A 72,089-nucleotide genomic window follows, 5' to 3' on the forward strand; every position below is an offset into this window, starting at 1 on the left:
TGATTCAGCTGCAAGGAAATTGGCACAAACACTGAACCATTTCTATTAGGAGTGGGTTCAACAAAATAAATGGATATGTGTAGTTATGAGTAGATATTTCCAGTTTGCTGTGGTTTTCTGGAGCCATGGTATTTCCTTTCTTTTCTTTGTGTCAGCTGTGGCTCAGTTGGTAGCACCTTCCCCTTTGAGTCAGAAGGTTGTGGGTTCAAGTCCCACTCCCGAGACTTGAGCACAAAAATCTAGGCTGACACTCCAGCGCAGTACTTAAGGAGTGCTTCATTGTCGGAGATACCGTCTTTCAGATGAGACATTAAACCGAGGCCCCGTCTGCTCCCATAGGTCGACGTAAAAGATCCTATGGCACTATTTTGTAGAAGAGCAGGCGAGTTATCCTCAGTGTGCTGGCCAATATTTATCCCTCAACATCACTAAAAAAAAACAGATTATCAGGTCATTATCACATTGCTGTTGGTGGGAGCTTGCTGTGCGCAAATTGGCTGCCGCGTTTCCTACATTACAACAGTGACTACACTTCAAAAAGTATTTCATTGGCTGTAAAGCACTTTGGGACGTCTGGTGGTAGTGAATGGCGCTCTGGAAATGCAAGTCTTTCTTTTTCTTTCTTTAGGTTTCACCAAATTTGGCAGTTTTCATTAGTTTGAATCTTTTTTATGTGTATTTTCACTTTTGTTTCACACAATTTCAGTTGCTGCCCACATACTCTGCTAGAATCTGGGTGGGGTTGGGAGGAGAGAAGCAGGTATGTTGTACATAACCTGCAGCAGGAGTGCAGTGGGTGTAAATACTTTCCGTGTGGAAAATAGAACTGAAGTAATTCATGTGTGCTGGAAGGAAATAATTAAAAAGGAGTTGACTATAAATCCTGTAGGGCCCATTGACCTCTGGATTAAAATTACCAATATGCACCCCTTTCACACGAAGCTCCATGCTGGGAGTGTGAATTTGTAAAACCTGCCGTTATAAATTAATACGCAGCAAAGATTGATTCCTGAGCACCATCTAGTGGTTAAGGAAAGCATGACTCTGTTCCCACACTGTACAGGCATATGGTTCAAAAATGTACCAAGTGATTCCATTGGTTTCTTGTCCTGCTGTATACTATCACTGTAGAGCATTAATATTAGAAAGTTAAAATGATGCAACAAAAATTCATAAGTAATGTGATAAAATAATATTTTTTTCTCAAATTCATGTTTTTGAAAGTGTAACTGGCATGTTGGCCTTCATTACAAGAGGATTTAAGTACAGGAGTAAAGAAGTCTTACTCCAATTATATAGGGCCTTGGTGAGACCACACCTGAAGTACTGTGTACAATGTTGTTCTCCTTACTTAAGGTTCACGAGATTGATTCCTAGGATGGCGGGACTGTCGTATCAGAAGAGATTGAGGAAACTAGGCCTGTATTCTCTTGAATTCAGAAGAATGAGAGGGGATCTCATTGAAGCATACAAAATTATTACAGGGCTTGATAGGGTGGATGCTGGGAGAATGTTGTAAGGGGTTTTCTCTCCGCGATCACAGAAGTTTCTCTCGCCAGAGGCCTCTCTCTCTCTTTTGCAGAGTAAAATCTTGAGTGGTTCGCCCCACTCGCCCCTTAGGTTCTAGACACTGGACTTGGGTGCAGGAACTACAATGCAGAGAAGACTCTTATAGACCAAGTTTAATGAATCGAAATGGAATTTTATTGCATATGGAAAAACAAATCAAATGCAAGCAAATGAGAGGGTACATGGGAGGGAAAAACAAATCATAATACAGTACTAGCTGAAATAGATACAGGCATATTATACTTTGCAAAAGTCATCATGAAATGGGGAAACACACGGAACATCGAGGGACAACAACTCATGTTAATTATACCCAAAATGACCACCCCCTTTAACCTATCTAGATCCGATTATGAAGGGCCAGAAACATGCTCACCAATCCAACTAGGAAATTGCAAGGTTTTGAAACAGGTCTGCGTTTTGATCCTTTCAGGCGTCCTGTCTCCTCGTGGTCAGCGCTGCGGGCTGCGACACGCCTTCTCTTCCTCGAGGTGAAGGTCACGGACAGGCTGGATCTCAGCAGGCCTGGATGTCGGCGGGACAGAGACCATCTGCTTGACCACGATTGGAAGCCACTAGCCGGCTTTCATATAGGTTTCTTCTGTAGTTTTGTCTCATCAAACGGCCCGGGGTTTGTCGACGATCTCCCAATGGTTACCCCAGGGTGAGATGTCGACTCGAACCATCTTCTTCTTCCTCGAATTGCCACGATGGCCACGATGGCCCTCTGTGATGGCTCTGATGGCTTATGATCGCTACGATGGCTAAAAACCTCTACGATGGCTACCACACATATCGCTACCCCCCGGGTGTCTCCAATTATACTTCTCAGAAGAAGCCTCTATCTCCCGCCAAATCAAGGTTAGTCTTTGTTTAACTTTTGGCGGGCTTATAGCACAGCGGGGTAGTTATTATATTTAAACTGCTTTCGGGATGGCCGGTGATGGCCACCTCTGGTCTGGAATGACCTGGTAATGTTTTAATGTCTTCTTGATGTCTTAAATGGGTCCTTGATGCTTTCCTCATGAATATGAAACTGTTCCCCTTCGTCTGGGTAAACATTTAGATGGCCTTTATCTACAGGCCGATCTGACTGGATCTGCATCCAATCTATATGTATGTGTATGTGTCTGGTTTCGTTCTCTCAGAAACGGCTTCCAGAACTTACTGTGAGTTGAATCCACAAAGGCTGTCTGGGGATTGCAGGAACCATTTTAAAGTGTCCCAATAAGTCAGTCACGGGGTCTGGTGGCCATTTTGTGTGTCCCTTTTCTGGGCTTCTTTTAAAACAGTCTTTTAAAATCATGGCCTCTTCTGCCAGAGGACCCTTATAATACAATATTAATTTTGCAAATTCTACTGTCCCCCCTGATGATACTATAACTTGCTTGAAGTATCATAATTCTGGGTGAGCAAAATTTTCTGACTTTCCATAATTAAACCATTCCCTATAATTACCTATCTATGACCCCACGACACATGTATTTCCCATTTCAGAAAACTTACAGTGTACATTAAGCATCTATAGATGGCAATACATTGGATTTAAAATCTGACATTCATTTCCAGGTGTGGAGGGGGGCCTAATACCCCTACACCACCTGGTCCATACATATTATCTTTATTAATACCAACTCGCTTAATAAACTTCAATAATAAAAATAAAGTACACACACAAAATACCCATGAACAAACACCAAACAAAGAGGAGGGAGAGAAACCTTAACTTTATGCATAGCAGCAAAAATCTAAACGGGTGTCTCTTCTTCTACCCGCACATAATGCTCTCTCCATTCTCCTCTGTTCTCATACTTCTGTGAATGTCTGACCTTTTTACAGTGTACAAACAGTAAATAAACCACAATAAAAACCTGACACACTACAAGGATGTGAGAGGCTATCCTAATCCAAGAAGGGACTTCTATATTAGTGAACAGGTCCCACCACGGTGGGGTTACTATATCCATAAAGCTTGCCCCTATCTCTAAAGTCTTCTGCTCCAGTGTGTAAAAATGTTTCTGTGAAACGACAACGGCTTTTAATATTTTGGTGAGGTGTTCAGGGAGAGGGGGAATGAAATATCCAAAATGTGCAATGAATCGTTGCAGATCGGTGAAATTCTCTTTAACAGTGATGTGAACAGAGGAAGGTTCAGGAATGGGGACAATTCGCTCTTGGGCCACTTGAACTTCTGCCTTGGGCTTGAAGCAGAAACTGCTGTCACTCACCGGACACCAGCCGTGCTGTCCATGTTGGTACTGGGGCGCTGCAGTGGTGACACAGTATGTCCCACCTCTTATATATGCCACATGCGGGGGCACATGGCCTTGTGCCATTGCCTCCATGGTGCAATTTATAGGCTTCGCGCCAACAGTTCTGAACCCGCACTGTGGTTTCGAATAGGCATTCAAGTGCTGGGGACACAGGATGATGTGTGCTCCCCGGCTCCGGCACCCCGAGAGGTCTGTACCCGTCATTGCATGCTCCCATCGAATGACGTAAGGTGGGACCCCTGTGTAGCGAATGTGTGCACCCCCCTGAATGACTCCAATGTTCTCCACCCTGTATACCGGGGCGGGTTTAGCTGTCTTTCCCATCACCAGCATTCTTACCACTATACCCATGATGGTGTGATTAGACCGCCCACAGTCCACTGGGACTGGGTAGGCCTCTGAAGCTAGTCTGAGCTGGCACGGACTCAATGCATTCTGAAAAGGGTGGAGGGCTGCGAGGTGCTTGTTGCTGATCCAGGAGGGGACTAAACCTTGTTTTAAATCCTCCAGATTACCACTGCCCTCGCCCAGTAACCACGCCCCGTACAGCATGCAAGCTTCGTTCTGCGCAGCCTGATCGGACGCATTCCGATCCTCCCTGATGAGAGCATTTACCGTTTTGGCGTGTTTCTCCAGCTCAGCAATAATTTCTTTTAAGTGTAGTGTCATGGCCTGGTCCTCATGTAACTCAGAACCCACTACCTTATTCTCATCCGTCAGTATCTTTCTCAACTGTGTTTTCAAACCATTGATCTGGGTCTGCAGCTCCACATCATCCAAAGTGTTGATGACGGAAGTCCCTGTGTTAAAAGCTGTAAAAATATAATTTACTGTACCCCTTCTTTGTCTCCCTACCCTGTCCAAGACCTCACGTGGTGTGGTGTACAATTCGACTCTGTCTACATCAGCAAAGTTGAATTCATAAAACTGCCTGAACATGTTTGTTAACAGGACCTGGTGCAATTGCTCCGTTTCCTTGGGGCACCACTCTGGCAATCGCACCTTGGTGAGGTTTAAAATCACCGAGGGCACCGCGTAGTGCACCCCTTGGTACAGCACCTGACCTGTGGGTACTAATACCAATCCATTCCCAGGTCCCTTGGTAGTGGTGGGGCACCCTTCCTTGCGGGCTTTGGCTACCGGAATCGTGGGCAGGGGCTTGCGGGGGCGGGTGATGAGCTCAGTGGCGTTTACTGGGATCTGGGAGAATGGGACTCCGCACGCCCGTGTGCTGACGTCCCACCTCATTCCTTTCCCAGCATCCTGCCACTGCCTTTGGAAAAAGATGGAGACGCCTGTGGGGCAGGCGCGTTCTGAACCCCACATACAGATGTAAATCCCTTCATCTGGTTCCCACCATTTGTCCCAACAGACACTCAACCCCCCGAGTCCCCATAATAGTCCGATGGGTATTGTTACCCAGTCTTTCCCACTCGACCATGGAGTTCTTTATGGTTTTGCTCAACTTGCGCAGCCACCACCAACGATCCAAAGGTACATGTCCGTTACAAACCAAGCAAATCTTCTTCCCGACGGTGACGCTGACTCTGGGTGCGATGACCCTCACTCGGGGGCAAACCAAAGAAGTCTCTCGGTACGCAAACCCGGACTGGCTGGAGTATTCCGTAGCGTTCGACCCCAGCCATCCTGGCCACCTCCCTTCGTGGAAATAGGTGGCTGTCTCCTCAACGCCCCGCGCGCCCGACCCATCGGTCACGATGGGGGCTGTGTTCCCCGAGCACCTGTAGATCGTGGAGTCCTTGGTGCAGCCCCGATAGGCCCAGCTACACCCGATCACCGCGAACGCGACGAGAATTCCTCTCGTCATCTTTTTGGTTCCTGTAACAAAATTAAACGATATAGCCAGGCTCCCAAGAGATTCTGGCTTAGGTGAAGGCATGATCGGGTCTTTCGACCTCGATCTAAAACACACACACTGGGCAGATTCCAAAACTACTTATAACACTAATCACTTTAATATATTTACACACCTTAAACTTAATTAAAATGTAACTAACTTATGTACAGCGCCGCCCGTCCCCGGGCGGCTTACCTAATCCCTGATTTGGACTGCAGCTTGCCGCTCCTTGTGGCGGGGCTGCACTAACCTGTGGCTTGGGTTCCCCGCAGCCTTTTGCTGTCACTCGGGGACTGCGTTTTGCCAGGGATTTCCCAAGTCGACGTTTACTGAAATCGGGGGAATCGGGCCAAGGTTTTACCGGCTGAGGCATTCGAGCCAACCTGCGAAGAGGTACTTTGGGCGTGGCTCCCTTAGCGAGCGGACCTTCGGTTGGGACTTTAGCCCTCACAGCCCGTGGCACCTCCACGGCTGCCGGCTTTGGCTCCCTTCCTTCAGGCTCCGCCCCTTTGGGATTTGGGTCTGTGGCAGATGACTCCTCCTCACCTGTCCCTACAGGTGGAGGATCTCCGCCCCCAATTTCTACCTCCCCTAAGCTTGAGTCGAGGGCGGGATCTCCGTCCTCCGACTCCACCTCCTCCAGAATCGTGTCGAGGGCGGGGCCTTGCTGTTCGGGCTCCCCCTCGTCCGAGTCCCAGGCCAGTGGGGAAACCTCCCAGGTGGGCGGGACAGCTTCTCCCTCCAGGCAGGCTGTGGTTCCAGCCTGTGTGGTCTGTGACTTAGTGCATGCCTCAGGCTGAGGATTTTCACCCTCAGACCTGGCCTCAGTTGTTGGCTCTTTTGCACCCGGTTTAAACAGTTTGCACCGCTTGATGTGAAACCATTTATTGCGTCGGGGTACCTTCGCTACGCGACTGGCGGGGACCAGTGGATTTTGCACCGATTCCTGTCTATCCTGGTCTGTGTCTCTCTCGCCAGCGGGGAGGGCCAGACCCAAGCATTTTACTTCCCGCCGGCCGACCCGTGCTTTCGTTGGGTGGACCTTGGCATCCTCTATCCCTTTCACACTTGTACCCATTCCCCAGAGACAGTGATTTCTCAGGTCCACGAGGATCCCGTGGGCTACCAAGAAATCAGACCCAAGGACTCCCGTTCCACCCCCCACCTCCCACTTCATTAGTGTACACTTCCACATGGTGCGGAGTGTTCCTAAATGAATGGAGAGGGGAATGGAATGTGCGCCAGCCTGTTCTTCGCCCGTGAAGCCCGACAGAATATATGGAACCCTGGTGGACAGAGGTGAGGCGGTGGGGTTATCTGCGTGGATCACGGTGCACGATGCCCCCGTATCCAACAAATAGGTCCCTGTTACCTCCTCCACCTCCATCTCCACGAGGGGTCGCCTACATACATCATATCGCAGTGCACACAGGTAGACGGGCTGCGCCGGCTCTAGTCATTTGGGCACAGGAGTCGGGGTTTCGGGAACGACAAGACCAGTGGTGACGGCTATCTTCCCCTGCGCGATCATAAGAGACCGCATTGTCTCTAAAATTGATTCTATCGCAGCGGGATCCATAGCCGCACCAGCTCCCTTTGCTGGGACAGGAGCTGTGGCTTGTGTTTGGGCTGGTGCTGGGGCAGCGGTCTGGGTTTGGGTTTGAGCTCCGGGAGATTTCCCTTTATTATCCTTCCACGGATTTCTACAGTCCTTGTGCCAATGTCCATCCTTCCCACACCCGTAGCAATTGAGCTTGGCTTGGGCAGGACGGTTCCCCTCCTGATGCCACTCCTTCTTACTTGGGGCTGCGGGTTTTGGCTCATGCGCTTTTCCCTTAGAGGGAGGTGTCTCCTGACCTCTACAATTCTTGTATGCCACGGTGAGCTGGCGGAGCACCGTTTCCTCCGTGACACCGGGACCTTGGGGGTCAAACCAAGATTTAGCTAGGGCCTGTATCTGTGGCAAGCTGTTGGCAACCAAGCAACGGAGCCAATGAACCCGCTGTTCGGCGTTCATTGCAACCCGTTCAGGCATGCCCGGACAACTGCGTCGAGACACTGGCCACAGCCTTTCTGTGAAAACCCGTGGGGTTTCTCCAGTTAGCTGCACAGTCCCTTCCACCCGTTGGAACGGATTACCGTCATCTACTCCCATAACTTCCAAGACCTCATCCCTGAGATCCGCATACCCTTTTCTTCCCCTCTTACTCTTGCCTGAGAGGCACTGAAGGATTGTGCTATCCAGGGAGAAGAGCAGCATCTTTGCCTGTTCAAGATCATCACAATCATTGATGGCGGCTGTCTCCTCTATCTCCCTGAAATAAAATGACGGATCTCCCTTTACTGTGTGTCTTGGGAGGTGGCTCACCATGGATCTCAGTTGTGGGGCAGCGTAGGGCACCACGATTTGGTTCACGTGGGGTCCGGCATTGCCATTTGCGGCGTTGGAACTGAACCTCTGGTGCCGAGTCAGACACATTGGTGCCGGCTCCGGCTGCACTACCAGGGGCTGTTCCTCCTCCTGTACCATCTCGGCTACCCTTTCTTCCACCACCCCCTTTTCGGGCCAAGCCTCACTATAGCTCGGCGGGGCTGAGGGTTCAGTGGCTGGTGCTGCAACTACTCCGCAAGGAATCGAATGTTTGGATTCCTGCAAAAAGTCAATTTGACTTGCTTTTGGGCTTACGAGGCATACCATGCCTTTTGCCTTAACCAGGGCCGTTCTTAGGTCCTCTATGGTCTTTTGGCAGGGGCCATGGTCTGCGCTCTCGAACCCGTGTTCAAGGGATAGCTTGTAAGCTGCCTTGACTTCCACTACTCTCTCCTCCTGCGCTCTTAGCTGTTGTGCGAGGCAGGCATTTTTCTCCCGTATTCTCGCTTCATTGATCTTTGCCTCAGTAACCTGGCATTCCAGGTACTCTATTCTAGCCTGATGTTGGCTGGCTACAACTTGGCGTTCCTGATTCAGCGCGTGAAGCGCTGTGGTGAATTTTTCCCCACCCATGGCCTTTTCCTCTATCTCTGCTGCCTGGGTTGTGATCCTGGCTGCCTGTGCTGCAACGACTCTGTCCAAAATCTGGACCTGTTTCTTGTAGCACATCAGCCACACTGCCTTTTCCACTGACTTCTTATGCTCTTTGCTCTCTGTCCACCTGATGGCTGCGTCTACCGGACGCCCATCCGGTAAGAGATCGGAAATCCACTGCTTAGTGAGATTTACCTTACCAAAGACATAATCTGCTATCCTCTCATCCATTGCATTCCGACCATTCAAACTTGGGTCTAATACCTTGCAATCCTGCTGCCAGTGTCCTGCCACGGTCGCCATTTTCTGTAAGGGGTTTTCTCTCCGAGATCGCAGAGGTTTCTCTCGCCAGAGGCCTCTCTCTCTCTTTTGCACAGTAAAACCTTGAGTGGTTCGACCCACTCGCCCCTTAGGTTCTAGACACTGGACTTAGGTGCAGGAACTACAATGCAGAGAAGACTCTAATAGACCAAGTTTAATGAATCGAAATGGAATTTTATTGCATATGGAAAAACAAATCAAATGCAAGCATTTGAGAGGGTACATGGGAGGGAAAAACAAATCATAACAATACAGTACTAGCTAAAATAGATACAGGCATATAATACTTTGCAAAAGTCATCATGAAATGGGGAAACACACGGAACATCGAGGGACAACAACTCATGTTAATTATACCCAAAATGACCACCCCCTTTAACCTATCTAGATTCGATTATGAAGGGCCAGAAACATGCTCACCAATCCAACTAGGAAATTGCAAGGTTTTGAAACAGGTCTGCGTTTTGATCCTTTCAGGCGTCCTGCCTCCTCGTGGTCAGTGCTGCGGGCTGTGAGCTGCGACATGCCTTCTCTTCCTCGAGGTGGAGGTCACGGACAGGCTGGGTCTCAGCGGGCCTGGATGTCGGCGGGACAGAGGCCATCTGCTTGACCACGATTGGAAGCCTCTAGCTGGCTTTCATATAGGTTTCTTCTGTAGTTTTGTCTCATCAAACAGCCCGGGGTTTGTCGACGATCTCGCGATGGTTACCCCAGGGCGAGATGTCGACTCGAACCGTCTTCTTCCTCGAATCGCCACGATGGCCATGATGGCCCTCTGTGATGGCTCTGATGGCTTATGATCGCTACGATGGCTAAAAACCTCTACGATGGCTACTACACATATCGCTACCCCCAGGTGTCTCCAATTATACTTCTCAGAAGAAGCCTCTGTCTCCTGCCAAATCAAGGTTAGTCTTTGTTTAACTTTTGGCGGGCTTATAGCACAGCAGGGTAGTTATTATATTTAAACTGCTTTCGGGATGGCCGGTGATGGCCATCTCTGGTCTGGAATGATCTGGTAATGTTTTAATGTCTTCTTGATGTCTTAAACGGGTCCTTGATGCTTTCCTCATGAATATGAAACTGTTCCCCTTTGTCTGGGTAAACATTTAGATGGCCTTTATCTACAGGCCGATCTGACTGGATCTGCATCCAATCTATATGCATGTGTATGTGTTTGGTTTCGTTCTCTCAGAAACGGCTTCCAGAACTTATTGTGGGTTGAATCCACAAAGGCTGTCTGGGGACTGCAGGAACCATTTTAAAGTGTCCCAATAAGTCAGTCATGGGGTCTGGTGGCCATTTTGTGTGTCCCTTTTCTGGGCTTCTTTTAAAAGTCTTTTAAAATCACGGCCTCTTCTGCCAGAGGACCCTTATAATACAATATTAATTTTGCGAATTCTACAATGTTTCCCTTGGCTGGTGAGTCTAGAACCAAGGGCCACAGCCTCAGGATAAAGGGTAGGCCATTCAGGACTGAGATGAGAAGAAACTTCTTCACACAGAGGGTGGTGAATCTTTGGAATTCTCTACCCCAGCGGGCTGTGGAGGCTCAGTCATTGGGTATATTCAAAACAAAAGTCGATAGATTTCTGACTAGTAAGGGCATCAAGGGATATGATGATAGGGCCGGTGAATGGAGTTAAGGCAGAAGATCAGCCATGATCTCCTTGAATGGTGGAGCAGGCTCGAAGGGCCGAATGGCCTGCTCCTGCTCCTATTACTTATGTTCTGTAAGGTTCGCAAATTCTACAGATTCCCCCGAACCAAGAGGAGAAGAGATTTTTGGACTGTTTAAAAGAATATTGGGCCAAAAGGGGCTTAAAGTTAAAACCCCAGGATTTTGGTCATTTTAAAAAGGCATGTCCAGGCCTGTGGAAGGCGGTGACAAAAGGAGTTGGAATGGGCCCCTGTAAGACAAACAGTTTGAGTATTGGCAAAGGCCAGATTGTCTGGGAATGTTCTGGACCATCTCAGTCATTCCACATAAAGACAATAGGCCTATGTTGTGTCTGTACCTGTGCCGTTATACTTAAACACAATTAGTGCTCAGAACCCCGAGATTGCAAACATGTTGATTCTTTATTCAAAAGGAAAGTTCCAGAGAGTATACAGAACAAAGATAACAAAACCCAACCAAGAGAACAAATCCAACCATTTATCTGCTGTGACAGCGCCACCACAGGTGGGAGGAGAACACATAATACATAACATATTCCTCCCCTCTTAAATGAAATGACCACATTATTCCTCAACAGGTAAGTTACTTTCAATGCACTCAACTAACCAAGGGTAGAGGTAGACTGCCTCAAACCCTGACTTTACCCTGGGGTTTATTCTGCCCCAGTCTTGTGGGTAAGTCGCTAAGCCTACAGGTCCAAGCGTCTTGGAGGCCGCCGCTCTCTGACAGGATACCAGCAGTCATCGCTGGCTTCCACAGCAGTAGGCATTGACACAGGCCTAGATGGAGAAGGTGCCTGTGTCAGTCGAAAGTCAGCAGTTTGCACAGGTGGAACAGTCTCTTTGACTTCCTGTGTTGGAGAAGAGCACTGTGGCAAAGGATGCTGGTTTGCGGTATCATCCGGAAACAGTTCAGGCCAACCAGCCATTGGAGCCTCTGTGGCTGTCTCTGCTCCTAGCAACAGTTGATCTGTGTCTCTTCTCCAGACAACGTCCTCAGCAGTCTCAAATGTGTAAGACACAGGGCCTGTCTGCGCGATCACCGTAGCAGGAACCCATTTTGGTCCAGTGTTGTAGTTTTGAGCTAGGGCATGCTCTCCAGGATGAAACCGTCTCTCCTTGGCTCTTTTCTCTCTTCTTTCAATTTGAGCTTGTTGTTGACATTGGACAACCTGCTCTGCCCTTGGAGGTTTGAGTAAGTCAAAACTTGTCCGCAACTGCCTCTTCATCATGAGCGAAGCGGGAGAAGTTTTGGTTGTGGCATGTGGCTCGTTCCTGTAGGACAACAGGAAGCTGTTCAGACGTTGGTGGATTGAGCCCTGACCTTGCGATGCCTTCAAGGCGTGCTTCAAAGTTTGCACGAACCTTTCTGCCAGGCCGTTAGTAGAGGGATGGTAGGGCGCAGACCTGATGTGTTGGACACCATTCACTTGCAAGAAGGTTGCAAACTCCTGTGATACAAATTGTGGACCGTTGTCACTTATGAGTTGTTCCGGTGAGCCATAACGGCTGAACATCTCACCAAGTTTCTCAATTGTTTTCTCTGCCGTGGTAGACCTCATCACAGCGACCTCCGGCCACTTGCTACGAGCGTCCACAACCACCATAAACATCTTCTCTTTGAAAGGACCGGCGAAGTCCACATGTACGCGCTGCCACACTTCTTCAGGCCAATCCCAGGGGTGTAGGGTTGCCAGCTGTGGAACATTCCGAACCCTTTGACACGGGGAACATGTTTTGGCTTTCTCCTCAATATTTCCATCGAGACCTGGCCACCAGAAGTAGCTTCTTGCCATTTCCTTCATCCGAACCATCCCACTGTGGCCTGTATGAAGTTGTTGCAGTACAGGTTCCCTCAGAGGTGGCGGAATGATGACACGGCGTCCCCAAAGAAGACAACCTGCCTGGACGGAGAGCTCATTTCTTTTTGAAACATAAGGTTTCAAACTAGGAGAATCTCCTATAGCTCTCCCTCGAATTACATCGTCCATTACCTCAGACAGGACTGGATCGTTGCGGGTGTACCTTCGAACCTGAACTGCAGCTCCCTCCACTTGTCTGAAGTAGAAGATGTCTATCTGACGAGGCTCTGGGGGAGTAACAGGCAAGGGCAGCCTCGAGAGACCATCTGCGTTGCCGTGCAAGTCTGATTTGCGATATTTGATGTCGTATGTGTGTCCCGACAACAATAAGGCCCACCTTTGCATCCTACTTGCAGCAAGAGACGGGGCCCGAAGATTGAAGTCAATGGACGGTGGTCCGTCAGGAGTGTGAACCTTCTCCCAAACAGGTACTGATGAAATTTTCGAATTCCTAAAACGATTCCCAAGGCCTCGCGCTCAATCTGTGCATAGTTACTCTCGGCCTTGTTCAAGGTGCGTGATGCGAAGGCGATAGGTTTCTCTTCACCAGAAGGCATGATGTGGGATATGACTGCTCCAACACCATATGGTGATGCATCACATGCTAGCTGCACGGGTAGCTTTGGGTTGAAGTGTGTCAGGACCTCCGACTTCAGCAATGCTTTCTTTGCTTGGGCGAAAGCTTCATTGCATAGTTCAGTCCATTTCCATGTTTTGCCTTGACATAGCAACTGATGTAGCAGCTTCAGCAATGTTGCTAAGTCTGGAATAAACTTCCATAGTAGTTAAGTAGCCCCAGGAATGAACGTAACTGGCTCACATTCTGGGGTGCTGGTGCCTCCATGATAGCCTTGACCTTTGACGGCGCCTTGTGCAGGCCGGTAGCGTCAATCACATGCCCCAGGTACTCAACTGAAGACTGAAAGAATTCACATTTGTCCTTACGAACTCTGAGTCCGTACTTTTTCAGTCGCTGTAATGTCGCATCCAAGTTCAGAAGATGATCCTCCTCATTTGTCCCAGTGACAAGGATGTCATCCAGGTAGCACTGGACTCCTGGCAGTCGACTCAAAATCTGATCCATTGCCCTTTGGAATAGAGCAGGGGCCGACGTAATTCCAATAGGAAGGCGGCAGTACCTGTATAGCCCCTTGTGTGTCACAATTGTCAGCAGCTCCTTTGATTTGTCATCGACATGCATTTGTAGATAAGCTTGGCATAAGTTGATTTTGCTGAACTTTTGCCCTCCAGCCAGGCCCGTAAAGAGATCACCAATGAGGGGAAGAGGGTACTGTTCCGCAGACAGCACCGGGTTAATAGTTACTTTAAAATCCCCACAGATTCAAATAGATCCATCCTTTTTCAGGACAGGAACAATGGCTGTGGCCCATTTGCTCACACTCACAGGCTCCAGGACTCCATCCTCGACTAAGGCCTCCAAGTTAGCCTCAACTTTTGGCCTAATTGCATAGGGTACAGGTCGGGCTTTGTGAAACTTCGGCTTGCTGTCAGGTTTAATGTCCAGTCTCACGCTGATCTTTTTCATGCTCCCAAGTTCACCATTGAAGAGTTCTGCATGTTTGTTTAAAACTGCAGTCAGACCTGACTCCCCTTTTGACATCATGCGGACTGCAGGCCAGTCCAGCGTGATTTTCTCTAGCCACGCACGTCCCAGTAGAGATGGGTAATTTCCCTTTACCACATATAGTGGCAGTTCCGCAGTCTGTCCATTCCATTTAACTGTCACCTCAATGGCGCCTCTCATGGCCACAGGTTCGCCGATATACGTCTTTAGCACAATGTTTGTTGGCTGAAGGGTAAGGTGCTTTAGCATTTTGTTGTAGACAGTGTCTGAAACAAGGGACACAGCCGCGCCTGTGCCCACCTCCATCCGCACTGATTGTCCCCCCACCAGTGGTGACACCCAGTAGCCATTTGGACCACCTGCAACCGTCAGTATGTGCACCTCTTCCTCCTCAGAGGTGTCACTCCCCTCTGTTTTGCTTGTTCCATCATGCTGCACTGAATGAACACTCTTTTTCTTCTCTTGTCCAAATACAGACATTTTGTTTACATGCTTCCCAGCTCTGTTTGTTCTTTTTTTTACCTCTACAGGTACGTTCAAGGTGACCCTTTTGCCACAGTTTCGGCATTCCAGCTCTGTACACCAGCAGTCATTAGCGTGATGGCCCGTTTTTCCACAACGGTAACATGTGCCGTTCCGTGCACCTTTAGGCTCAGATGACACCTTGTGAACTCTCCCTGTTGAACTAAACTGGTGAGCCTCCTTTTCCACCATCTCCATGGAGACACTAACTTCAATAGCCTTTTCAAGAGTAAAGTTGTCCTCAGTAAGAAGGCGCTTCTGTGTGGCTGCACTTTGCAGACCACACACAAGTCTGTCTCTAATGGTGTCATTCAGCACCTCCTTGAACTCGCAGTGTTCTGACAACCTTTTCAAAGCAGCAATAAACATAGTCACTGTTTCCCCCTCCTCTTGATTCCGTTTGTGAAATCTAAATCTCTCAGCAATAACCAGAGGTTTCGGTGAAAAATGTGCTCCAAGAATTTCCACTAGTTGTTTATATGTTTTAGTTCCTGGCTTAACTGGCTGTACAAGGCTGCGCAGTAAATTGAATGTCTTTGCTCCCATTATACTCAAAAAGGCAGGCACGACCTTATCGTTTGCCACCACATTCGCCAAAACAAAATAGTCAAAATGTTCCATATAAGCACTCCATTGCTCAACATTTTCATCAAAATCACCGATGTTTCCGAATATAGTAGCCATCTCACGTTTCAAATTTTAATTTCTGTTTACTCACTGCACCCGTAACGTTAATGTAATGCTGCAATCTCTGTTCCAAGTGTTTTGTAGTCGAAAACAAGTAAGTTCCCACAACGCAGATTCATCCGATGCTTGTCGCCACTTTGTTGTGTCTGTACCTGTGCCGTTATACTTAAACACAATTAATGCTCAGAACCTCGAGATTGCAAACATGTTGATTCTTTATTCAAAAGGAAAGTTCCAGAGAGTATACAGAACAAAGAGAACATAACCCAACCAAGAGAACAAACCCAACCATTTATCTGCTGTGACAGCGCCACCGCAGGTGGGAGGAGAACACATAATACATAACAGCCTATGGAAGGACAGTTCCCGCCAAAACTACAGAGCCATCAAGAACATGAATAATACAGTACATGCCACTGATCAACAAAAGGGACCCTGACCCCAGCAGTCGAAGACAATCGAACAACAGTTTAAACCATTCAGAGAGACATCCAAAAAACCACTTCACACATTTAAACCAATTTCGAAGCAATCCTGAAACTAGTTTAAAATCAATTAAAATAGATGGGACCAAGTCAAAATTCAATAAAGAATTTAAAACTATTAAAGTTAACGAGCCCGCCAAAAATAACAATAAGCCAGAGAAGATTTGGCGGGCAGATAAGCAAGGCCTCAAATGGTATAATTGAAGCCTGCTTTGTCAGTTCAACATAGTCTTTCGGAACAACAACACGGGAGAGGCACAGTTCATTCAGCATTTTTGTTACATTCATCATCATCATCACAGCAGTCGGAGAATCGGAGACTTGAGGAAAGGAAAAAGAAATTGCGGCAACCAAGGGCCCCAAGAAACAAACCACCAACAATATTACCAACAACTAGGTAATACTGGGCCACCGCGACCAACAAGAAACCAACCTGGAAGAAACCAAAGATTCGTAAGTTTTTTCCACTCTACAAGCTATCCTGACTTACCCCTGGGTAAGATTTAATGTAAAATACTCTAAAACCTATACCTAACCAAAGGAAATTGGGTACTTACCCGATAGATCCAATATGCACCCGACCGCATCAGTGGACATGCGAAGACTGAAAACCCAACGCAGGTGAAGTCTTCCACCATGCCCGGGGTATGGCAGGCCCCAACCACCACACAAAGAGAACCCCAAAATTGTGAACCTCTACAAATGTCAAGAAAGTCGTTTGGTGATCATTTCCCTGGTCCTCTGGAGTCCAAGCTAGTTAGTGTAGTGGGATTGGGAGGGGTGAAGTATTTTGTCTATCGTCATTCTCCCTCACATATTCCAAAGTGTTCCCCCTTTTAGAGTAATAAGAATATTGTGTTGTGTATATTTTCCTGTCTCAATAAAAATCCAAGTTTTATCACCAACTCAGTTGTCTGTTGCAATTTCATTACAACCCCCAAATAAGTCCAAAGTCTAGAACCAAGGGAGTGGGAGTGATTGGACCTGCTCAGGGAGTCAGAGGCAAAGCTGACCACACACACCACCCCTTACAGAAAATGGCGACCACGGCAGGACTTTGGCAAAAGGGATGTAATGCAATAGACCCTGTGTTTGACGAAAGAACGAAGATGGAAGACAGGATTTCCTCTTACATGTTTGAGAAGGTGTGAAGGTGTGTCACCAAGAAATGGGTGACCAGTCTGTTGCGCACTGGGCGTCCCATAGATGCTGCAGCCAAATGGACTGAGAGCAAGGATCATAAGAAGTCGGTGGAAAAGGCCATCTGGTTAGTCTGTGCCCTGCGACAGATCCAGCTTTTAGATCAGCACATTAAAGCATTGACAGAAGAGCTGCAGGAGGCAGCCAAACTGTCTCAAGCAAGAGCTATAGCAGGGGAGGGATTACTGCAGGAATTACAGGCCCAAAGTCAGGAGAAGTTACAGATAGCGGAGAAACACAGGAACAGACATGAGTATTTTCGGTGTCAAGTCACCGAGGCAAAAGGAAATGAGTTATTGTTAAAAAAAGAGAATGCTCGCCTAACCAGACAGTTAAAAGAACAGGAGGAAGAATTCAGAGACGTGCAGGCAGCTTATAAGGTAGCAAGCACTAGGGATTTTGAAGCGGGAGATCACGGCCCCTGTCAAAAGCAGATCGACAGTTTAAAACTTGCTCTGTCCAGGGCAAAAGGCATGGTATGCCTAGTGAGCCCGGGTGGACCCGGAAGTAGAAGTGGAAACTATTCAGACGTCACCTGTGGCGCTGGGGAACAACCCAGTTGGGCAGCAGGAGGGACAAGCAATCTGTAGGGAGGGCAGGGAGGAGTGCACACCACCACCACCTGTGGCGCCGGGTTTTGACTTGGTTTGGCAGCAGGCAGAAGTGGGCAAACAAATGCAGGAAAGGTCGGAGCCAGGGCCGATGTGCCCGGCTCGGCAGCAAAAGTTTGGCCTGCCCAGCCAATTCGTGATTCCCCATGGTACCCAACAGCTTAGGGTTATGGTAAGCCACCTGAACAAACTCACCCACAAGGGAGACCCCTCAGTCCACTTCATGGAAGTGGAACAAGCAGCAGGCATCAATGAGTGCGATGACTCAGAAATGGCCAAAATGCTTCTGTTTTCCCTGGATGGCAAACTGTACCAGTCCCTCTCTGCTGAGTGCAAGAAGAGGCAGGGCGGGTATGCTGCCATCCGGGAGCAAGTTCTGGAGGCGATGGGAATGAATGATGGTAGTCCGTTCTCCCGGGTGGAGAAGACTACACAGTTAGCAGGGGAGACCCCACAAGCGTTCGCAGACAGGCTGTGGCCTGTGTACAGGAGTGCCTGTAATGGGGATCTCGACTGGACCAATTTGAACCAGGACGAGCTGGCCCACTGGCTGCGGAGTCTGGTGGCAAACAGCTTGCCACGGATCAGAGCCAAGGCCGAGCTGTGGTTCAACCCAAAGGGCCCCCAAGTCACCGAGGAGACAGTGGTCAGACAACTGACCCTGGCTTACCGCAACGGTAGAGGGGCAGAAGAACCACAAACGAAAGGAAAGGTTCACGAGTTAAAACCAAGCCAAAGTAAGAAGGAATGGCACCAGGAAGGGGGTAACCATTCCGATACGAGGCGTAACTGCTTCGGGTGCGGGAAAAGTGGGCATTGGAGAAGGGACTGTAGAAATCCTTGGAAGGATAGTGTGGGAAAAAACTCCCCAGCTCCTGCCTCAAAGACAGAAACACCAACCTCTTCCCCCACAGTTGACTCATTAGTAGCTGCACTTTGAGTTTTGTTGGCTGGCCCAGGGAGGGTAGCCACAGCCACGGGTGCTTTCACTCCAGCTGCCCCACTTAACACAGACTTATGACTGGAGCCAGCGCAGCCTGTCTATCTGTGTCCCCTTGAGTACGATGTATGGAAAAGACGGCTTGTTAAAATGGAGGTGGAAAAGGTGAAAGGGACCTATCTGTTGGACATGGGAGCATCGAGCACCATAGTCTATTCAGATAACCCCGTCGCCTCACCTCTGTCTAACGGGGTCCCGTACAGCTTAGTAACGAGCAAGTTGGCTCGTTCTCTATCCCGCTGTCCATTCATTTAGGAGCACTCCACACCAAGTGGACTTGCGTTTTAATGAAGTGGGAGCAGGAAGGGAAAGGGATCCTGGGGGCTGATTTTATCATAGGCCACAGGATTCTAGTGGATCTTAGGAACCACTGTCTGTAGGGAGCATGCACCGGCAAAGAAAGTGAAGTGGCAGTTATCCCAGAGAAACAGGGCAAGGGGACCTTCTGTACCCTAAAACCCAAGGAGGGTTACGACCTCGAACAAATGGTCAGTAACACTCCAGTGGAGTACCAGGCATTTGTGCGAGCACACCGTGGCGCATTTGCCACTCACAAGCACGATTGTGGGAGGGTGAACGGGGTTGAAGTAAGTGTAGACGGGGACCCCATGACCTGACCACAAAAACAGTATCATTTCCCCAAGGAGGCGGAGGCAGACATGGAAACGGCCATGACCTCTCTGGTCAAACAGGGGGTATTGAGACAGATAGCCACCCATGTAAACTCTCCACTGTGGCCAGTTAGGAAACCGGACAACTCCTGGAGAGCCACAGTGGACTATCGGGTACTCAATCGAAACATCCCCGCCTGTGCACCCATGGTCGCAGCTGTCGTCGACCTCATTGGAAGTATTCCAGCCTCCGCGACCACCTTCACGGTGCTGGATATTTCCAACGGGTTTTGGTCCATCCCTCTACGGAGAGAGGACCAGTACAGGTTCGCCTTCATGTTAAAAGGCCAACAGTACACCTGGAACTGCCTACCACAGGGGCTCCACAATAGCCCCAGTATTTTCCACCAGTGTATGGCAGATTGTTTAAAAGACTTTAGCTGGCCCCGACAGTTAGTTCAGTATGTGGATGACCTGCTCCTATTCACTGATGAAGGAGAGGAACATGGTCCACTACTGGCTGAGCTGCTGGAGTTGCTCAGGCAGGAAGGTTTTAAAGTAAGCCCTAAGAAGGTATAGATCGGCCAACAGGAAGTAAAATTCCTAGGGCTGGCTGCGCGCGCAGCGGAAAGGGCCATCGATAAAGCCAGAAGGGAAGCAGTGCAGGAGTTACCAGCCCCCAATACAGTGACAGGAGTGAGATCTTTTCTACGGCTAACCGGGCACTGCAGAGATTTTATTGAGGATTACGCGGCCACAGCAGCCCCTCTGCTCCGACTCCTACACAAGGGAATGGAGTGGGTTTGGGATGAGGGTTGCGAGGCAGCATTCGTAAAACTCAAGCAAAATCTGCAGACCGCGCCAGCTCTAGGGGCCATTGATGGGGGGAAGGAGTTTTTCTTGGAGGTAGCAGCCAGCGGGGACAGTCTGAGTGCAGTGCTGCTCCAGGAGCAGCACAGTCAGCTGAGACCGGTGGTTTACTCCTCCAGGATACTCACGGATGTGGAAAAGGACTATTCCAACTGTGAGAGGCACCTCCTCGCCACTCACTGGGCTGTGAAAAGATCATTGATCGTCACAGGCACTTCGCCTATCACCCTCCTCACCCATCACACGCCCACCCAAATGCTCCTAGATGGGAGAATTAAAGATGGGACAGTGAGCAGTGCCCGCATTGCTTGCTGGACCCTGCTTCTCTCCCAGATGGACTTAAGGGTGAAAGGACTCTGCGAGGCGAAGCTCGCAGCCAACATGATTTATCCAGGGACGGCCCACCGGTGTTCCATTGAAGTAGTATGGGAAGTCAACATAGGTTTTCGGGCCGGGATACACCCCACAGGCCACTAAATCTATGTGGACGGTTCGAGCACAGTATCTGCTGGGAAACGACTTACAGGGTGTGGAGTTTATGACCCAGGGGCAGACATTGCCCTGGCAATTAAACTCCACAGCTCCATGAGCGCCCAGCAGGCTGAACTGTCTGCGGTAGTTTACATGGTTACACACCCAGAGAAATTCCCTACCCCGTACACAATTTGCTCGGACAGCATGTTCACATGCAATTCGTGTACGGAATACCTGGCCATCTGATCCCGTCGCGGATACACCTCCTCTGACGGGAGACCTCTGGCAATCAAGCCTCTGCTGGAGAAAATCATGACAGCTGTAGGGGAGGAAGGGAAGGTTTATATCCATAAGGTTAAGGCCCATTCGAAGACAGAACCCATGCGGGAGAGCAACCAAAAGGCAGATGAATTGGCCAAGCAGGGAGCTAGGGAAGGAGAGCTTTGGGACCCCTACCAGACAGGTTCGGTAGCCGGAATCCGGGACAAGGGAGGTACACAAGGGGTATTTTGATCCCAGACCTAAAGCAGGCCCAGATATGGGATCCCGTCCTCAGAGCCATCCTGAACGCGATCACAAAAGGGGTGAAAGTAGAGGGTCCGTACGGTACAACAGCCATCACCGTTAAGGAAGGCATGCTGTTCAGGGGGGAGCAATGGGTAGTGCCGCAGCGGCACCAAAGGGAATTCTTCCAACTGGCCCATGAGGGTCCAGGGGCAGGGCGTCCCAGGCCTGAGGCCACCTAGCAGCGGGTCGAACAGGCAGGATGGTGGCCAGGCCTGAGGGAACAGGTCTGCAAGTTCTGCTCCAGCTGTCTGGTGTGTGCTGCCAATAACCCTGACCCCCAGAAAAGGAAGGTATCTTTGGGACACACCAGGAGGGTAGAGGGACCATGGCAGTCAATCCAGATCGATTACATCGGGCCCCTACCCACCGCCCAGAGAGGCTACAAGTATTGCTAGCCCTGGTGGATGTGTTTTCAAAGTGGGTGGAAGCTTTTCCCTGCCGAACAGCTACCGCATTGGGGACAGCTAAGATCCTGGTCAGGGAAGTGTTCTCCCGATGGGGACACCCACAGTATGTGGAGTCTGACCAAGGGAGTCACTTTACCGGGCAGGTCATGCAGGAGACCCTCATGGTACTTGGCATTGAAGGGAAATGGCACGTCGCCTACAATCCACAGTCATCGGGTCCTGTAGAGCGTTTAAACCGCACCATAAAAGAAAAACTGTGCAAGGAGACGGGAGTCTCACCTGTATGGGGTGGCGTGTGCCCAGTCAGCTTCAGCTCTGACTGTCTCGGAGCGGTTCCAATCGCTCCCACACCCCTGGGTTCTAGACACCGGACTTAGGTACAGGCGGCGATACAGAAAATCGAGTAGACAAGTGGTTTGGTGCAAGAAAACCAACATTTTATTAAAAGCAGAATAAAACACAATCTTATTGAGAATTACTGATATGAATACAGGCATAAACAATTACATTTATATGGGAATGGGGAACACACGGCACATCGAGGGAAACAGATACATTAAAAATCCCCTTATCCTTATCCCACCCTCTATACCTAACTAGATTAAGCTATGAGGGGCCAGGAATTCATGCTCACCAATTTGAAACCTGTTGCTTTAACTGGGTTCGTTCTGAGGCGCACTCTTTCTGTCCTTTGGGGTATCCCGTCGCCACGTGGTCACAGGGCGTGGCGCTGAAGTTGTTTGTGCGAAGCACCCTCCTTTTCCTCAGCTAACGTCATTGTCGAGTCGCGATGGGTCTTCTTCTTTTTCCTCGGGCGGTCGTCGACGGTATTGCTGCGGTTGGGGGTCGGTTGGTGGTCTTTACCGTCTAATGATTTTGCTACCCAAGCTTCGAACACCAGTTTATTCTTAAACTGGGCTCTTATTGTCCATTGATTTTGCTACCCATTCTTCGACCGCCAGCTTATTCTTAAAACTGGGCTATGATTCTGGGGTTTTACTGTCCATGCATGTAACGCCAACTTATTCTTCAAACGCCAGCTTATAACTAGGCATTTGTCCCCCAACGCGTCTTTCCGCTGCCTTTCTCTGCTCTTATCGGTTTACCGTATTCTTCGTCTCATCTCATCTGCCCGTTTGTGGCCTGTGTGCTTTCGAATCAGGTTCCGTTCTCCTCCCGCGTTCGGCCCCGGTGTAATGGGCATCCTTGGTGTTGAGCGGCGCGGGGAGCGAGAAGAGAGCCCGCCATGAGGCCAGGGCACGAGAACGAGAGGCAGCAGGCCAAGGCCACAAGCAAGAGATACGAGAGCAAGAGACCGATCGCCACTGATGGGCCTACAATTATACCCGTTCTTCATTCCTTATCTGCGCGCCAAATCAGGTCAGTCCTTTGTCTAACTTTTGGCGGGCTCGTTTCAGATGATTACAGCCATTTACTTTAACAACTTCTGGAGTGGTTGTTTCCGTGCTTAATGGCCTCGATGTCCTGGTTGTTTGTCATTTATGAAACTTAATTGTCCCATCCTGACTTGATGGCTACTGTGAGCTGTTATCCATTAAATATGCAGAAACCTAATGGCCTCGATTTAGGCCCATTCTAACTTGATCTGTTTCAAGGCGAATGAATGCATATTCTGTGTTTGCTTTAGCTGTCTGGCTCCACAAAGTCTCTTCACAGATTCATGCATTTTAAGTTTTGTTTCAGGGGCTGCCTGTTTGCAGGGCCTTGCTTTTAAAATCCTGTCGGTTTTGGTCACGAGGTTACAGAAGCCATTTTGGGTACCCTGTTTTTAATAACTTGTCCACACAGGGTCCCTTTATCCATAACTTTGGGGAATGTGGGAATTTTGAGAACCCTACACACCCAAGAAGTGGGTGGAATCTTAACGTTGGTCCTAATGGGGATCCGAGCCAGCCAGTCAAAAAGCACGGGGTATTCCCCACACGAGCTCATGACTGGCAGGGTTATGCGGACCCCCACCCATGTACTAGCCCCGGTGCTCACGGAAGGTCAGCTCAGAGAGGTGAACCGGGGCAGCTTTGTCAGGAATCTGTTTGAGCACCTTAAACAGATTCACTGGCAGGCTGCTAGCAGCATGGGAAAACAACACCAGAGTAACCGACTGCTGCTAGAACCCAACAGGCACCATGAGTGGGAGATAGGGGATCAGGTCATGGTGAGGAACTTCGCCTGGTTGGGAAGTTTTGAACCATTGTATATGGGGCCGTACAGCATTGTGGATAAGGCAAGCCCCATGTTCTATGCCATAAAGATGCCCCACCGCACAAAGTGGTTCCACATTAATCAGTGCAAGCTGTTCAAAACTGAGAGTGAGGAACGGCCAGCAAGGGCGAACCATGTTAAAGCTAGAGAGCATCAGCCTGCAGCTGTGGCAGACTCAGAGACCGCAAAGGTGGGGGCAGTTGATTGTGTGACTGGAGAGGCCCTCCCACCAATTAAGTGGGACTCAGGTACACCCCCAGTAGCCGGAGCCTTAAGAAGGTCTCCTCGCACACCACAGCCGAAACTACCGTGGTCACCCGAGTATCAATTTAAACGGTCCAGCCCCAGGAGAGCCCTTAACAGAAAGGGAAAAACCAAGGTCAGGGACCAGTCTAAGGACACAGATCCCCAGCCTGCCACCTCCAAAGGTGAGGGACTCACAGGAGAGGTACGTTGGGCAGAGATAGAGAGAAGGGCCCCCAGCCTGCGGCATCAGGCTGCGCGGAACCCACAGGACAGGATAGGGACTCAGCAGTCATACTGAAGAGGGTAGTGTGCTGCAGCACAGGAGGGCACACTCCCCCGATTAATTGGGATTCAGGGAAGCTCCCAGTTATTTTAAGGAGGACTCTCCGGGTCCGGTGGCACAGGTCACCTTACGCCCAGGCGTACAAGCTGCCCAGATTCCACAAAAGGCAGAGGCCTAACAGGGATTAACCTGGCCGTCCGGAGATGGGCGGCGGATGTATATAGCTTTTAATTTAAGAGTGTTTTTACAGTTTGGAATTTTAGTAGTCTAATTTTAGTTTAGGATAAGTTTAAGTTTTGGAATTTTGATAACTGTGTCAGGCCAGAGAACCTTCTCGGGACATGGCTATTTTGTTTGTGTCCCTACAGAAAGGAAATCGGCATGAGGAAGGTTCTGCTCCTGCTCGCCCTGGTAGGGGTGAGCATCGGTGACCGAGGAGACATGGAGAACTCCCACATCTATGGGTGCTCAGGGGAGAGAGCACCGATCGTTACCGCAGGGGGTGGCAAACGGGGTGTGGAGGAGCTCGCCATCTACTTCCATGAGGGAAGGTGGCCGGGGTGGCTGGGGTCTAACTCGACTCAGTACTCCAGCCAGACCGGGTTCACGTACGGGGAGGCCTCCATCCCGTGCCCCAGGGTACAGGTCTTGGCCAGAAGGGTCAGTGTCACTGAGGGGAAACATGTGTGTTTGACATGTAAGGGACAGATTCCCTTGGATAGGCGGTGGTGGCTCAGAAAGCTGAGCAAGGATATAGGAAACCCCGCAGTCGATTGGGAAATAATACCCATTGGACGATTACAAGGCCCCGAGGGGGAGTGAGTGTGTGCTGGGACAAGTGGTGGGAGCCGGATCAGGGGATTTATGTTTGTATGTGGGGGTCAGAAAAAGTCTGCCCCACAGGCATATCCATCATCTTCCACAGACAATGGCAAGATGCTGGGGAGGGGATGGAGTGGGATTCCAGCCTGCATGCGTGCGCGATCCCACACTCCCTGATTCCAGTCAACGCCACCGAACTCGTAACCCGCCCCCGGAAGCCCCTGCCCATGACCACAACATCACGGACTATAGTAGAGAGGTGTCCTACCACCACCAAGGGACCAGGGAATGGGTTAGTGCTAGTCTCAACCGATAGGTTACTGTGCCAGGGGGTACACTATGCAGTGGCCTCAGTGATCCTGAACCTGACCGAGGTGCACTTACCTGAGTGGTGTCCTAACGAGACAGAACAGTTGTACCAAGCCCTGCTGAAGGTAATGTTTAAGAAATTTTATGAATTTGACTTTGCCAGTGTAGACAAAGCGAAACTGTACAGTTTACATCCTGAGCATAATATGGGCGCAGGGAGACAAAGAAGGGGAACCTGGAATGACATTTTCACTGCCTATAATACAGGATCCTCAGTAATAAACAGCCTAGATGATATAGAGTTACAAACACAGATAAATGGTTTAAAGACCCAGTTAAGAAAGATCCTAACAGAGGAGAACACAGTGGTAGGCTCAGCGCTACATGAGGACCAGGTTATGCCGGTCCATTTAAAGGAAATAATTTCTGAGCTGGAGAGACACGCCAAAACAGTAAATGCACTCATACGGGAGGACAGGAATGCTTCGGATCAAGCTGCACAGAATGAGGTGTGCGTGCTATACGGGGCATGGTTGCTGGGCGAGAGCCGCAGCAACCTGGAGGATTTAAAACAAGGCTTAGTCCACTCCTGGATTAGCAACAAGCAGCTCGCAGCTCTCCACCCATTTAGTAATTCGCTGAGCCCGTGTCAGCTCCGCCTAGCCTTTGAAGCCTACCCTGTCCCAGTGGATTGTGGGCGTTCCAATCACACTATCATGGGGATAGTAGTGAGGATGCCGGTCATGTGTGGGACAGCCCGACTCGCACCGGCATACAGGGTGGAGAACATTGGGATCATTCAAGGGGGTGCACACGTCCGTTTCGCAGAGGTCCCACCTTATGTCATAAAGTGGGAGCACGCTATGATAGGTACAGACCTCCCCGGGTGCCGGAGCCAGGGAGAACACATAATACTGTGTCCCCAGCACTTGAATGCCTATTTGAGACCACAGTGCAGGTTTAAAGCTGCTGGCACACGACCTGTGAACTGTACCATGGAGGTAATGGCACAAGGCCATGTTTCCCCACATGTAGCATTCATAGGGGGTGGGACATATTGGCCTAGAAATTCAGTTGGTTGCGCCAGCTGTTAGCGCCTTAAGAGAAGTGAATTTCGGGCGCTATGCGTGTAGCGTCCGGGCGCAGCGCGATCTGCGCCTCGCCCCAAATTAAGTAGACATTTAGCGCCGGCGCAAAGTCTTAGCGCGCGCTCACCTGCGCGCGCAGAAAATGACGTCATATCCTCGTGCAACGCCCTTTGCGCGCCCCGATCCAGAACTTCAGTGGGACCGCCCCATTGTGCGGCCGGCGGCCCGAACGCTTGTTTAGTGGAACGCAACAGAGCCGACGCGGGCCCCGGGGAGCGCAAATTAAAGGGCACTTACCCTGCACTATAAAGGGCAGCCATTTTGCAGCAAACACTCTTGTGCAACGGATTTCTGGAGAGAGACCAAGGAAGAGAGCTTTCTGGTTTGGGCCAACACTAGCTCAGGTATTTTTGGCTTCAGGCCAGAGCGTTGCAAGTGGCCTCTTGGATATTTGACTGTTTGGCAGCATATTATGGGGGCTGCATGGGGTGCCAACGCTGAGTTTCAGCGTCATGTCCGTAGGGCTCGCAGACGCGGTGTGAGAGGGGCAGCCCTGGCTAGACGCAGAGGGGGCAACAGGCGTCGGCAACATAGGCCTTACCCAGTCAGGGCATACCGCCAGCAGCGCTCCTACCTCAACATGAGTGGCGCGCGATGTGTAAAAAGGCTGAGATTCCGAAAGGAGGTGGTTGCAGAGATCTGCCAGCTGCTTCACAGAGATCTGCGTCCAAAGCTCAGGAGCAGGACGTCTCTGTCGGTGGAAGCGAAGGTGACGGTGGCCTTGAACTTCTATGCCATCGGCTCCTTCCAATCCGCTGCTGGGGACATTGCTAACATATCCCAGTTCGCCGTGCATTGCTGCATCTGCCAGGTGACCGATGCCCTTTTCAGAAGGAGACGCCAATTCATCTCCTTCCCCATGGCCCTGGAGAGGCAGCATCAGCATGCAGTGGGATTTGCAAGATTCGCGGCCTTCCCCTTGGTGCAGGGCGCCATTGACTGTACGCATGTGGCTTTGCGGGCACCTGTGGAGCATGCCGAAGATTACCGCAACCGGAAGGGCTACCATTCCCTCAATGTGCAGCTGGTGTGTGACCACAAGCAGCGCATCCTGTCAATGCCCGCTTTCCAGGCAGCAGCCACGATGCCTTTATCCTGCGGCAGACAACTGTGCGTGACATGTTCGAGGCACAGCCTCCCCCAAGAGGATGGCTTCTCGGGGACAAAGGCTATCCTTTGTGTACCTGGCTCATGACCCTGCTCCGCGTGCCCAGGACCCCTGCTGAAGAGGCATACAATGAGAGTCATCAAGCGAGCAGGAACATAATTGAGCAAACAATTGGCATCCTCAAGCAGCGGTTCCGCTGCCTGGATCGTTCCGGCGGATCTCTGCAGTATTCTCCCAATTCGTCGTAGTTTGCTGCATGCTGCACAACCTGGCTCTCCGCAGGACTCAGGCACTGCCACCTCACGTTGGACCACCACCTCAGGAGGAGGAGCAGGAGGAGCATGAGGAGGAGGAGCAGGAGGAGGAGGAGTACCATCCCAGGAGGGAGCGAGAAGGTCCAAGGGCCGTCCGTCGGCGGCTTATTGAACGTCACTTCTAAGCCCCCTGTCAGGGAATGCCTTGTGGCCATGAAGGAACATGAACGCAGCCGCTCCGCAAGCCCTCAGCCAGCGAAGGCAACAAACACTTACAACAACAAACATGGACACTCTCTGAATAAAGAGAAATCTTTATTTTAGACAAATGAAACCCCTTCCCACATGAAACCCAGAAACATTCAACGGCCCCAAAAAACAGTACATCAAATGACTCACTCCCACAACCTGGGGAGGAATAACTGAACATTTGGACAAAAATGGCCTTCATCCTCGGCCTTAACCCAAAAAACATCCCCAGAAACAAAACAACCATCCCCAAAAGAAACACAGCCATCACCATATAAAATAACACTTGGCCACACCGTCTACTTATTGGGCCGCGAGGGCGAGACCTTGTCGAGCCTTTTGGGGCCCCTGCCCGGCCTGCTGCTCCTCCGCAAGCTCTGCCCAGTGGCTGCTGCGAGGCTGGGGGAAGGCTCCTGAGGGTCAGATGTCCTTCCGGCAGATGCCCTTGGGGGGGCGGCCTAGATGGGGTTTGGCCCTCGAGGGGCCGGCTGGTGATTGGCGCAGCTGTGCCTGGCCAACATCATTCGCAGCCGCTTGCCGTTGAGGCTCCACTGGGGGAGTGGCGGTGATGGCTGGAGGAATGTGTGCAAGCTGGCGGATGGGAGGCGCTGGCTGGTGATGTGGCACGCTGGCACTCGCCCGGGCCCGCACTGCAGCATGCGCACCAATCTGCCGAAGGACAGCCCGCTGTGCTGCTGCAGCGCGGCAGGTGTCCAGGCGATGCCTGGCTGACGCAGCGCGTGTGGCAGCAGTGAGTGCCCCTGTTGCCCTGGTCTGCGACCGCAACAGAGCAGCCACTGTCTGGACGGCATCACTGATCAGCCGGCCACTCGCGACATGTGAGGCCCCGAACTCGCGCACACTGCTAGCCAGGGACTCGATCGCCTCAGGCATCCGTGCCACTACCCCCATCAGCTCGGTGTGCCGGCGATCCGAATCCTGGGCCATTTGATCGAGGTGGCGCGCCTCCTCTGAGTTGAACGTGCCCGGACTGGAGTCCGGACTCGCCCGCTGGGGAGCAGGGGGCCGAGCTGCCCGACCCTTGCCACGTTGCCGGCGGCGACTGGGCCCAGCAACTGCACTCCCCTCCGATCCTTCCCCCCTCTGGGGGGGAAGGCCGCGGACCAACCGCAGCCCTCCTGGGTTGCTGGACGCCACTGGTCCCAGCAGCTCCACTCCCCTCCGACACTTCCTCCAGGCTCTCCTCCAGGGAAGACGTGTCCACTACTTCGGCATCTGCAGCCGGACCTGAGTGCTGCCCTGATGGTCTGCCTTCCTCTTCCTCCTCCTCCTCCTCCTCTTCGGAGGGGCTGTCACTGGCAGCTTCAGGGAGCTCCTCGTCACCAGCTGAAAGCAGGAAGGCACAAGAGTAGCTTTAGAGTGAGGAGAGGGCGTCAGCGAGGGAGGCATGACTGGTGGCATTCAGCGCATTGGTCGGACAGTGGCAAAGGAGGTAGATCGGATGCGCAAGTGCGACGAGAGAGGTCCAAAAGGTGATGTCCTTACCATTGTGGCCCAGAAGAGGGTCGGCATCTCCACAGGCGACGGGCCCAATCACCCGGGCTCCCATGAGGCGACTCACGCGCTCCTCCAGGGGAGTGAGCTCCTGGATCTGGGGGCGGCCTCCCCCGGTCTCCTCCTGGTGCCTTCGGTTGTTTGCAAGTTTTGCCTGCAAGAGAAAGGACGGCCTGTAAGTACGGTGTGTAGCCCTGATGTGGTGTGCACTGCCTCCCATGGTGGAATAGCTTGGCCAGTGTGTAGCCCTGATGTGGTGTGCACTGCCTCCCATGGTGTAAAGTGCAGAATGTGCAATTGATGTTCATGACTGTCCCATAGCTGCTGGCTGAGGGCTGGCCATTAGGGCTTTCAGGTCCCTTTGCCCATCATGTCAGGTGTACATGCAAGGATGAGGAGGAGACTGGAAAGGGTACTCACCCTGACAATCCTGGTCAGGTCATTGAACTTCTTCCAGCATTGGACATTGTCCCTGGGGGCATCGCCGGTGGCCGACACCCTGCGGGCGACCTCCCTCCAGGCTTTCCAATAGACGCTGGTGGGAGGCTTCCTGCCAGTGTCCGGGAACAAGATGTGCTGTCTCTTCTCCAAGGCCGTCACCATCACCTTCAAGTCATGGGCTGAGAAGCGCAGGGCACGCTCACGGGCCTTCTGTACCGTTGCCATGGTTCCTTCTGCTCACCAGCAGTGTTCAGGCCTAGCTGGAAGGCTGCAGTGTGCAGGCCGTTGCAGCAGACCAAGTCGACCCTTCCCCCTTTAAGAGTTGCCCGGCGCCACGGTGTCTGCTGTCAATCAAGAAATGACCGCACCTGCGCTGCGCCCGGCCTCGGCGCTATCCCTCAGCACCGCCGGCTTAGCGCCTAAAGATAGTCGTGCATCGCCAGTTTTAGCGCTCCAGCAACCTCTTAGGGCGAAGCTACTGAATATCGGCGAAGTGCCCTCGACTTTGCGCCGGGCGCAAACTTTAGCGCCCGCCTGACTTTACCGCCCCAAAACTAGCTATACTGAATTTCTAGGCCATTGTGTCACCACAAGTGCTCCCCACTACCGGCATCTGTTTTAAACCCGAGGCAGAAGTTCAAGTGGCCCAGGAACGGATTGTACCCATCCCTGAACCCTCAACTGTTCACCTCACTGTTAGGGAAAACATTACCAACCTGCAAAATTACGTAACACATTTCGACTATGAAATTCCCCCTCTACCCAAACATCTTACCGCCTTATTAAAAGCAGTGGTCATCTCACAGAAACATTTCTATACATTAGAACAGAAGACAGTCGAGATAGGGGCCAAGATCTTGGATATTGTAGTTCCACCCTGGTGGGACATTTTTGAAAATATAGAGGTCCCTTCTTGGATTCGAATGGCTTCACACATTTTAGTGGTTTGCCAGCTTGACATAGTTTTCTACTTACTGTGCACAAAGTGCAAGGGAAAGGACCGGATGCTCCGCTCTCAAGATGAGGAAGCATGGGACAAAAATAAAAATAAAGTTTACAACCAGGTATAAAACAAACCTTAACCGTTGTCGAAAATAAAGTTTGATGAGTGTGTGTGTCGTTATTTTCCTATGTGTATGTAATTTCCAAGTGGTGCAGGGGTGTTGGACCCCCTCCGTGCTTGGATGTGAATATAATCGAATTTTTCGTACCTTGTATATCAGTTAAACACTACACCTAAAGGGGAAACAGGAGAGTGTTTTGTCTTTGGGTTTTAGTTTAGATAATACAGGGGAAGGTTGGCTCCCAGGGATCAGAAATTTGCTCACCCAGGATGATACTATAGTGTTTAAAGTATCACAGGGGGGTGTGTAAGGTTTGCAAATTCTACAGATTCCCCTGAACCAAGAAGAGAAGAGATTTTTGGACTGTTTAAAAGAATATTGGGCCAAAAGGGGCTTAAAGTTTTGGTCATTTTAAAAAGGCATGTCCAGGCCTGTGAAAGGCTGCGACAAAAGGAGTTGGGATGGGCCCCTGTAAAACAAACAGTTTGAGTATTGGCAAAGGCCAGATTGTCTGGGAATGTTCTGGACCATCTCAGTCATTCCACATAAAGACAATAGGCCTACGGAAGGACAGTCCCCGCCAAAACTACAGAGCCATCAAGGACATGAATAATACAGTACATGCCACTGATCAACAAAAGGGACCCTGACCCCAGCAGTCGAAGACAATTGAACAACAGTTTAAACCACTCAGAGAGACATCCAAAAAACCACTTCACACACTTAAACCAATTTCAAAGCAATCCCAAAGCTAGTTTAAAATCAATTAAAATAGATGGGACCAAGTCGAAATTCAATAAAGAATTTAAAACTATTAAAGTTAACGAGCCCGCCAAAAATAACAATAAGCCAGAGAAGATTTGGCGGGCAGATAAGCAAGGCCTCAAATGGTATAATTGAAGCCTGCTTTGTCAGTTCAACACAGTCTTTCGGAACAACAACACGGGAGAGTCACAGTTCATTCAGCATTTTCGTTACATTCATCATCATCATCACAGCAGTCGGAGAATCGGAGGCTTGAGGAAAGGAAAAAGAATTCGCAGCAACCAAGGGCCCCAAGACACAAACCACCAACAATATTACCAACAACTAGGTAATATTGGGCCACCGCGACCAACAAGAAACCAACCTGGAAGAAACCGAAGATTCGTAAGTTTTTTCCACTCTACAAGCTATCCTGACTTACCACTGGGTAAGATTTAATGCAAAAGACTCTAAAACCTATACCTAACCAAAGGAAATTGGGTACTTACCCGATAGATCCAATACGCACCCAACTGCATCAGCGGACACGTGAAGACTGAAAACCCAATGCAGGTGAAGTCTTCCACCACGTCCGGGGTACGGCAGGCCCCAACCGCCACACAAAGAGAACCCCGAAATCGCGAACCTCTACAACTGTCAAGAAAGTCGTTTGGTGAGCATTTCCCTGGTCCTCTGGAATCCAACCTAGTTAGTGTAGTGGGATTGGGAGGGGTGAAGTATTTTGTCTATCGTCATTCTCCCTCGCATATGCCAAAGTGTTCCCCCTTTTAGAGTAATAAGAATATTGTGTTGTGTATATTTTCCTGTCTCAATAAAAATCCAAGTTTTTTCACCAACTCAGTTGTCTGTTGCAATTTCATTACAACCCCCAAATAAGTCCAAAGTCTAGAACCAAGGGAGTGGGAGCAATTCGACCCGCTCAAGGAGTCAGAGGCAAAACTGACCACACACACCACCCCTTACAGTTCTTACATTTGTACAGCATCATCTTACCAGTTTTTTTAGAAATGCCCCAAAGCACTCACTTACAACGAAACACTTTGTTGTTATGCAAGCAAAGGTAGCAGTTATTTTGCGCACTGCAAGATCCTACAAAGGGCATTGGACCAGGTTTTGCTGGAGCTGGGCATTTCGTTGCGAACCCCATTAGTTAGACTTGTTTGTGCATGTTTAGGTTTTTACATTTTTTGCCACAAAGTTGCTGGAAGTGCGAGCTGATAACAGTGCAGCGAGGGCAACAGGGCATCTGGGACCCTGGTGAACGATGGGACCAACAGTGTATCTCCTTAACCAATGAGATTTAAGGATTGAGAATTAAACAGAGGAAGGACTGAGAAGGAGGGTGAATTAGAGTAGGTAAATTCAATGTCAAATCAGGTACAGAAAGAGAAATAAAGAGAGAGGAAAAAAGATTGGATTAAGAGAGAAAGAAAAAAGACAGAAAGGAAAAACAAGGAAAAAAATTAAACATTCAAAATTTGACATCTTTAAAATCTCCTAAAATAATTCACAACCTGAAGGAATGAGACTCCACACTTACAATTGTTCACTTTCTGGGAAAGAGAGGTTGATTGGCAGTCATTAACAATTATCTCATTATTAAAAGGGTACTTACACTAACAATTATCTCATTATTAAAAGGGTACTTACACTGATATGTACTAGACTTAACTTTCTGTGGTGAGTTTAATGACCAATTAATGTGCAAATGCAGCAACTTTATGAAAATCACGGTGAACTTGAGGGTGAGCTGCTGTTTTCATGAAGCTAATGGCAGAGCACTCAAATCGGCCAGCAATTTGTGGCGATTCACAATTCATGGGGTATCTCTTCCTCACAAGTTGCTGGCTGATTTGTGAATTAAGAAAGGCATGCGTCGTTCCGACACTGTTATTTATTCAGCAAAATCTGGCCCAATGAGTCAATCTATTTTTGATGGAGTTGGTGAGGGAGGAATGTTGACCAGGAAGAATTCCTTCCTCTTCTTCAAATACTGCCTGGGATCGTCAATGTCTACCTGAGTCATCTGAGCAAGCAGACAAGGCCTCAGTTTAATGTCTCATTTGAAAATGTTCATCAGTGTGAAGTATAAACTGTCTGTTCACCTTCCATTTTTTGAATGATATATTAAAGCGAATCTTCATCTGCCTGCTCAGGTGGATGTTAATGATCTTATGATACTTTCCGAAGAAGAGCAGCGTGTTTCCCTGGGTTTCCTGGCCCACATTCACCCTTAATCAACTCCACCAAAAGAGATTAATTGATCAGTGATCTGATTGCGGTTTGTGGGATCTTGCTGTGTGAAAATTGGCTGCCATGTTTGCCTACATACAACAGTAACTACACTTCAAAAGTAATTTGTGTGAATTGCTTTGAAATGTTTCTCAGAGATGCAATAGGTTTATTTTATTCCTCCTTTTAAGTTTGGATCTGTACTCCCAATGGCAGAGTTTGTGGTTATGCCAAACAATTTATTGTGGCTCAGTTCATCAATATCACTTACAATCTGTGTAAACATTCCCTGCTCTATTGCTCTCTCCTCACAGCTCAGTTGCCAAATCACCTTCAGTTTAATTACCCTTCACTGAATCCAAAGTCAGGATATCCCCATATGTAATACGGTAGCCAAAAATGCACACTAGGTGGAGCCAAAGCAGTATTCTGTAAAACTCACTATTACTCTTTGGGCCTTTAAAAAAAAATCTCTGGCCATACACTTTAAGATCTTGCACAGGACATTTAGACGCAGAGTAAAAATCTGTCAGCAAAGCAGTCATCCTGCAACAGTAATTGAACATTTGTACTTCCCACAGAAGCCATCCTTATCGTCTCTGAGTAAAATAGCCAATTTAAGGCCTGAAGCTGCACTCCCGTTGTGCAACCATCTCCTTAGACCTCTCCAGATTTTACACCGCCTTCTATTTCGCAGGTGACTGTTGCGCTGCCAGTGTACTTTGCTCAGCTCACAGAAGTAAGGGAAGGGTACAGTTTCTGGAGAAATATTTTGAAAGTGCAGTTGCAGCATCTAAAGGCTAGAATGGCATTTCCTGTAGGGCACAGAAGTGTGGTTTGGAGAGCAGCTTTGGTGAAAGAACTGGAAATTATTTAAATGTATTGTGCTTGTTAATTGAACACTAGAGGGCCCCACTGAACACAGGGGGATTATGCATGGTGAGGGACACCAGGAAGTCGCTAGAGGTGTCCTTGTCTGTGTCTGTGATGAGAATAGAGAAGCCATGGGAAATGGCATGTTGAGGGGGTGGCTATGAATATGGATAGGAGAGTCTATATGTAGGCAGTAGTTTAGGGAGGACAAGAGGGTAGTGAAATCAGAGAGGGGGCAAGGAGAGCTAAGATGGAGATTGAAATTACCAAAGATTTGGAGGCACTCAGTGTAGAGGCCAAGGGAAGAAAAGAGGTGGGATATCTCAGGGACAAACTCAAAGTGGGACTTTGGGACATTAGACTGAGCATTTCAAAAGAGTAGAGTGAGGGGTGGAACAAAATGAGGTGCTCGAAGGAGGAGTAGGTTCAGAGGGGTAGGGTGAGAGACCAAGGTATGGTGCTAAGGGCCACACCACCACAGCAGTTTGGGTGGGGCAGGTGGTGGAAAGTATAGCCAGGCAGCCAGGCTTCAACAAGGGACAAGGTGTCACCAGCTCTTTGCCACATTTCAGTCAAAGTCAGGATGTTAATGCAATCCTCCACAATAAGATCATGGATGGCAAGGCCCTTTTTCATGAGTGAACAGGCATTCTGGAGGGAAATGCAGAGATTGATAATCCACTGGTAGAATCCAAGGGGGTGGTGATGAGTAGTGTGGGACTGACGGTCGTGGGGGTAGCCCTCAGCGAGTGCTCGTGATAAAAGTATCAGTGATAGAAGAGAGACAAAACATCAACAACAAAGAGCATTAAGCAGCGGTAGGTTTCTGTCCGCTTTATTTTCAAAAGGCACTCTCTGATGAAATATTAAATCAGTATCAGTGCGATGTAAGCAAAAGTTTGGAAAATAAAATCAAACTTTTGTAAGGCTCGCAAAATTATACAGATTCCCTCAAAGTAAGAAAAGAGATATTGGACTGTTTGAAATAATATTGGGCCAAAGGGAACCTAAAATCAAAACCCCAGGAAGATTTGGCTAGTTTAAAAGGCAGGTTCAGGTCTGTGGGACAAAAACTGTGACAAAAGGAGGTGGGATGGGCCCCCGAAACATAGACAGTTTGAGTATTGGAAAGGCCAGACCGCCTGGGAATGTTCTGGGCCATCCCAGCCATTCTACATAAAGACAATAAGCCCACGGAAAAGACTGTTCCCGCCGAAACCCACAGGGCCATTAAGAACATGAATAATACAATACATGCCAACAGTCAACAAAAGAGAACCTGGCCCCAAGCAGGAAAAGGACAATCAAACAACAGTTTAAAACCAATCAGAAAGATTTCCAAAACACTTTACACATTTTAAACTGATTTCAAGGCAATCCCGAAACCAGTTAAAAGCCAATTAAAAATAGATGGGACCATCCCCGAAACTCGATGAGAATTGAAACATATTAAAAATAACGAGCCCGCCAAAATTAACAAAAGGACCAGAGATTTGGCGGTCAGATAAGCCAGGCCTCAAAACAGTATAACTGAGGCCTGCTTGTTCAGTGAAACAGACAGCATGGTACAGACGTTGTGTTGGAGATCAGTTGAGAACATCCAGGAGAGATCAAGATCATCGCTGCGTTCGAAAGACAGTACAGTTTAATCGGAGACTTGAAGAAAGAAGAACGAAACAGAAGGAAAAACGAAATCGCGACAACCAAAGGCCTCAAGAAACCAACAACTAACAATATTACCACCAACCAGGTAATATTGGGCCACCGCGACAAACAAGAAACCAACCACCGAGAAGTCGAAAATTCACAAATCTTTTTTCCACTCTACAAGCTAGCCTGACTTACCCCTGGGTAAGATTTGACACAAAAGACTCTAAAAACGATACCTAACCAAAGGAAATTGGGTACTTACCCGATAAATCCAACTACGCATCTAACCGCATCAGCGGACAGGCGAAGACTGAAAACGCAATGCAGGTGCAGTCTTCCACCACGTCCAGGGTGCGGCAGGCCCCAACTGCCACAACTAAAGAGAACCCCGAAATCGCGAATCTCTACAATCTGTCAAGAAAGTCGTTTGGTGAGCATTTCCTGGTCCTCTGGATTTCAGCCTAGTTAGGATAGTGGGATTGGGAGGGTACGGTATTTTTGTCTATTGTAATTCTCCCTCGCATATTCTGAAGTGTTCCCCCTTTTTAGAGTATAAGATTTATTGTACTGTATATTTTCCTGTCTCAAAATAAAAATCTCAATTTTTTTGACCAACTCAGGTGTCTGTTGCAATTTCATTACAACCCCCAAATAAGTCCAAAGTCTAGAACCAAGGGAGTAGGAGTGATTTGAACCGCTCAGGGAGTCAGAGGTGAAGCTGACCACACACACCACCCCTTACAGAAAATGGCGACCACGGCAGGACTTTGGCAAAAGGGATGTAATGCAATAGACACTGTGTTTGATGAAAGAACAAAGGTGGAAGAGAGGATTTCCTCTTATGTTTTTGAGAAGGTGACTATCACCAAGAAATGGGTGACTAGTCTGTTGCGTGCTGAGCGTCCCATGGATGCTGCAGCCAAATGGACTGAGAGCAAGGATCATAAAAAGTCAGTAGAGAAGGCCATCTGGTTGGTCTGCGCCCTATGACAGATCCAGCTTTTAGATCAGCATATTAAAGCATTGACAGCAGAGCTGCAGGAGGCAGCCCAACTGTCTCAAGCAAGAGCTATAGCAGGGGAAGGACTATTGCAGGAATTACAAGCCCAAAATGAAGAGAAGTTACAGCTGGTAGAGAAACACAGGAACAGGCATGAGTATTTTCAGTGTCAAGTCACCGAAGCAAAAAGCAATGAGCTAGTACTGAAAGAGGAGAACGCTCGCCTAACCAAACAGTTAAAAGAACAGGAGGAAAAGTTCAGAGATGTGAAGGCAGCTTATAAATTAGCAAGCACTAGGGATTTTGAAGCGGGAGATCACGGCCCCTGTCAAAAGCAGATCAACAGTTTAAAACTTGCTCTGTCCGGGGCAAAAGGCATGGTATGCCTAGTGAGCCCGGGTGCGGCCCGGGTAGACCTGGAAGTAGAAGTAGGAACTGTTCAGACGTCACCTTTGGCGCGGGGGAACAATCCGGTTGGGCAGCAGGAGGGACAAGCAATCTGTAGGGAGGACAGGGAGGAGTGCACACCACCACCACCTGTGGCATCGGGTTTTGACTCGGTTTGGCAGCAGGGCAAAGTGGGCAAACAAATGCAGGAAAGGTCGGAGCCAGGGCCGATGTGCCCGACTCGACAGCAAAGGTTTGGCCTACCTGGGGGTGGTGGGGGCAAGGGGTCCCTTGATCCCTTGAAAGCCAATTCGTGATTCCCCATGGAACCCAACAGCTTAGGGCTATGGTAAGCCACCTGAGCAAGCTCACCCAAAAGGGAGACCCCTCAATCCACTTTATGGAAGTGGAACAAGCAGCAGACATTAATGAGTGCGACGACTCAGAAATGGCCAAAATGCTTCTGTTCTCTTTGGATGGCAAGCTGTACCAGTCCCTCTCTGCTGAGTGCAAGAAGGGACAGGATGGGTATGCTGCCATCCGGGAGCAAGTTCTGGAGGCGATGGGGATGAATGATGGTAGTCCCTTCTCCCGGATGGAGAAGACTACACAGTTAGCAGGGGAGACCCCACAGGCTATCACAGACAGGCTGTGGCCTGTGTATAGGAGTGCCTGTAATGGGGATCTCGACCGGACTAACTTGAACCAGGACGAGCTGGCTCACTGGCTCCGGAGTCTGGTGGCAAACAGCTTGCCACGGATCAGAGCCAAGGCCGAGTTGTAGTTCGACCCAAAAGGCCCCCAAGTCACCGAGGAGATAGTGGTCAGACAACTGACCCTGGCTTAACACAACGGTAGAGGGGTGGATGAACCACAAACAAAAGGGAAGGTTCACGAGTTAAAACCTAGCCAGAGTAAGAAGGAATGGCACCAGGAAGGGGGTATCCCTTCCGATACGAGGTGTAACTGCTTCGGGTGTGGGAAAAGTGGGCATTGGAGAAGGGACTGTAGAAATCCTTGGAAGGATAGTATAGGGAAAAATTCCTGAGCTCCTGCCCCAAAAACAGAAACACCAACCTCTTCCCCCACAGTTGATTCGTTAGTAGCTGCACTTTGAGTTTTGTTGGCTGGACCAGGGAAGGTAGCCACAGCCATGGGTGCTTTAACTCCATCTGCCCCACCTAACACAGACTTATGACTAGAGCCAGCGCAGCCTGTCTATCCGTGTCCCCTTGAGTATGATGTATGGAAAAGACCGCTTGTTAAGATGGAGGTGGAAAAGGTGAAAGAGACCTATCTGTTGGACATGGGAGCATCAAGCACCATCGTCTACTCAGATAACCCCGCTGCCTCACCTCTGTCTAACGGGGTCCCGTACAGCTTAGTGGGGTTTACAGGTAACAAGCATGTTGGCTCGTTCTCTGTCCCGCTGTCCATTCATTTAGGAGCACTTCACACCAAGTGGACTTGCGTTTTAATGAAGTGGGAGCAGGAAGGGAAAGGGATCCTGGGGGCTGATTTCATTATAGGCCACAGGATTCTAGTGGATCTCAGGAACCACTGTCTGTGGGGAGCATGCACCGGCAAAGAGAGTGAAGTGGCAGTTATCCCAGAAAAACAGGGAAAGGGGACCTTGTGTACCCTAAAACCCAAGGAGGGTTACGACCTCAAGCAAATGGTCAGTAACACTCCAGTGGAGTACCAGGCATTTGTGCGAGCACACCTCGGCGCATTTGCCACTCACAAGCATGATTGTGGGAGGGTGAACGGGATCGAAGTAAGTGTAGGGGTTTCGCAAAATCCCCTATTTCCCTGAAGATTGAAAATATTGGTCCACATCGTGGACGAAGAATTGGGTGATGTGACTTGTCTACAGTGTTTTAAAATGTGCCGAGAACCGCAAAAGACTGCTCTAAGATGGACAGAACGTGGACAACACCGGAGTTGTAGAGCTCTGTGGAAAATATTCACACACCTTAAGACAGTGCTTTTATTAATAAAATTGTTCCCTGGAGTTTGGGCAATCAAAAAAGGTTTTAAAATGGCCACAGAAAGCATTGGCCATGAAGAATGGGGCTTGAAAAAAAAGCAGCTCGAGTTGTCTGTGTGAAAAAGTGGGAGGATACAGTGGCAGTCATAGACCTGCCAATCAAAGGGAGGTTCCCTTCAGAAGCACTTGAAGTTGCTTATTTACTTAAGAGATTAGCCCACTTGAGAATAACCGCAGGACAATCGATTCGAAACTGCTTCTGTTTACACAGCCATTCAGACATTCAATAACTACTCGGACACACAATGAGACATTGAAACCATGGACCGGATTTTGAATGGGAACAGTTTAAGCATTGAATGGGTTTAAATCACCCATCATTCTGGACAATAGGGCTGTTGCATTCCCTTTTGTTTTAGCCCAGGTGAGCTCCGGATGTGGGCGGGAACATTTCGGCCCTACAGTGCAGACACATTAACCCATTCCAACCACTTTGAATCATCCAATCAACAGCTTTTCTCTTGTGCATTTGAACTTTTTGGGCATGAATTTTCCAGACAGGCAAACAGCAGGGGGGCTCACCAGGTATATAAGATAGCTCCTGAGAAGCTATCGCTCTCTTTTTACTTCCTGGGACCACAGGTGAGCTTCTCTCTCTCTCTCTCTCACTTCGCTGGACCACATGTGAGCAGAGTTTCTGACTCCTCAGCAATGCAACCTAGTAAGGAGTTAGGGGATGGTGAGTTAAGGGGATATTGCTAAGATTGTTTAATTAACATTGTAGCCATTTAATCCCTCATTTTTACCGTCTGCATTCCCCCATTTAAGCAATTTTACTGTAATTACTGTGTTCGTGTGGTATAGTTTATAATTTGATTGTAGTTCATTTAGTTAATAAAACTTGATTTTTTCTCTCATCCAAACCACGTGTCCATTTTAATATCATTAATTATAAGTCCTTCAGTCAGAACTGGAAGGTGGGGTAGCGATTCAAAACCGCTGTTTGAAAATTGGTTTATTGGAAATTGGTTTACAGTGTAGCAGCAGGCTGCCTGACCAGGTGAATTACCGTAAACCAGGTAAAAGATTGGAATTGGTCAGAGTGCAGGCAAAGGCTGCAAGACCAGGTAAATGACCTTAAACCAGTTAAAAGAGGCCCCCTACAAAATGGCGACCGCAGCAGGACTGCAGGCAGTTCTTGATTTGATGAGTGGTTTGGATCTGGAGAAAGTACCAGCTCTTGTTTCTCTCGTTTTCAGTATGTGGGTAGCCCTGCGAATTTTAGCGGCAGTGTGTAGGCTGACCTATCGGGGTATAGGTGGCTGGTTTAGGAAGGATGAGATGAGGGAGCAGGAGGAGGTTAAGGAGGCCAAGAATCGGGAGTCCCAGTTTGAAAAATGCCAGGCATTTATAGAGTGCCTGGTGCAGGAAGTCACTGAGGCCAGAGATAGCGAGATGAGACTGCGGGATGAGAATGCCCGCCTCATCTCAGAAGTAAAAGAGCAGGAGGAAAGGTTTAGGGAAGTAAAGGCAGCCTATAAGCTGGCCTGCGCACAAAGGTTTAGTGAAGCAGATCATGGCCCCTGTAGGGCAGAGATAGAAAGCCTTAACATGGCTCTAAAAGCAAGGGGGGTGATTTGCATGATCAGCCCGAAGGCAGGTCAGCCGGATTTTACTGGCAGCCGAAGTGAAACCATCCCACAGGCAGCACCCAGAACGGGGCTGGATAGGGAATTAGAGATCCCAAGACCGCAGCCCACAGCCCCGAGTCACCAGGGGCTCTGGCGGCAAGACTGGGTGGACAATGGGGTGGTAGGAGAACGCCAGCAGGTCCTGCTAGGCAGGCGGGGACCAGGACCATTGTACCCCCTCCGACAACGGAGGTACGGTCCGCCCGTGAACAATAATGACCCTGGGGCTGTTCAGAATACCTATCTGGCCCCCTATGAAACCCCACAGCTCAGAGGCATGGTGAACCACATTTCCATGCTCTCTGAAAAGAGAGACCCCTCAATGCACTTCCAACAAGTAGACCAGGCAGCCGGTGTTAATGGCTGCGATGATGAAGAGAAAGCCAGAATGTTGCTTTTCTCTGTGGATAGTAAGCTCTATCAGACCCTTTTGGATGAGGCCAAGAGAGGAGAGAAGGGTTTTGAGGACCTGAAGGAGGAAATACTGGAAGCCATGGGTGCAAACGACGGCAATCTGTTCGATCGCGTAGGGAGAACCCTGCAGAAGGAAGGGGAGACCCCACAGGCATTTACAGACAGGCTGTGGCCAGTCTACAATCGTGCCTGTGCAGGGGGACAAGATAGGGCACGACTGAACCAGCGGCAGCAGACCCAATGGCTTCGTTGCCTGGTGTCCAATTGCCTGCCCCAAATAAAGGTAAAAGCTGATACCTGGTTTGACTCCCAAGACCCCCTAGCAACCGAAGAGACTGTAATCTGGCAGCTCACGGTAGCATTTAGGAATGGGAGGAATAGTGAGAGCCCCCAGCAAAAGGGTAAAGTCCACGAGGTTAACCCTGGGGCTCAGTATAAGAAAGAGTGGCACCAGGAGGGGAACTGTCCCTCCCAGGCTAGGTTAAATTGCTATGGGTGTGGGAAAGACTGTCACTGGAGAAAAGACTGTAAGAATCCCTGGAAGGATAGCAAGGGAAAGAATCCCACAGCCCCAGTCCAAAGGGCAGAGACAGGAATTTCCCCCGCCTCAGTTGAGTCGCTACTGGAGGTAATGCGGTCTCTCCTGACCAACCAGGGAAAGGTAGCAGCCATCAGTGGTGCTGCAACCCCCTCGCCCACCTCTGCCACCCCACAACGACTAACCGGTATGCTGGTCAAAGAGGGTGAACGTGCAGGCACTTTCTGGGACCCATATGGGTCCGGGCCAGTGGCAGTGATTACAGGCAGGGATGGGGCACAGAGAAATTCAGAAAAATTGTACAAGTCAAGTGCAAGTCCACAGACTGTAAAGACAGGCATTGTGGCTTGTTCTCAGGGAAAAGTTGTCCAGCCCACAAATTGGGACACTTCCCTGCCCCAGTGGGACCCTAATTTTAACCAAAGTTTGAATTTGAGCAAGTTAGGTAGCTTAGAGATGGAGAAACAGCAGCCTGGGATTAGAAATCAGCAGGCTGCTGCCACTCCATTCACTGAAACTGCTCGCGCAGGCACGGTTCCCCAGCCCGTACCCCCAGCAGATCCTCCTCAGTTTTCCCACGCAGGCGCGGTCGCGCACCTGAGGGGAGAGTTTTGCCAACAGGAGGGCCGTGCAGGCGCAGCCGCGCGGCTGAGGGAAAGTGTTTCACAACACCGGGTTCGCGCAGGTGCAGTCGCGAACCCGGAACCCCCAGCGGCTCTTGCTCACAGTGAGGCCAAGCAACCAGGCGCAGTCGGCCATTTAAAGATCCCTGCTGCTCAGTTTTTACGCGCAGGCGCAGCGGCCTGCTTGGAAGACCCAGCGGTTCTTCCTATCGTTTGCAATCAAACCGAACGCGCAGGTGTGGTTGCCTGCGCTAGTGTAGCAGTTCCCCAGCCCTTTAAAGAAATTGTTCGCGCAGGCGCGGTTGCCTGCGGGGCTCCAGCGGCCCCTCTTCTATTTTCCCACGCAGGCACAATCACCTGTTTGAACCCAGAGGCTTCACAGCCTCTGCCGTGGGACAAAGAGGAGGAGGTTTGCGCAGGCGCAGCCGCCTGTTTGAATATAGAGGCTTCACAGCCTCTGCCGCGGGACTCCGAAGAGGAAGTTCACGCAGGTGCAGTTGCCGGGGGGACCACAGCGGCTCTTCCTCAATTTTTTTCAAGCAGGCGCACCTGCTTGTTTGAAGACACAGGCTTCACAGCCTCTGCCACGGGGCTCAGGGGAGGAGATCCACGCAGGCGCAGTGGCCTGTATAAAGGGACGAGCTTCCCAGCCCGCTTCTAGAGAGTGGTCCCCCCCATGATGTGGGACCCTGGGGAGGCAGGGATAGCAATTCCTCTTGCAAGGGAGCTGGTAACGGGTTTTGGACATGGGGGAGAAGGTTCCCAGTCAGCTAGGGCTGCGACCCTGGCTCAGGGTCCGCCAGCCAAAGTTTCCCCCACAGAGACGCCCCTCAGAAGGTCTCAGCAGGCCCGCAAGCCCAAGAAAAGGTGGTCACCAGGGTACCTGCCACAAAGAGCAATCTCCCAAATCGGGGAGAAGCCAAAGGGCAGGGGTCCCCACTCAACAGTCATAAGCTGCGGGGGACCAGAGACAGGAGGCAGTCCAGCTTCATTGCAGCCAGCAGCAATCTGTGACAGTGCCAGAGATTAGCCTGGCCGTCCGGAGACGGGTGGCATTTGCATTATAGCTTTGGTGTGACTATAGCGTGCTTTTAAGGTGTATTTTAGTTTGATATAACTGGTTTTGTAAGTTTAAAGTTTAAGTTTATAAGTGTGTCAAATGTTTGTATTTTGGTCCGAGGTCGAGGGACCCGACCATGTCTCCACCTAAGGCAGCAGGTCAGTGAGACCTGGCTGCATGTCCTTTTAAGTTTTTGCAGGAGATTGGACAAAGAAGCTGCCCCGTTCGCCCAGCCCGAGCTGGGCATCGAATGAAGATATGAATACAGAATGTTGGGGATCACCTCGCCACCGGATGAATCCAGAGGGAAACCCCGCAGCGACCTTCGGGAAAAACCGGACAGGGTCCGGAGGAACTTGCCTACTCCTCCTACGCGGAAGAGATGGCCCCAGCTGGGTGGGGCACGGCCCCCAACCCAGCACTATCCTGACCGAAGTTCACTTGCGGGAGACCTCGCTGTTGAGTCATGATGGGGAAGCGCGGGTGCCTTGTTAGATAGGGACGCATTCCCCGGGGGTGGGTGGTGATGGCCCGGGAAAGATTGTATAGGGGAGGGGGAGGCCCAAGAGTTGCGTGGGTGCGTTCGGGGGAGGAAGGAACTCACCCGGGGGCCCACGGGCAAAGTTAGTGTAAGTGTGGCTGCGAAGGATGAGTGGGTGGCCGGATCAGGGATCCAAGTTTCAGTGTGGGGCCAGGGAGAGCCATCACACAGGCACCCTTCATTTTCTGCAGCCAGTCGAGGGAAGACGGGAGGGGGAGGGACTGGGAGTCGCGATCCCATACTCCCTGGTCTCGGTCTGTGCCAAGGTAATCTTAAACATAAGGGGTACCCTGCCTCCACAAAGGGACAAGGGAACGGCTCGGGACTGGTGGAGCAGGCTGGTCTGTAAATCCATTCTGTCTGTTTTAAAATTTAAGACAATCAAAGGGCGGGTGGAAGGTACATTTACTGCCTGGGTGGGAGGAGCAATACCCACTCGAATTTTGCGACCCATCATTGACACATGATGGTCAGGGTTTGTTTAAGCATGTTGTTCAAGTTTTTTTGTATTTTGTGTTACAGCCCCAAGTTGAGCAGAGGCATAGGACCCTCTCCGTGCTTGGGATCATTTTGATTACATTGTGTAACTAAGATTGCAACATTTTGTAATAAGTTATAATGTAAAAGGTGATTGTAAATTTTGATTGCATTGTAATTTTACAAGCGTGTAGGGGTATGCGACCCCTTATTGAAAACTGATGTATCTGTAAGATGCCTACCGTACCACGGTTTTTCTCGAATTTTAGGGGAAAGGACGGTTTGGGGGATCAGTGGCAGATAGCTGTTAGGTAAAGACAGGGGATGGTTGTTTGTGAGGGGGTCTGAAAATTTTGCTCACTCCTTCGAGTTAACCCATTCCAACCACTTTGAATCATCCAATCAACAGCTTTTCTCTTGTGCATTTGAACTTTTTGGGCGTGAATTTTCTAGACAGGCAAACAGCAGGGGGGCTCACCAGGTACATAAGATAGCTCCTGAGAAGCTATCGCTCTCTTTTTACTTCCTGGGACCACAGGTGAGCCTCCCTCTCTCTCTCTCTCTCACTTCGCTGAACCACATGTGAGCAGAGTTTCTGACTCCTCAGCAAAGCAACCTAGTAAGGAGTTAGGGGATGGTGAATTAAGGGGATATTGCTAAGATTGTTTAATTAACATTGTAGCCATTTAATCCCTCGTTTTTACCGTCTGCATTCCCCCATTTAAGCAATTTTACTGTAATTACTGTGTTCGTGTGGTATAGTTTATAATTTGATTGTAGTTCATTTAGTTAATAAAACTTGATTTTTTCTCTCATCCAAACCACGTGTCCATTTTCATATAATTAATTATAAGTCCTTCAGTCAGAACTGGAAGGTGGGGTAGCGATCGAAACCGCTGTTTGAAAATTGGTTTATTGGAAATTGGTTTACAGTGTAGCAGCAGGCTGCCTGACCAGGTGAATTACCATAAACCAGGTAAAAGATTGGAATTAGTCAGAGTGCAGGCAAAGGCTGCAAGACCAGGTAAATTACGTTAAACCAGTTAAAAGTGGCCCCCTACAAAGTGTAGATGGGGACCCCATGACCCAACCACAAAAGCAGCATAATTTCCCCAAAGAGGCGGAGGCAGACATGGAAACGGCCATGACCTCTCTGGTCAAACAGGGGGTATTGAGACCAATAGCCACCCATGTAAACTCTCCACTGTGGCCGGTTAGGAAACCGGACAACTCTTTGAGAGCCACGGTGGACTATCGGGTACTCAACAGTAACATCCCCGCCTGTGCACCCACGGTCGCAGCTGTCGCCGACCTCATTGGAAGTATTCCAGCCTCCGCGACCACCTTCACGGTGCTGGATATTTCCAACAGGTTTTGGCCCATCCCTCTATGGAGAGAGGACCAGTACAAGTTTGCCTTCACGTTTAAAGGCCAACAATACACCTGGAACTGCCTACCACAAGGGTTCCACAATAGCCCCAGCAACTTCCACCAGTGTATGGCAGATTGCTTAAAAGGCTTCAGTCGACCTTGACAATTAGTCCAGCATGTGGATGACCTGCTCCTATTCTCTGATGAAGGAGAGGAACATGGTCCACTACTGGCTGAACTGCTGGAGTTACTCCAGCAGGAAGGTTTGAAGGTAAACCCCAAGAAGGTACAGATCAGCCGAAAGGAAGTAAAGTTCCTAGGGCTGTACAAGCAGGGGAAAGGGCCATAGGTAAAGCCAGAAGGGAAGCAGTGCAGAAGTTACCAGCCCCCAATACAGTGACAGAAGTGAGATCTTTTCTAGGGCTGACAGGGTACTGCAGAGATTTTATTGAGGATTACGCAGCCACCGCAGCCCCTCTGCTCCGACTCCTACACAAGGGAGTGGAGTGGGTTTGGGATGAGTGTTGCAAGGCAGCATTTGTAAGCCTCAAGCAAAATCTGCACACCGCAATACCTCTGGGGGCCATTGATGGGGAAAAAGAGTTTTTCTTGGAGGTAGCAACCAGCGGGGACAGTCTGAGTGCAGTGCTGCTCCAGGAGCGGCACAGTCAGCTGAGACCGGTGGTTTACTCCTCCAGGATACTCACGGATGTGGAGAAGGGCTATTCCAACTGTGAGAGGCACCTCCTCGCCACTCACTGGGCTGTGAAAAGATCATTGATCTTCACAGGCACCTCGCCCATCACCCTCCTCACCCATAACACGCCCACCCAAATGCTCCTAGATGGGAGAATTAAAGATGGGACAGTGAGCAGTGCCCACATTGCTCGCTGGACCCTGCTTCTCTCCCAGATGGACTTAAGGGTGAAAGGTCTCTGCGAGCCAAAGCTCGCAGCCAACATGATTTATTCAGGGACGGCCCACCGGTGTTCCATTGAAGGAGTATAGGAAGTCAACATAGGTTTTCGGGCTGGGATACACCCCACAGGCCGCAAAACCTATGTGGACGGTTCCAGCACAGTATCTGCTGGGAAACGACTCACAGGGTGTGGAGTTTATGACCCAGGGGCAGACATTGCCCTGGCAATTAAACTCCCCAGCACCATGAGCGCCCAGAAGGCTGAACTGTCCATGGTAGTGTACGTGGTTACTCACTCAGAGAAATTCCCTAACCCATACACGATTTGCTCGGACAGCATGTTCACGTGCAATTCGTGTACAGAATACCTGGCCATCTGGTCTGGTCGGGGATACACCTCCACCGACGGGAGACCTCTGGCAATCAAGCCTCTGCTGTAGAAAATCATTACAGCCGTAGGGAAGGAAGAGAAGGTTTATATCCATAAGGTTAATGCCCATTCGAAGACATAACCCATGAGGGAGGGAAATCAAAGGGCAGATGAATTGGCCCAGCAGGGAGCTAGGGAAAGGAGAGTTTTGGGACCCCTACTAGACAGGTTCGGTAGCCGCAATCCAGGACAAGGGAGGTACACAAGGAGTAGCTTTCGTCCCGGACCTAAAGCAGGCCCAGGTAAGGGATCCCGTCCTCAGATCCGTCTTGAACGCGCCCACAAAAGGGGAGAAAGTAGAGGGCCCATACGCTACAGCAGCCATCACCGTCAAGGAAGGCATGCTGTTCAGGGGGGAGCAATGGGTAGTGCCACAGCAGCACCAAAGGGAATTCCTCCAACTGGCCCATGAGGGTCCAGGAGCGGGGCATCCCAGGCCTGAGGCCACCTAGCAGCGGGTGGAGCAGGCAGGATGTTGGCCAGGACTGAGGGATCAGGCCCGTGAGTTTTGTGCCGGCTGTCTGGTGTGTGCTGCCAATAACCCTGACCCCCCAGAAAATGAAGGTATCTTTGGGACACACCAGGAGGGTAGAGGGACCATGGCAGTCGATCCAGATTGACTACATCGGGCCCCTACCCACCGCCCAGAGAGGCTAAAAGCACTGCCTAGTCCTGGTGGATGTGTTCTCAAAGTGGGTGGAAGCTTTTCCCTGCCGTACAGCTACCACATTGGGTACAGCTAAGATCCTGGTCAGGGAAGTGTTCTCACGATGGGGACTCCCACAGTATGTGGAGTCTGACCAAGGGAGTCACTTTACCGGACAGGTCATGAAAGAGACCCTCATGGTACTTGGCATTGAGGGGAAATGGCACATCGCCTAAAACCCACAGTCATCGGGTCCTGTAGAGCATTTAAACTGCACTATAAAAGAAAGGCTGCGCAAGGAGACGGGAGACTCACCCAAGAAGTGGGTGGAAGTCCTCCCGTTGGTCCTAATGGGGATCCGAGCCAGCCAGTCAAAAAGCACGGGGTATTCCCCACACAAGCTCATGACTGGTAAGGTTATGCGGACCCCCATCCATGTGCTAGCCCCGGTGCTCACGGAAGGCCAGCTCAGAGAGGTGAACCGGGACAGTTTTGTCAGGAATCTGTTTGAACACCTTAAACAGATTCACTGGCAGGCTGCTACTGTAGTAACATGAGAAAACAGCATCGGAGCAACCGATTGCTGCTAGAACCCAACAGGCACCACGAGTGGGAGATAGGGGTTCAGATCATGGTAAAGAACTTTGCCCGGTTGGGAAGTTTTGAACCATTGTATATGGGCCCGTGCAACATTGTGGACAAGGCAAGCCCCATGGTCTATGCCATCAAAATGCCCCGCCGCACAAAGTGGTTCCACATTAATCAATGCAAGCTGTTCAAGACTGAGAGTGGAGAACGACCAGCAAGGGCGAACCGTGTTAAAGTTAGAGAGCAGCAGCCTGCAGCTGTGGCAGACTCACAGACCGCAAAGGTGGGGGCAGTGATGTGTGTGACTGGAGAGACCCTCCCACCAATTAAGTGGGGTTCAGGTACGCCCCCAGCAGCCGGAGCCTTAAGGAGGTCTCCTCGCATACCACAGCCTAAACTACCTTGGTCATCCGAGTATCAATTTAAACGGTTCAGCCCCAGGAGAACCCTTAAAAGGGAAAAAAACAAGGTCAGGGACCAGTCTAAGGATACGGATTCCCGGTTTAGTAATCTAGGATGTTATGATTAAGGTTATCCACCAGGTGGTGCTGTAGCCAATGCTTCTGCTAAGGTCAGAGGTTTGCTTCCTGTTAAGGTCAGAGGTTTGCTTCCTGTCAAGGTCAGCAAAGGTGGAATGCCTGGATGCAGGCATGATGTTTGTTACTCTGTTTGTTTAATAAAATACTCATACTAGTTCCAAGATATCGCCTCTTCGAGTCCTTGTCTCACTACATGGATTTATCACATTTGCCGACGAGGTAAAAAGGACCCTGGATAAAGAAGAGAAGTCTGCCAGGACTTTTAAACAACAAAATCATGAGCTGAAGTTAGCTACCAGTTGGAAGAGAGCATGGCTGCCATGGTAGGAACGGTTTCCGCTTTTGATAGTCAAGCACAAACCTGGGAGGAATACTGTGAAGTGTTGGGTTATTTTTTCAAAGCAAATGAAATAAATGATGCCGGAAAAAGGACAGCCATTCTGCTTAGTTCAGTGGGAAGCCAGACCTACAGTTTGATGAGGAATCTGCTCAGTCCTGAAAAATCTGGAGATAAATCATTTGTTGAATTAGTGGCTTTGCTAAAAGAACATTTCAACCCTAAGCCTAGTGAGATTGTACAGCGGTTCAAGTTTAATTCAAGGAACAGGAAAGAGGAAGAGAGCGTAATGGACTATGTAGCGGTGTTGCATAAATTAGCACAAGATTGCAATTATGGGAACAACCTGAAGGAAATGCTGCGAGATAGGCTAGTTTGCGGAATTATGGACGACCGAATGCAGCGTAGGTTATTATCCGAGACTGGGCTTACTTATGAAAAAGCATTGGAACTTGCTCAAGTCATAGAGACAGCGAACCGAGATGTAAAAGAAATACAGGGTTCAGACAGAGCTAATGCTATGCAAGTTGCAGGTCAGGTTGTTGTGCACAAGTTGAACATGCATCAGAAACCACAACATGAGCATGTGAAGGCATGTTATAGATGCAAGGGCGATCACCTGGCGAGTGAATGCCGGTTTCTGGAGGAAAAGTGCTACAAGTGTGGGAAACAAGGACACATAAAATGAGCTTGCAGGGCGAAATCACCTGTGGAAGAATCCAAACCAAAAGGGGGAGGACAGCAAAACCAAAGGAGAGAAGTGAAAAAACATGGAGCACACCACATCAGCGGGGAAGCTGAGGAAGAAGAGGACATGTTCATAATGTATAGCATGTTAGAGAACATTCCAAAAGTGGCTCCTATCACCTTGCAGCCGACAGTAAATGACTCTAAAGTGAACTTTGAAGTGGATACAGGGTGCGGCGTGACCATAATGAACAAGGCAGAGTACTCAAAATTGTGGAACCGTGCAAAAGTTCCAGAGTTAAAGCCTTGCTCCCTGCATCTTAAAACATATACAGGTGAACGAGTAGCAACATTAGGTACAGCTAATGTAACTGTGCAACACAGGGACACAGTGGAACAGCTACCTGCAGTTATAGTATCGGGTACCGAACCAAACCTGTTAGGTCGGGGCTGGATAAAAGAACTTAAATTAGACTGGGGAGCAGTACATCAAATAGATGCGGGCAAACAGTTGACTTTGCAAGAAGTGTTGAGTGAACATGAGAATGTGTTCAAGGAGGAACTTGGCAAATTTAATGGCCCCCCAGCTAAGATTTATGTAGACAAGGAGGCACCGCCAAGTTTTTTTAAACAACGACCTGTGCCTTATGCCATGAAGCCAAAGGTAGAGGCTGAGCTTGACCGTCTATTGAGAGAGAACATACTGGAGCCAGTGAAATGTTCGGAATGGGCAGCTCCCATAGTACCTGTTTTAAAACCAAACAATTCGGTAAGACTCTGTGGAGACTATAAATTGACAGTCAATCGGGTGTCCAAACTAAAGCAGTATCCAATTCCCAAAACAAAGGATCTCTTTGCAAACCTGGCTGGAGGAAAGAAAGTCACAAAGTTGGATATGAGTCATGCCTACTTGCAGATTACACTGGATGACGAATCAAAGAAGTATGTTAGCATAAATACACACAAGGGCTTGTTTACATATAACCGCTTACCGTTTGGAGTCTCATCTAGTCCAGCTATCTTCCAGAGGACAATCGAAGGTGTACTGCAAGGGATTCCACATGTTTCCATTGATCTGGATGACATTCTGGTGACGGGAAGAACCGACCAGGAGCATCTGAGCACTCTGAGAGAGGTACTACAGAGATTGGAGAGGGCAGGGTTCCGGCTCAAGAGGAGTAAGTGCACTTCCCTGGGGAATGAGGCAGTGTTCCTGGGACACAGAGTGGATGCCACCGGGCTCCATCCACTCAAGGAGAAGGTACAAGCACTGCAGGACACCCCTGCTCCTACAAATGTGGCTGAGTTAAAAGCTTACCTGGGACTGCTGAACTATTATAACAGGTTTTTACCAAACTTTTCAACTGTGTTAGCACCTCTTCACAAAGTACTGCACAAGGAGACACAGTGGCAGTGGGGAGAGGAGCAGAGGGTTTCATTTGAACAGTCCAAGAAACTGATGCTGTCGTCGGATGTGCTGGTTCACTACAATGCAGAGAAAGACATCATTCTCTCTTGTGACACTTCACCTTACGGGGTGGGGGCAGTTCTTTCACACTGCATGGAAGATGGAACTGAAAGACCAATAGGGTTTATGTCCCGAACTCTAACACTAGCGGAAAAAAACTATTCCCAGTTAGACAAAGAAGGGTTAGCAGTAATGTTTGGGTTACAGAGGTTCCACAAGTACATATATGGCAGGAAGTTCACCATATGCACTGATCATAAACCTCTTCTCTCTCTTTTCAATGAAATGAAAGCAGTTCCACAGATGGCGTCACCCCGGATCCAGAGGTGGGCAGTGACGTTGAGGGCATATGAGTATGTCATCGTCTACAAGGCGGGCAAGTACCATGGGAACGCAGATGCCTTGAGCCGTCTTCCACTGCCAGGCACACCTATCCGTGCAGCTCCAGAGGACAGAGTTTTGATGTTGGAGGACACTGACAGCACTTGTGACTGCAGGGCAAGTAAGAACATGGACAGGTAAAGATCCAGTACGGTCCAGAGTTCGAGAATATGTGGTGAGGGGATGGCCACAGCATCCGGAAGGGGCTGACTTCACACCCTACAGTGTCAGGAAAACAGAGCTGAGTGTGCAGGATGGTTGCGTGTTGTGGGGAGCACGAGTGATTATTCCACAGCCAGCACGATAATCTATCCTCGAGCAACTACATCAGTGTCATCCTGGGGTCTCACGTATGAAAGCCTTGGCTAGGAGTTACATGTGGTGGCCAAAGCTAGATGAGGAGATAGAAAATCTAGTCAAGACATGCAGCACTTGTCAGGAACACCGGAAGGCACCAGCAGCGGCTCCTCTCCACCCCTGGGAGCGGCCGGATAAACCATGGAGAAGATTGCACTTAGATTATGCGGGTCCATTCATGGGGAAGATGTTCCTCATAATCATTGATGCACATTCCAAATGGATGGATGTTTATCCTGTAAATTCTGCTTCCGCCACTACTACTATAGACTGCCTGCATCGGAGCTTCAGTAATCAAGGGCTACCGGAGATCGTGGTGAGTGACAATGCCACTTGTTTTGTGAGTACAGAGACAAAAGAGTTCTTGAGAAGAAATGGCATAGTGCAGGTGACCTTGGCTCCATATCATCCGTCCTCGAATGGACTTGCGGAGAGAGCCATACAAACATTTGAGGAGATGATGAAAAAAAGTGCAGAAGGGAGTTTAGCAGCCAAAGTGTCACGGGTTCTGTTCAGCTACAGAATAACACCTCAATCCACCACAGGACTCTCTCCTGCTGAGATGTTATTAGGTCGTAGACTACGCTCCACTCTTGACCTTGTACACCCAGACCTAAAAAGGAAAATAGAAAACAAAGAGTAACAAACAGATGGGATGTTATGATTAAGGTTATCCACCAGGTGGTGCTTTAGCCAATGCTGCTGCTAAGGTCAGAGGTTTGCTTCCTGTCAAGGTCAGCAAAGGTGGAATGCCTGGATGCAGGCATGATGTTTGTTGCTCTGTTTGTTTAATAAAATACCCGTATTAGTTCCAAGATATCGCCTCTTCCAGTCGTTGTCTCACGACATGGATTTATCACACCCAGCCTGCTGCCTCCAAAGGTGAGGGGCTCACAGGAGAGGTAGCGTTGGGCAGAGAGAGAGAGAAGGGTCCCCAGCCTGCGGCATCAGGCTGCGGGGAACCCACAGGACAGGATAGGGACTCGGCAGCCACACAGAAAGGGGTAGTGTGCTGCAGCACAGGAAGGCACACTCCCCCGATTAACTGGGATACAGGGAAACTCCCAGGTGTTTTAAGGAGGACTCTCCAAGTCCGGTGGCACAGGTCACCTTACGCCCAGGCGTACAAGCTGCTCAGATTCCACAAAAGGCAGAGGCCTAACAGGAATTGGCCTGGCCATCCGGAGATGGGCATCAGATGCATATAGCTTTCTGAAGTATTTTAAGTGTGTTTTACAGTTTGGTAGTTTGGAATTCTTAGTAGTTTAATTTTGGTTTAGTATGAGCTTAAGTTTTGGAAATTTTGATAACGGTGGCATAGTGGTTAGCACTGTTGCCTCACAGCGCCAGCGCCTCGGGTGACTGTCTGTGTGGAGTTTGCACATTCTCCCCGTGTTTGCGTGGGTTTCCTCCGGGTGCTCCGGTTTCCTCCCACAGTCCAAAGATGTGCGGGTTAGGTTGATTGGCTATGATAAATTGACCCTTAGTGTTAGGGGGATTAAATACGTGGGGTTACGGGGATAGGGTGGGATATGTGTTGGTGTAGGAGTTACGGGGATCGGGTGGGATATGTGTCGGTGCAGGCTCGATGGGCCGAAATGGCCTCTATCTGCACTGTGGGGTTTCTGTGATTCTGTGAACTGTGTCAGGCCAGAGAACCTTCTCAGGACATGGCTATTTTGTTTGTGTGTCCCTACAGAAAGGAAATCGGCATGAGGAAGGTTCTGGTCCTGCTCGCCCTGGTAGGGGTGAGCATCAGTGACCAAGGAGATGTGGAGAACTCCCACATCTATGGGTGCTCGGGAGAGAGAGCACCGATCGTTACCGCAGGGCGTGGTGAGCGGGGTGTGGAGGAGCTCGCCATTTACTTCCACGAGGGAAGGTGGCCAGGGTGGCTGGGATCTAACTCGACTCAGTACTCCAGCCAGACCGGGTTCACGTACGGGGAGGCCTCCATCCCGTGCCCCAGGGTACAGGTCATTGCTACAAGGGTCAGTGTCACTGAGGGGAAACGTGTGTGTTTGACATGTAAGGGACAGATTCCTTTGGATAGGTGGTGGTGGCACAGAAAGTTGAGCAAGGATATAGGAAACCCCACGGTCGATTGGGAACGATTGGGGAACAATACCCATTGGACGGTTACAGAGACCCGAGGGGGATTGAGTGTGTGCTGGGACAAGTGGTGGGAACCGGATCAAGGGATTTATGTTTGTATGTGGGGGTCAGAGAAAGTCTGCCCCACAGGCGTATCCATCATTTTCCACCGGCAATGGCAAGATGCCGGGAGGGGATGGGGTGGGATTCCAGCCTGCATGCGTGCGTGATCCCACACTCCCCGATCCCAGTCAATGCCACCGAACTCATAACCCACCCCCAGAAGCCCCTGCCCACAACCACGACATCATGGACTATAGTCCAGAGGTGTCCTACCACCACCAAGGGACCAGGGAATGGGTTAGTCCTAGTGCCATCCAACCAGTTACTGTACCAGGGGAGAAGGCAGGGACCGGGTACTGAATTTGGATGATCAGCCATGATCTCATTGAATGGCGGAGCAGGCTCGAAGGGCCGAATGGCCTACTCCTGCTCCTATCTTCTATGTATCTATGTACACTATGCAGTGGCCTCAGTGATCCTGAACCTGCCCGAGGTGCAATTACCTGAGTGGTGCCCTAAGGAGACAGAACAGTTGTACCAAGCCCTGCTGAAGGAAATGTTTAGAAAATTTTATGAATTCGACTTTGCCAGCGTGGACAAAGCGAAACTGTACAGTTTAAACCCTGAGCATAATATGGGCACGGGGAGACAAAGGGGACCTGGAATGATATTTTCACAGCTTATAGTACAGGGTCCTCAGTAATAAACAGCCTAGACAATGTAGAGTTACAAACTCAGATAAATGGTTTAAAGACCCAGTTAAGAAAAATCCTATCAGAGGAGAACACAGTGGTGGGCTCAGAGCTACATGAGGACCAAGCTATGACGGTCCATTTAAAAGAGATAATAGCTGAGCTGGAAAGACACGTCAAAACAGTAAATGCACTCATACGGGAGGACAGAAATGCTTCGGATCAAGCTGCATAAAATGAGGTGTGCGTACTATATGGGGCATGGTTGCTGGGCGAGGGCCGCAGCAAACTGGAGGATTTAAAACAAGGTTTAGTCCCCTCCTGGATTAGCAACAAGCACCTCGCAGCCCTCCACCCGTTTAGTAATTCGCTGAGCCCGTGTCAGCTCCGCCTAGCCTCTGGAGCCTACCCTGTCCCAGTGGATTGTGGACATTCCAATCACACTATCATGGGGATAGTAGTGAGGATGCCGGTCATGGGTGGGACAGCCCAACCCGCACCGGTATACAGGGTGGAGAACATTGGGATCATTCAAGGGGGTGCACACGTCTGTTTTGCAGAGGTCCCACCTTATGTCATAAAGTGGGAGCACGCTATGACAGGTACAGACCTCTCCGGGTGTCGGAGCCGGGGAGCACACATAATACTGTGTCCCCAGCACTTGAATGCCTATTCGAGACCACAGTGCGAGTTTAAAGCTGCTGGCGCACGACCTGTGAACTGTACCATGGAGGTAATGGCACAAGACCATGTTTCCCCACAGGTAGCATTCATAGGGGGTGGGACCCCTATCACCACAAGTGCGCCCCACTACCGGCACGGACAGTACATCTGTTGTCCGGGGAGTGACAGCAGTTTTTGTTTTAAACCCGAGGCAGAAGTTCAAGTGGCCCAGAAACGGATTGTACCCATCCCTGAACCCTCAACTGTTCACCTCACTGTTAGGGAAAACATTACCAACCTGCAAAATTACGTAACACATTTCAGCTATGAAATTCCCCCTCTACCAGAACATCTTACCGCCCTATTAAAAGCAGTGGTCATCTCACAAAAGCATTTCTATACATTAGAGCAGAAGACAGTCGAGATAGGGGCCAAAATCTTGGATATTGTAGTTCCACCCTGGTGGGATATTTTTGAAAATATAGAGGTCCCTTCTTGGATTCAACTGACTTCACATCTTTCAGTAGTTTGCCAGCTCGGCATAGTTTTATACCTGTTGTGTACAAAGTGCAAAGGAAGGGACCAGATGCTCCGCTCTCAACATGAGGGAGCATGGAACAAAAATAAAGTTTATGACCAGGTATAAAACAAGCCTTGACTGTTATTAAAAATAAAGTTTGATGAGTGTGTGTGTCATTTATTTTTCCTATGTGTATGTAATTTTTCCAAGTGGTGCAGGGGTGTTGGACCCGCTCCGTGCTTGGATGTGAATGTAATTGAATATTCGTACCTTGTATATCTGTGTAAACACTACACCTAAAAGGGAGCGAGAGTGTTTTGTTTTTGGGTTTTAGTTTAGATAATACAGGGGAAGGTTGGCTCCCGAGGATCAGAAAATTTTGCTCGCAACTGCATGATACTATAGTGTTTAAAGCATCACAGGGGGGTGTGTAAGGCTTGCAAAATTATACAGATTCCCCCAAAGTAAGAAAAGAAGAGATATTGGACTGTTTGAAATAATATTGGGCCAAAGGGGACTTAAAATCAAAACCCCAGGAAGATTTGGCTAGTTTAAAAGGCAGGTTCAGGTCTGTGGGACAAAAACTGTGACAAAAGGAGGTGGGATGGGCCCCCGAAACACAGACAGTTTGAGTATTGGAAAGGCCAGATCATCTGGGAATGTTCTGGGCCATCCCAGCCATTCTACATAAAGACAATAAGCCCACGGAAAAGACTGTTCCCGCCGAAACCCACAGGGCCATTAAGAACATGAATAATACAATACATGCCAACAGTCAACAAAAGAGAACCTGGCCCCAGCAGGAAACGGACAATCAAACAACAGTTTAAAACCAATCAGAAAGATTTCCAAAACACTTTACACATTTTAAACTGATTTCAAGGCAATCCCGAAACCAGTTAAAAGCCAATTAAAAATAGATGGGACCATCCCCAAAACTCGATGAGAATTGAAACATATTAAAAATAACAAGCCCGCCAAAATTAACAAAAGGACCAGAGATTTGGCAGTCAGATAAGCCAGACCTCAAAACAGTATAATTGAGGCCTGCTTGTTTAGTGAAACAGACAGCACGGTACAGACGTTGCGTTGGAGATCAGTTGAGAACATCCAGGAGAAATCAAGATCATCGCTGCGTTCGAAAGATAGTACAGTTCAATCGGAGACTTGAAGAAAGAAGAACGAAACAGAAGGAAAAGCGAAATTGCGGCAACCAAAGGCCTCAAGAAACCAACAACTAACAATATTACCACCAACCAGGTAATATTGGGCCACCGCGACAAACAAGAAACCAACCACCGAGAAGTCGAAAATTCACAAATCTTTTTTCCACTCTACAAGCTAGCCTGACTTACTTCCTGTCTCAAAATAAAAATCTCAATTCTTTTGACCAACTCAGGTGTCTGTTGCAATGTCATTACAACCCCCAAATAAGTCCAAAGTCTAGAACCAAGGGAGTGGGAGCGATTCGAACTGCTCAGGGAGTCAGAGGTGAAGCTGACCACACACACCACACCTTACACTTTGCATAAATATGTTTCCCAAGTAGTTGAAACAGAGTAGTGGGAGATAATGGGAGCCTTTCATTGTTACATAGATTTGGGGAAGCAGAACGGCTCGAGTTCCAAAGGCAGCGAATTTCTTGAGTGTATTCAGGACAGTTTTCTGGAACAGTATATTCTTGAAACAACAAGAAAACAGGATTTAGTAATGAGAAATGCGCCTGAATTAGTCAATAGTCTAACAGTCAGGGAATGCCTATCTAACAGTGACCATAATATAGTAGAATTCGATATTCAGTTTGAGGGGGAGAAGGATGAGTCACAAACCAAGGTTTTAAATTTAGGTCAGGCGGACTTTGGAAGGATGAGGCAGAAACCGACCACAATAGACTGGGCAGAACAATTAATGGATTAAACTATGGATCAACAGTGGGAGGTGTTCAAAAAGTATTTGGTAGACTACAAGACCTGTACACACTACTAAAGGGCAAGAGCTCTACTTGTGTAATTAAACAACCTTGGTCAACAAGGCAAGTGAGATAGTATAAAACTAAAAGAAAGGACTTATACGAAGGCAAAGAACAGTCAAGATCCCGTGGACTGGGAGAGATATAAAGAACAGCAAAGGGATACAAAGAAAGCAGTAAGAGCTGCAAAAAGGGAATATGAGAAAAAGCTTGCGAGGGATGTCAAGGACAATGCTGAAGGTTTTTACAAATATATTAAGCGAAAGAGAGTGGCTTAATGACAGATACAGGTGATATTGTAAATGGAAATCAGGAAATGGCAGACTTACTAAATAGCTACTTTGTATTGGTCTTCACAGTAGAGGATGAGGATCAAATACCAGAGAAACAAGGAAAATCAAAAATAAACCAAGGGGAGGAACTAACTAGATTCAATATAAGTTAAAAAAATGGTGACGGAGAAACTGATGAGATTAAAGATAGACAAATCTCCAGCACCCAATGGTTTCTACCCCAGGGTATTAAAACAAGTAGGTGAGGAAATTATTGATGCATTAGTCATGATCTTCTAAAACTCTGTTGATTCAGGAATTGTCCCTTTAGATTAGAAAATTGCCAATGTCACTCCACTATTTAAGAAGGGTAAGAGAGGTAAACTAGGAAATTATAGACCTATTAGTCTAACATCAGTTGTAGGGAAGATACTAGAATCTGTTAATAAGGACAGAGTGACTGAGCATTTGGACAAATATGAACTGATCAGAGACAGCCAGCATGGATTAATAAAGGGTAAGTCATATCTAACAAACTAGTTGAATTTTTTGAGGAGGCAACCACCGTAGTAGATAAGGGAGTGTCTATGAATGTTATTTATATGGGCTTCCAGAAGGCATTTGACAAGGTTCCACATAAGAGACTTAACAAAAATGAGAGTGCATGGAATTGGAGGCAACCTATTGGCTTGGATAGGGAATTGGTTAGGATGTGGGAGACAGAGAGTAGGGATAATGGGTGTGTTCTAAAATTGGCAGGATGTGACTAGTGGTGACCCCCAGGGATCTGTACTGGCACCACAGCTTTTCACTATATTTATAAATGAATTGAATGAAGGAATAGAGAGATGTATATCTAAGTTTACTGATGACACTAAGTTAGGTACCAGTGGTACCTGGATGGATTTCTGAATACAGAGCTTTCCACGTCGCCAGATCACGTAACATCTGCAAATGTTGTTGCATTTACCTTATAAAGGTTGGGTCCCTCGTCTTTGAGTATCTTTGCTTGTGACTTCTCACCAGCAGCTGTTGTGCGAGAAGTTCCGAGAAACAGGAGGCCTCCCGCGAGCAAAGAGGGAAACCGAGGGCGGGGAAACCAAAGGTCGGGGAGGGATTCGCAGTGCGGGAGCCACAGGTGGACAGAACTATGATTGCACCAGTAATTAATACTAGCTCACTGAAATTGCACTCATATTTAATAGTAATACGGCTAACACTCAGATTCCCCTCGGAACCAACAGTAATACAATAAATTACTGATCGTCTATATGTAATTGGTGGTAATAGTTGTAACGCCCCGATATCCTACCTGAAACTAGTAGTAATCCTGTAACTTGTTGATACTCCTGAGCCTCCCACCAATGTCTGACTGTTTTCAACACACCAGTTGGTCCTGGCTCTCTGCAGCGGCGGTGGGGTGGGGTGATGTTACCAAGCCAGAGGTTTCGCTACAACGTCAGCCAGTGACATCATGGAGCGGGGATCGCTGCTACGACAGGAAATTTAAAGTGCAAAGATCTCCCAGGCTGCAAGCATCAGCGCCTGGGAAATCCATACCCCATTCCTGGAAACTCCTGGGCAATCTGGGAGGGGTGGCAACCCTAACTTGGTCACTTTTGCCAAGATGGGCAGATTTATTCACTTTTTTTCAATTACAGGTGGTTCGGAAGTATGCTGCAGAAAGAATGAGAAAGAACCAGATCCTGATGATGTCCAGCTTTAGACCAAAGTGTGCACCTAGATTTGATGAGGCCTCCCTCCAAGCTCTGGTGGAGGGAGCAAGAGCAAACAAGGAAGTGCTCTTTCATTCCTCAGGCAGGAAAAAGCCTCCACAGCAGACTAAAGCTGTGTGGCTGCAAGTGGCACAGGAGGTCAATGCTATTTCTATGAGCAGCAGAACCTGGCTGCAATGCCGAAAGAGGTTTCATGACCTTCTCCGCACAGGAAAAGTGAGTATTACATTCCCATCACCCTCAATCTGATCCCCATTGCCTCTCATCGCCAGCACTCTGTTTTGTGGCCTACTCCTGCTTCTATCTTCTATGTTTCTATGACAGGGTACTGAATTTGGATGATCAGCCATGATCTCATTAAATGGCAGAGCAGGCTCGAGGGGCCAAATGGCCTACTCCTGCTCCTATCTTCTTCTATGTTTGTCAACCTCCTCCTGCACATCCCACTTCACCCTTACATCCCTGCACCCTTACCCATTCCCTCTCTCTCTATGTTCACATTCACTGAACTATTCGACTATGCAGCCCTCACACTCCCTATCACTGTGATGCAATGCCAACAACTTACAACACACAGGGAGGGCCCTTGGTCTTGGCACTTCACTCCATCTTTGTCTCCTTCTAAGCATCTATGCTATGGCTTCTCTACACTCACTCCTTCATTCTAACTCAAACTCCACTTATCTCCCTCATTGCAGGAAAAGAGAGCCCACAATAAGAGGGAAAGGGCGAGGACAGAAGGAGGGCCACCCTCAATAGCCCAGCTCAACGATGCAGAGGAGGCGGCCCTGGAGAGCGTGGGAGTGGAGGACGATGCGCAAGGGGGGGATGGACAGACAGGTGCACCACAGCAATCTGGTGACAGAATAGTTTTGCATCTCTCTCATTGACATTGCATGAGTGACTGATAATGATTCTGATGCTCTAACAGATTGACTTATGATCATCTGCACAATTCAATGTGCATGCAACCTTTATCTCACATCTCTAACTCTTTCCTTTACTCCCCCACAGGACCATCGAGAGCCCCCGTCCCCACTGTCCAGGAGGAACAGCCTGAGCCTGAAGACTCCTCAGAGGAAGCTGCAACCTCTGAGGGCGCAGCATCAGCAGAATTCATCACACCCAGCAGCAGCACAGACACTAACACCTTGGTGGGACCTTCGGGACATAGAGTAGTGTTGTCTCCTGGTGTATCACAGATCATAAGTGAGCAGCAGCAGATGCTGGAGACAGGGACAGCAGTGGAGAGTCCTCGTCGGAGGGCGCAGGACTCTCCCAGCTCAGCTCAGCTGCATGTCGACCCTGTGCCTCCGGGTCCATCCAGAAGGAGAGCGGTGCTGGAACTCCAGGAACAGGTGCAGGAGTGTCTGGCAGGTTTTGTCTCCCAGGACGCTGCAAGTGTGGAGCGAATGGAGGAGTCCATCGCGAACATGAGCAGAGCCTTTGTGGAGGCATTGGCGCATCACCACGGAAATGATGGCAACCTCCATGGAAAGGATGGCTACCTCCGTGGTAAGGCTGGCTACCATAGAGGAGAGGATGGCTACGGTAGAGGAGAGAATGGCTATGGCCATGGAGGAACGTAGTCGCCAGGGTATTGAAAACATGGTGATTGGTCAGAATAGACTGACATATCTGGAGGAGTGATGGTCAGCTATTGAGCATAGAAACCAGACCTTCATGGAAGTCCTCTGGAGTAGGACTTCCAGTGCAGAAACGGGTCCTCATGGCCCCCTTGAAGTGCAGCAAGGTGCACCCATGCTGACCCATGAGAGGGATGTTGGTGGCAGAGGGGAACAAGGAAGTGGGGGATCCTCTCCAAGCGCTCACACGACCATGCCACTGCAAAGCCCTCGGTCAGAGCCCCACCAGAGGCCTCACCCAACTGAAATGGTCGTCTCAGCCCCTGCACAGCCGCAGGAGCAGCAGACTGTTGCCGAGCCCTCACAGGCTCGCAACCCCGAGGACGCCCGCCACAGGTGTCGAGACAGGAGCAGCAAGAAAGTGAGCAAGGGGCCTCCACATCTGCTGAAGCCACAGGGGAAGCACCACGTAGGAGCACGTGTAAGAGGAAGATAAAGCACAAGTATTCACAAGGGTAGTCACTTGGGTGTTCTGTTGTGTTTATTTTTGAAAAGTCATCTGTGAATTGTGATGATAAACAAATTTGATGGCAAACTGTTGAAGTTGTGACCTGTGTCATTTTGAAAATGGGACTTCCACATTGAGTCCTTAGGGTGACTTGCAATTGTCAGTATGGCGGTCAGAGTGATAGGAATCCACAGGTTCTTGTCCATTGTCAATGCTCTGGTAAGATGGTGCAAGGCAAAAGTGTTTGATTGGGCAGGCTAAGCAAGCCTGACCAAGATGAGTGCATCCCTTGCATCCCGGGCAGCAATGTGCTCACGTGCTGGTGTTGCTGGTTGATGCCCCTTCGCAACCTGTTCGTTGTCGGTGTCCTCCTCATCCTCCTCCTCCTCCTCATCTGAGGAGGCTATGTGATCAGCCACTTGTACCTCAGACAGCTGCAAGCCATGATGCTATGCCATGTTGTGAAGTGCATAGCAGAACATGATGATTCTGGAGACCCTGGCTGCTGAGTACTGCAGGGTTGCACCTGATCTATCAAGGCATCTGAATCGCATCTTCAGCAAGCTGATGGTTTGCTCAATTATGGATCTGGTGGAAATGTGGCTGGTGTTGTAGCGCTCCTCAGTGTCATTGGAAGGGCTCCTCAACGGCGTCATTAGCCACGTCTTCAGGGGATAGCCATTGTCTCCAAGTAGCCATCCGAAAAGTTGGTCTGGCAGACTGAAGAGCGGAGGCACACTAGACTGGCACAGGATAAAGGAGTCATGGCAACTGCCAGGGTACTTGGCAAAAACATGCAAATTTCCTTATTGTGGTCACACACCAGCTGTACGTTGAGGGAGTGGAAGCCCTTGCGGTTAACAAAAATACTTGGATTGTGATGGGATGCCTTAAGTGCCATATGTGTGCAGTCAACGATGCCCTGCACCCTTGGAAAGCCTGCCAGATTGGCAAACCCAACTGCACGTGCGGTTACAATTGCTTGATCCCTGGAGAAATGGATGTGATTATGCACGATGGCAAAGAGGGCATCGGTTAGCTGCGTGATACAAGTGTGTGCAATTGCCTGGGAGACGCCGCTGATGTCTGCTGCTGATCCCTGGAATGAGCCTGAAGCAAAAAAGTTGAGTGCGGTGATGACTTTGACAGCCATTGGTAAGGGGTGTCCACCTGCTCCTCTGGGCTCCAGGTCTTGCTGCAGCATTGCGCAGATGTCACCCACTACCTCTCGCGAAAGTCTGAGCCTCCTTTGGCACTACTGTGCTCAGTCATGTTGAGGTAGCTGATCCTCTGTCTGTAGACCCTGTTTTGGGGGTATCTCCTGCGCTGACGTGCTTCCATGCGCTGGCGCCTTCTGCCCTGTGCAGCTTCAGATAGGTGAGCAGCAGCTTGGCACTCCTGTTGTTGCCACTGCTGTTGGTGCTGCTGATGTTGGTGCTGCTGATGTTCAGGGTTCTGTTGCTGCCGCGGCTGGTCTTTGTCCAAACCTGATGTCCAGGAGGAAAGGAAATAAATGGTTCCCATGCTTCTGGTATATACCTCAGTTGAGGAAGTGCTCAGTCAATGTTGGGAGAGGGGTTTCTCAGGAGGTCACACTGGAGATGAGTGTCAGGCTCCAAACTTCCACAACAATGTGTAGGCCTGCTAAAAATTCCCCCAGGCCTGAGACAACAAAGTTCTGTCACCTGCAAATGATCATCAGTGAAAACTCCTTTTTAATGGTGCAGCTGTTTGTAAGCAATCCACTTGTGAGGCCACCAGGATTAACTGGCGTGTTCCAGAGGAGACGTGCAGTGCGGGGGAAATGTCTAAAAATCAGAAAGGCCTCTCAAAATGGGATTATAGAGGCAATTAATTGCTAGTTAAGGGCCTTAAGGGCCTATCCCGCCTCTTGGAGGTGGGATGGAAACGAGGTCTGAAACCACGAATGTGGGAAAATTGGTCGGAGGTGGGATGGAGGCGGGATCAGAGTCGCCGCCATTTTTTGTGATTTTTACAACTCACACGCCTCTAATCCCGCCTCCTCGGGCCTGGCAAAATCGAGCCCCTTTTCTTCATTAATGCTTCTGTCCATTACTTCATGATCTTTTGGGCCATTTCACTCATTATTTCTCTCTGGGTTTGTCACATGTCTATTACACTTTGTCCCTCTCCTCTTTTTCTGATTGTATTAACCTGCCCATCTACCTCATCAGGTTTTGAGTAGTCTGTAACCAAAATCTTTACCGATGCTGACTCAGCTGCTGTCTGCTTCCAGCATTTTCTGGGTTTTATTTAAAGTCTCGCAGCACCTGCAATATTCTGCTTTTAATTCCATCCAGATTGGCTTTGTTTCAGGAAATGAGGGCAAATTCATGGAAACTGGTTTTAAAATGGATTAAGTGGCAACCTACAATGACTTCTAGTGACCTGCAAACTAAGATGGCGGCGCGCACGGACGCAGCAGCTTTGTCTCTCCCGAGACTGAGCGTTCTCACCCTCCTTCTGAGTCTCTTCTGGACTCTGCTGATACGGGAATTGAGGGCAGGCCTACCGTACAGCCGGCAGACGCTCCTAGACATCGGGGCTGACTGCGTGCGGCTCACACTCGGCGACATCGATCTGCCTCCTGACATCGCCCGACCCCCGGGACCAGCGTGGCGTCCTTCCCCAGCCGGAAGTTGGCGCAGGGAACGCAAGCAGAAGCGGGGTAAGAGGGCCGGTATCCAAAACAGGCTGAAGAGGGCCCCACACAAACCCTCCCTCCCAAGTATTTTCCTGGCCAACGTCAGGTCACTAGAAAACAAAATGGATGAGATCAAACTTGATCTCTCCTCACAGAAAAGGACAAAGGAATGCTGCGCCATGATCTTCACAGAGACCTGGTTGAACAACGGCATCCCTGACATCACCATCCAACTAGAAGGACGCACGGTCTTCTGCGCCGACAGAACTGCAGACTCCAGTAAGAGCAAGGGAGGCGGTTTGTGCATTTACACTAACAATGCCTGGTGCACTAACACGGACATAATCGATAGATCCTGCTCGGCTGATTTGGAATTCCTTATGGTAAGGTGCAGACCCTTCTACCTGCCTCGGGAATTCACGGCTGTTATCATCACTGTGGTCTACATCCCACCACACGCTAATGCCAAACTAGCACTGAAGGACCTCTACAGGGCCATCAGCGAACAACAAACTGCGCACCCAGACGGAGCTTTTATCGTCGCAGGGGACTTCAATCACATAAACCTAAAAACTGTACTACCGAAATTCCACCGGAATGTTTCCTGCCCCAAAAGAGGGGAGAACACACTGGATCAAGTCTACACGAGCATTGTAGACGCTTATAAGGCCATTCCCTGCCCCCACCTTGGAAAGTCTGACCACCTCTCCCTGTTTCTAGCCCCGGCATACAAACCGCTCATCAAAAGAGGGAGAACATCAGTGAGAGCAGTGAAAGTATGGCCAGAGGGGGCAGTATCGGAGCTTCAGGATTGCTTCGAACGCACTGATTGGGGCATGTTTGCCCATAATGACATCGAGGAATATGCATCCACAGTGCTATTCTACATTAACAGCTGCGTCGAGGTTGTCACGACCCATAAAAATATCAGGACATACCCCAACCAGAAACCCTGGATGAACGGAGAGGTCCGCTCACTGTTGAAAGCACGCAACGCAGCATTTAAATCTGGCGACGCGGCGGCTTACAGTGCAGCTAGGACCAACCTAAAAAAGGGTATCAGGACTGCCAAAAGGAAACAGACACTGCAGATAGAGGATCACTTCCACAACAACTCGGACCCCCGGCGCATGTGGCAAGGCATCCAGTCCATCACTGATTACAAGGGCAAAAACACCAGCCCCCCGGTTAGCGATGCCTCCCTTCCGGAGGAGCTTAACAACTTCTACGCTCGCTTCGACAGGGACAACAGGGAGCCGGCTACCAAAGCCTTGCCACCCCCGGAAGACCAGGTGCTCACTCTGTCGACCTCCGACGTAAGGGGTGTTCTACGCGGAGTGAACACACGAAAGGCTGCTGGACCGGATAGCATCCCTGGACGGGTACTCAAGGAATGTGCTGATCAGCTGGCTGATGTCTTCACCGCCATCTTCAATCTGTCATTGGCCCAGGCAGTAGTCCCTACATGCTTCAAGACCGCTACCATTATTCCTGTGCCAAAACAAACGGCTGTGACGTGCCTGAACGACTATCGACCTGTCGCACTCACACCCATCATAATGAAGTGTTTCGAGAGACTGGTCTTGGCTCACATCAAAGCCAGTGTTCCCGCCTCTCTTGACCAACACCAGTTTGCCTATCGTGCAAACAGATCAACGGAGGATGCAATCACAACTGCTCTACACTCGGCACTGAATCACTTAGATGGTAAGGAGACCTACATCAGAATGCTGTTCATAGACTACAGCTCAGCATTCAACACTATTGTCCCCAACAAGCTGGCCACCAAACTCCAAACTTTTGGCCTGAACACTTCCCTCTGCAACTGGACCCTGGACTTTCTAACAAACAGACCCCAGTCTGTCAAAGTAGGTAACCACACCTTCCCCCCCCCCCGACCCTGAGGATGTGTGCTGAGCCCCCTCCTCTACTCCCTCTTCACCCACGACTGTGTGACTGTTCATGGTTCCAACACCATCATCAAGTTTGCGGATGATACCACGGTAGTAGGCCAGATCACCAACAATGATGAGTCAGCCTACAGGGAGGAGGTCCAGCATCTCGTGAAGTGGTGCGCCGATAACAACCTGGCCCTTAACATCAAGAAAACCAAAGAAATCATTGTGGACTTCAGGAAGTCTAAAGGCGGAAGTCACACCCCCATCCACATCAATGGGGCTGTGGTGGAAAGGGTGGACAGCTTTAAGTTCCTCGGAGTCCACATCACGGAAGACCTCTCCTGGTCCCTCAATACCTCCTCTCTGGTGAAGGAGGCCCAGCAGCGCCTATATTTCCTAAGGAGGCTGAAGGGATGTAACCTGTCACCCCTGATCCTCTCTAACTTTTACCGCTGCACAATAGAGAGCATCCTGACAAACTGTATCACAGTATGGTATGGCAGCTGTAGCTACTATGACCGGGAAGCCCTGCAGCGGGTAGTCAAAACTGCCCAACGCATTACCGGCACCCGGCTACCGACCATAGAGCACATATACCAGAAACGCTGTCTACGGAGGTCACGGTCCATCATCAAAGACCCTACCCACCCCAGCCACAGTCTGTTTGCCCTCCTGCCATCTGGGAGACGCTACAGATGCATTCGCACCCGTACGACCAGATTTAGGAACAGCTTCTTTCCCAGGGCTGTCATCCTACTGAACTCCACAAATAAACTCTAAAGCCTGCACATCTGCCAATGCACTTTATTATGGTTATGTTTATGTTAATGTATTACAAGCCAAATGTATGTTGAATGTTTAAATGTCTTAATCTAAATGTACACTCTCTGGAGCCGCAAGCCTACATTTCGTTGTACTGCACTTGTGCACTAACAATGACAATAAAAGTTGATTTGATTTGATTTGATTTCTGCCCAGACCCCCCTCATGCAGTCACAGTGATTAGAACATTACAATTCACATTGTGCCTGAGTATTGACTGTTTAAAATGAGCCGTGCTTTTTGATTCCCTGTAATCTCTTTCCATGTTGCCTGGTTTGTCTTTCTGCAAGAAAATAATCTAATTGACGCTTGTGCTGAAATCCTTTTTGAAATCATTGATTTTAGCCAGAACAATTTCCTTGTTTGTTAGAGTGGCTTGTTCAGATTCCATCCTCCAGGAAGGAGAAACTGGGGAATGGGATGGAAATGGACATAATGCAGTTTCTCTTGGGAAGACAGCCTTGTCTGCAGGGAGGATTGTAGTGCAAGTGGCCCAAGCCATTTGACTCCTAAATTGCTTTGATGCAGTTGGTCTGAAATGCAAACTCAATGTTGGAACTGTTGATCTGCAGCACCCTTCAATGTCCCGCGATAATGGTACTGCAAAGACACAAAATAAAGGCATAAACTGCCCCAAAGGCTCCTCAAGTCACTCCACTGAGGACCTGATGTACAGACCAGGCAGGTGGTCTGCGCTGAATTAGTTGAATGCCAGGTAGGTAGTAATTGGGATACTGTAATTTGCCTCAGCATGGAGGCAATGGAAAGGCAAATCAGTCTGGTTTGACATTGCTTATGGCCTTTAAAAGTGCACATTGTCCGATAATTGTTTCAGAGTTGACTATGATGCCTCTGTGGTTGGGTAGGCTGACAACAGTGTACAGGTTGACAGTAAGTCACCCAACCTGTAGAACTGTTCTATAGCCTTTGTTAAGAAGATATAAAAATAAATGGCAATTACAATTAGTTTAACTTGTAGATGGAGTAGTGTTGAAATATTGAGACATGGAATTAGATCTAACTTAGTCATGTCTGAACTGTTCTTTCTTTAATGTTCACAGAAGAGATGAGTTAGGACTGATTTTAAACCAGTCCTTGTGGGTTGAGTCCCCAGAACCACGTGCTTTGGGCCGTGTTTGAACTAAATTAGTATGATATGTTCATTCTCAAGGACACCAGGTGCTGGTGTAGGAAGTTCGACTGTGACAGTGGAGATGTTTTGAACCCAACACCTAGAGCAGTACTCAGCCAAAAAGACCAAGGAAATCCTGGGCAACAGCCAGTCTGTTGGAAGGAGAGGTTTTAGTTCTAGCTTCAATGCACCCTTTCTCAAACTGAGGGATACATTGAGGTGTAAGGGGTGGTGTGTGTGGTCAGCTTTGCCTCTGACTCCCTGAGCGGTTCGAATCGCTCCCACTCCCTTGGTTCTAGACTTTGGACTTATTTGGGGGTTGTAATGAAATTGCAACAGACAACTGAGTTGGTTAAAAGAACTTAGATTTTTATTTTGAGACAGGAAAATATACAATACAATAAAACTTATCACTCTAAAGGGGGAACACTTCGGAATATGTGAGGGAGAATGACAATAGACAAAATACTTCACCCCTCCCAATCCCACTACACTAACTAGGTTGGATTTCAGAGGACTAGGGAAATGCTCACCAAACGACTTTCTTGACAGTTGTAGAAGTTCGCGATTTCGGGGTTCTCTTTAGGTGTGGCGGTTAGGGCCTGTTGTACCCCGGACGTGGTGGAAGACTTCACCTGCATTGGGTTTTCAGTCTTCGCGTGTCCGTTGATGTGGTCGGCTGCGTATTTGGATTTATCTGGTAAGTACCCAATTTCCTTTGGTTAGGTTTAGGTTTTAGAGTCTTTTGCATTAAATCTTACCCAGGGGTAAGTCAGACTAGCTTGTAGAGTGGAAACAAGCTTGCGAATCTTCGGTTTCTTCCAGGTTGGTTTCTTGTTGGTCGCGGTGGCCCAATATTACCTAGTTGTTGGTAATATTGTTAGTTGTTGGTTTCTTGGGGCCTTTGGTTGCAGCGATTCTTTTCTCCTTCCGTTTCGTTCTCCTTTCCTCAAGTCTCCGATTCTCCGATGATGATGATGAGTAGTACTCTTCTGAACCGAACTGAGCTGAACTCCACTCCTTCTGAACCGTACTTTCTGAACTGCTCTCCTGCTCTGAACTTCTCAACTCAACTTCTCAACTGTGTAAAAGCAGTCCTCAATTATACTGTTTTGAGGCCTGGCTTATCTGCCCGCCAAATCTCCTCTGGCTCATTGTTAATTTTGGCGGGCTCGTTAACTTTAATAGTTTTTTAAATTCTTTATCAAGTTTCGGGCCGGTCCCATCAATCTTTAATTGACTTTTAACTAGTTTCGGGATTGCTTCAAAATCAGTTTAAGTGTGTGAAGTAGTTTTGGATGTTTCTCTGAGTGGTTAGTCGGTTGTTCGATTGTCTTCTCCTGCTGGGGCCAGGGTCCCTTTTGTTGATTAGTGGCATGTACTGTATTATTCATATTCTTGATGGCCCTGTAGGTTTTGGCGGGAACTGTCCTTCCGTAGGCCTATTGTCTTTATGTGGAATGACTGAGACGGTCCAGAACATTCCCAGACAATCTGGTCTTTGCCAATACTCAAACTGTTTGTCCTACAGTGCCCATCCCAGCTCCTTTGTTGCAGCCTTCCACAGGCCTGGACATGCCTTTTAAAATAGCCAAAAATCCTGGGGTTTTGATTTTAAGCCCCTTTCTGGCCCAATATTCTTTCAAATAGTCCAAAATCTCTTCTTTTCTTAGTTTGGGGGAACCTGTAGAATTTTGTGAGCCTTACAGAGGATGGACTTGTTTGTGCCTTGGGAGCACGAAAAAGCACATCACCCTGAGGGAAGGGTGGAGCAGGTGAAGTTTGGAGTCCCCTAGACTGTTCCCACAGTGTACCTTAATCCTGACTTCAGGTCAGTCATCAAGAAAATGCTGGAATCCATTATTAAGGAAGTGGTAAATGGGGCACTTAGAAAATCATGATATGATTAGGCAGAGTCAACATGGTTTTATGAAAGGGAAATCATGTTTGACAAATCTATTAGAGTGTTTTGAGGATGTAACTAGCAGAGTAGATAAACGGGAATCAGCGGATGTGGTATATTTGGATTTTCAAAAGGCATTCAATAAGGTGCCACATGGAAGTCTCTTACACAACATTAGGGCTCATGGGGTTGAGGATAATGGCCCTGAAATTAGGATCGGGGGCTTGCCGCGCGTGCAAGCCCCCAATGTGCACTCACCCTGCGCGCCGACATCTGAAGCCCGGGCCTGCTTGCATTTCCTGTCACTGGCCCGGTTCAGCTGTCGGCGCGATG

This window comes from Somniosus microcephalus, chromosome 7 (genome assembly GCF_052327205.1).
Source record: "Somniosus microcephalus isolate GS21.2 chromosome 7, FLI_Smic_1.0, whole genome shotgun sequence".
In the NCBI taxonomy this organism is placed as follows: Eukaryota; Metazoa; Chordata; class Chondrichthyes; order Squaliformes; family Somniosidae; genus Somniosus; species Somniosus microcephalus.